The 72,089-nt window shown below is 38.1% G+C and overlaps 1 protein-coding gene across 1 annotated transcript; it reads right to left on the bottom strand.

Annotated features, from left to right (window-relative positions):
* Window positions 1–39,773: 39,773 nt before the first annotated feature.
* LOC139745280 (alkaline phosphatase-like) lies at window positions 39,774–67,969 on the bottom strand. The gene is made up of 9 exons (XM_071655680.1): window positions 67,912–67,969; window positions 62,782–63,002; window positions 60,616–60,802; window positions 48,096–48,271; window positions 46,380–46,581; window positions 44,995–45,135; window positions 43,725–43,916; window positions 43,384–43,521; window positions 39,774–40,060 (listed from the first exon to the last, which is right to left on the bottom strand). Exons 1-9 carry the CDS (start codon window positions 67,967–67,969, stop codon window positions 39,774–39,776), a joined length of 1,602 nt encoding a protein of 533 aa, XP_071511781.1.
* Window positions 67,970–72,089: the final 4,120 nt, after the last annotated feature.

Genomic DNA, 72,089 nt, shown 5'->3' with positions numbered 1-72,089 from the left:
ATGATTATATTACAATAGCTATGCTACATTACAGAAATTAGTCGTAGGCCTTTACAGGTGTTTTTTTTTAATCTGAATATTCGTTTTCATCAGTTCTTAATTAATCATTTCCGATCTCTATATCGAATCTAAGAACTTCTGCAAACTTTAACTTTTTTGTGTGTAATACTGGTACACGGTTTCCTTTGTTGTTGTTTTTTTCTCTCTCTCTACTCCTTTACAGTATTAATGGCAGCATATTGTCAGTTGAGAGTGGCCCCCACCCCCTTTCATCTCAAGCTAGAACATAAGGCGTTTTCACATCAGCCCGATGTTTCGAAATAGCGCGCTATTTTCTGACTTGGGAAATAAAAAAAAAATATCTCGAACTTGGATTTTTATCGGGCTGATGTGAAAACGCCTATACATAGGAAGCAATATATTTCTATCGCAGTCTTAATAAGATCCCTGAACCTTACTTCTGTTCTCGTACAAACATGTTGGTATAATAACGACTGGGAGAAGCATGCGGTTAACCAACAGAACTTTGCCTTGCATATGACATGGGAATGATATGTGTTACAAGGTTCATAACACTATTTCTGATTCAATGATTAATGCTGGATTGGGAATGTATACGTGACCGTGCACCACAAAACAAACAAAAAGTCGCACCCCTTGATATTATGTGATGACTCAAAAAAGGTGAAACGGGTCAACCATAGGTCAATATTCAGGTTTCCATATTTTCTGAAAGAGCAATTTTTTTCTTCTACATTATTCTTAAGTTTGGGATCATAACATCAAGGGGAAAGTGTATTTTCAGTAGTTTTTCTATAACCCTTTTTCGGTGAGAGTAGAATGATCACTCAATTCAAACTTTTCCAGAGTGTGTGCTTTCTGTCTAGTATTTAGCTAGGTAAGGGGAGTCCATTGAATTGAGTTATACATCATTTTAAAGCTTGAAGTCAGCTCTTTCAGAATCTGCCCTTAACTAAAAATCCATGTCTGGCGGCTTTTTGTTGGTTTTGTGGTGCATGTTCACATACAAGACATGTGCAGATCTCTCCTTTCTCCCTCCCTATAGATTGAGGGACAAGACAGTGGGGGATGTCATACACTATGTATTTATATATTCTTGTCACCAAGTACCCACAAGATTGTAGATGATAGTGCAAAGATGATCATCACCTTCAGCAGGTAATCACCCTATACGTCTCACGTGCACCTGTAAGAAATCATCTTTTCTTGCAGTCCTGATGATAATAAGATATTTATATTTGTTTGTTTGTTTGTCTATTAGGTCAGGCGTTTCCTAGAATAGCAATTTGAGAAGTTCGTATTGTATTTCTTGCAATATAGACAACAATTTCGATGGAATTAACAACGTATGATACTGCAGAATAGTTAGAGCAGTAGGATTGTACATTAACGGTCACAAAAGAAGGGGATTATTGATTAAAATTGCACACGTGTAAATAGTAATGGAGTCGCACGTGCAAAGCGCACTACTCAGATATATCTAAGATAAGAAGGAAAATAATATTCGCAGTCTTCAGTTAAAAATAAAAAACAAACAAAACCAAAACCAAAATAAACAAGTTATTTTAAAAAACAACAACTTTGAAAGCTCAGTTCCAGTATGGGTTTTTCTCTCTGTCTGTCTGTGTGTATGTGTGTGTGTGTTTCTCTCTCCATTTATAAACATACATATCATGCATTAATTCATTTAGTTATTTATATCCATCTCATTTCAAATTTCTTGATATGTATAAGATGTTAACTTGCCAGAAATTCAGCGAAACGTGACTGCATTGTCACAGCCGTTATACATTACTATTTAGGGCTACGTCTTGTTATTAGCTGTTTCCTTTTTTTTCCCTTTTTTTTTGGTCGCAAGCCAGCTGGGTTATCTGGATTCACAGGCGGCAATCCTGTTCTATATTGCGAAGTAGATATTCACCCTATACTTGTTTCCAATAAGAGTGTTTTTTTTTTTGATCAACTCTGATTTGTTCAACTCATCCTTCGAACCTTTACAGGGAGTGAACGCCAAACGCGTTTAGGCAGGCAATATTATCTGGAGCTACATCAACCATGGCATCCCTGAAGCGTGTCGCGCTTCTCACCACCCTGATGACTTCTATAGTAATACTAATAGGAGTCCTCCTATCTGCTCACCATGTCCGATACCCGCTGCTCGTTGAGTCTAGAGTGGACCTCCGTCGGTAAGTGCACGTATTTAGTATTCTAAGACTTTTCCGTGCATTACCATTATCATTTCGTTATCACTTCATGAATTAAATTGTTTTCAATGTCATGACTACTTGTATGGTAGGTGTTCAACACACCAACCGGGTCTATATCGACCGACCGCGCACTATGATGGCATTGCGCGTGTACAGAAAGAAAATGTACGCATGGGACTACGCGCAACGGTGTTCGATTCTTCACTGGGCTACGCTACCGAGTAAAAATGAGGCGAAAACAAATAAATTACCGAAATTTAGCAAAATCGAGTAAGATTTATCGTGTAACTACATATAACTAGGCCTACCTTTGCTGACTCATTGTTAGATGTAGAGTATCCTTCCGTAATAAATTTGACGATTTTGACCGCAAAATTGTCATTACGCCGCTCTCTCAAACTCCGCCGCTTGTACGATCGTGCACGTGCACACACGTTACACATAGGCGCTAGGGCAGAGAGTTCTGTGGGGCAGGCCTACACATCACATGACATACAGTAATTATTTTGTCGCCCGCTACGACCGTACGAGTTGAAGCAGAAACGAGAACTGAATGTGAAAAAAAACAAACCGACTCATCTAATTTATTTCAATTACGATGAAAAGTTTCCTAATGAAAATCAATTCAAATTCATCAAACAGTCCTTCAAAAGTAACATCGAAGGATTCAAAATATATTCAAACATTATTGGGGAAAAAATGACGGCTAGAAAAACAGCGGCCTGTCGAAATTAAGTGCCCTTAATCCGTATTGTCAGGGTGGTCGGTTGAAATGAACAGGGCAACTGAGTGCGGAAAAAATGACACCCCACGCGTTCGAAGCCGCCATCTAGAGCGCTTACCTCAGATCGCATTTTCAGTGCGCGCTTGTGAATCCGGAGTATTTTCTCCACACGTGAGTAAAATTTCAGGCAAATTGTGAGATTTTTCACGTTTCTATTGATAGAAAAACGTTAGGTGGCCGGTATTATGAACACCCAACCATACTACATACAATTCTTGTTACCTCCGCCAAGGGAGGAGGTTGTGTTGTCGTTACCGTTGGTTTGTTCGTTAGTTCGTTAGTTAGTTTGTCCGTGTGAAAAATAACTCAAAAAGTAGGGAAGGATTGGGATGAAACTTGCAGGAAAAGTTTAGAATGACACAAGTAACAAACGATTAACTTTTGGCAGTGATCCGAGAAATTTGGGGGAATTTATGAAGGATTTTTGACATTATTTGGCAGGTAGGGTCAATGAACTTGGGAGTTCAGGCTGCGCGCATTTAAGGTTTGCATGCGCGCACTAAAGTGCGTGCTCCAGAGACTCCAACCCAAAGCACCTTCTGGGGACCGTTTCATGAAACTTTTTGTCAGTGATTTACACTGACAACTGTTAAAAGCTACTGAAATCCTTGCGTCTGATTGGCTGATAGCAAATTTGTCGATGAAAACCTCCGACGAACTCGTTCATGAAACGCATCAACGAGTTCGTCGGAGGGGGGCGTTTCATCAACGAGTTCGTCGGAGGTTTCCACCTACAAATTTGCTATCAGCCAATCAGACGCAAGGATTTCAGCAGCTTTTAACAGTTGTCAGTGTAAATCACTGACAAAAAGTTTCATGAAACGGTCCCCTGATCTGGAGATTCTCCCGCCCGAAACCCCTTGCAAACGGGAGACTCCAAGTTGATGTGTGCGAAGTTCCTATAGGGCTCTGATGTTCTCTGGGGCTAAGGCGTATTCTTTCAACATACGATAGCAATAAGTAAGAAATCCTTTCCACCGGGAGACACAGAGCCAGGGCGGGAGAAATCAAATCTCGAGCGGGAGAATGGGAGATTTTGCAAAAATGGGCTTTCGGCGGGAGATCTCCTGTCGAAAACGGGAGAGTTGGAGTCTCTGGTTACTGCTCTAGTTTCTGCTAGGGTGAGGCGCGCCGTGCAGCTGAGGGTTTGTGACGTAACAAAGGCTTCTATATTGGGAAATCAGGAAGTGTTTCAGCACGTAGACCTATGGGTGGAAATCACTGATCTCAGTGGAAGAGCCCAATGAGCTTTTCCCCAGTGGTAGAGAGGAGAAAAAAATCTCATTGGGAAGAGCAAGATCATGGGTGGAAAGTAACTGCTTGGCGGAGGTCTGCGCTCTTAGAGTGCTTTTTTAGTTTCATTTTGCATTATTACCTCCGCCAAGGGAGGAGGTTATGTTTTCGTCACCGCGCGGTTTGTTTGTTTGTCCGTGTGCAAAATAACTCAAAAAGTTGTGAACGGATTTAAATTTAACTTGCAGCAGTGGTGGATCCAGAGGGGGGCGCAACCGGCGCACGCCCCCATTATTTCTCATAAAAAACAAGGAAAAAAAAAAAGAAAAACAATGAAATGAAACCCGGAAGTGGCACCAGAAATATTAGCCACCCCCCCCCCCCTTTACAGAATTCCTGGATTCGCCCCTGTGCAGGAAAGGTTGAGAATGACACAAGGAACAGATAATTACATTTCGGCGGTAATCTGGAAGCTTTTATGGATTTTATGAAGGATTTTCGATATTTTGGCAGGTAAGGTCAAACTGGACCCTACCTTGGGAATTCAAGCTGCGCATTTTTGAGGTTTTATACGCGCACTGGTGCAAATTGTTGGAACACAATATTGATGGTAATTTCTTTAAAGTAATCAATCATATGTACAAGCAGGCTAAATCATGTGTATTAACTGGATCTGGAAAATCAAATTTGTTTGAGTGCAACATTGGAGTACGTCAGGGAGAAAATTTATCCCCTATGTTATTCGCCCTATTCCTAAATGACTTTAAAGATTTCATTTGCAACAAATACGAAGGGATAGATTTTCTTCCTCACGAAATTGATTCTGAAGCATACGATATTGGATTTGATATTTATTTCAAGCTTTTTACTTTACTTTATGCTGACGATACGATTGTCCTTGCTAATTCTGAAAATGAACTACAAAATGCTCTCAATGCATTATCAGAATATTGTAAAAAATGGTACCTCCAAGTGAACACGAGTAAAACAAAAGTGGTCATATTTTCTCCTGGAAAAGTACGGAACATTCCCATTTTTAAATTTAATGGTGATATCGTAGAAGTTGTTGATGAATACGTGTATCTTGGCACCACCTTTAGTTACAATAATAAGTTCCGTAAGGCACAATCCAAACAACTCAATCAAGCGAGAAGGGCAATGTATGGCCTTTTATCAAAAACGTATCATTTACGTTTGCCTATTGATATTCTTCTAGAATTATTTGATCAATTAGTAGTACCAATTTTGCTTTATGGAAGCGAAATTTGGGGGTTTGATATCGTTAATGATATCGAAATATTTCATATGAAATTTTGTAAACGAATATTATACGTTCGAAAAAATACTGTAAATTGTATGATTCTAGGCGAGCTAGGAAGGCTGAAATTAGAAAAATACATTGAAAGTAGAATGATAAACTTTTGGAGCAATCTTGTACATAGTGGACAGTGTAAACTATATGGTAAAATCTACTTGATACTGAAATTACTTTTTGAACGAAATATCTATCGCTCACCATGGCTCATGAAAATACACACGACGCTTAATAATATAGGCATGAACAACCTGTGGAACACGTGTGAAGCTACAAGTCGTGAATGGATCAAAGCATCGGTAGAGCGCCGACTCGTTGATATACACAAACAAAATTTGTCGTCCACTATCTTTGATAATTCACAAACCAAGACTTATCGTATATTCAAACAATCACTAAATTCTGATATTGAGAATTATTTGATTGAACTCCCGAAGAGAGATAGAATTATTCTTTGTAGGTTTAGGTGTTCAAACCATCACTTACCAATTGTTTCTGGGAGATACACAGATACTCCCAGGAACATGAGGATCCTGTAGTCTTTGTGATATGAATACACTAGGTGACGAATTTCATTACCTATTTGAATGCCCTGTTTTCGACAACGATAGGCAATTATATCTTTAAAAATATTTTGTTACTAGACCCAATACGTTGAAAATGGAACAAATGTTTAACTCCTGCAATCCTAGAACACGTTCCAATTTAGTTAAGTTTTGTCATAAAATAATGATTTTTTTCAAGAACTCATAGAAAACTTATGGTAAACATTGTTACTATAATGTTAATTTCCTGTCTGATTTGTCATTTTCGAATATCAATTTTCCGCATTGTATCATCATTTACTGGTGCCAACCAGGATCGTCCCTGTTTTTGCATTGTTTTATTATTTTTTCTTGTACAGTTATGTTACAGATTTAGTTATTTGGTTATTTGGTTAATTGCATAGCATTATACAACTTTTTTTTCTTTCTTTTTTTCCCCAGTAAATTTATGTACCTTCATTGTACTTTTTCATAATTATTTATTTTGTTTGTTTGTTTGTTTGTTTGTTTTTTTTTGTCGATATATAATCTCAAATGTATAATTCACATGGTTATCTCCAATACCCTGATTGGGTGACATGAGATAAATAAAATTGTCATTGTCATTGTCATTGTCATTGTCATTGTCACTGTGAGGCTCGCCGCGCAGCTGAAGGTTGATGACGTAACAAAAGCCTTCGATATTTAGGAATTTGGATGATTTTAGCATGCAATACGTATGGGTGGAAATCACTGATCTCTGGAAGAACAGGATAATTGGTGGAAATTAGCTGCTTGGCTGAGGTCTGCGCTCTCAGAGTGCTTCTCTAGTATTATGTTTCCTATTCTGACGTTTCCCTTGCAATGACACAATTGTAGTTTAAAATGTGCTGAGGAATTTGGAGTTTATTTTTATGTATGTTTTTTCTTCAGCAACTCTGAATAGAAAAAAAAAATATGTCTTTGCAATAACGCTTTGATGATTTTCAATTGCTGCATCATAAATTCTTTGTTTCAAACACAATTGCTTGTCTTCCATCAGACCTGCTACGAATGTTGCTGAGGTGATCAATGAGACTGCCATGATCATTGGGACCTCCACTGAAAGTCTGGAAGCGAATTCCACTGTAAGTTCTAAGCTTGTGGGCGGAGACGACAAACCGATTGTGTTTATCAAAACTCACAAAACAGGATCTTCAACAATGACCTCCATTCTTCAGCGTTATGGCTACACACGCAATCTATCGTTTCTCGTGCCAAATACAGGCTCAATGATTAGCTACGCAGATAAATTCAATGCCTCTAAGGTTGATCCAAGATGGCGTCAAACCATGGGCTATCGCCTGCTCACCAACCACGCGCGATACGATCGAGTCGAACTTTCGAAAATCTTTCCAAATGCGTATTATATAACGATCATTCGCAACCCAGCAAGTCAACTCGAATCAGCTTTCTGCTACTTTGACATATCGGATACAATACCTCCGTCAAAATCAAATGATAACCCACTCGAATACTTTATGAGAGATCCTATGAAGAATTATATAAATGTACTGTCTAAAGATCTTTATCTCAAACATTCAATGCACAATCATCAACTCTACGACTTTGGTGTGGATATTGTGGATATGTACTTACAGAACGTGATAGACGATAAAATCGCTGAGATTGATTCAAATTTTGACCTGGTGATGATTTGCGAGTATTTCGACGAGTCGTTACTCCTCCTGAAAAAGCTTTTCAACTGGAAGATTGAAGACGTCGTGTATCTGCTAAAAGGACGTCGGGCACAGAAGTACAGACACGGGGAGATGAGCGACGCACTGAGAGCAAAAATCAGTTCATGGAATGCTGGCGATCTAAAACTTTACAAGCATTTCAACCAGACTCTCTGGAGGAAGATTAAAGCATATGGACCCAGATTTGGCGAAGACTTGGCGATGCTCAGGGAAAAGTTGTCCTCTGTGTCTGAGGAATGTTTAAAGAAGGCAATAAAGCCAACTCACATCAGGGAGGAACAACCTTCCCTGAAGAGAGGCGCTCCTGCTTTCTGCAAGGACATGAACAGACTTGTCACTACAAGACCACACTCAGCACCAATACAATCCTGAAGAAGGGCTTTTCGCCCGAAAGCTCGATGATTAAAGGGGTGCTATCCAACACCAGCCACGTCTATATGTGCAAGATTATATATATATATATATATATATATATATATATATATATATATGTATGTATATATATATAAAAAGATAAGTAACAAAGCTGCAACAAAGTTCATGCTGTATTCACCAACGGTTTATTTCTTCACACAAATTTTCGGGCGTCTCGCCGCCCTTTCTCAAGTGTTGATACTGAGAGAACAATAACAAAATTAAGCCATAACAATATATTGCAACCAGATTTCGAATGTTTATATTGATCATGATAATTTCAGATTATGTAAAGATTATCTATACACTAGAATTAAAGTTAATTTATGTGTATGTTGAATTTTGAAAGAAATAATGCACTGCTTTTACATTACCACCGCAGCTGCGTATTCAGAGGAATTACTTCTGTATCAGTCGTGCCAAGTTTTTTCATGTATGCTTTATACTCATTGTAATTTCATTATGACGTAACATGTTACGTTAGGATTTAGGGTGTTAGGATGCCTAGCATGGATGCGTTAAAGCGCGCATCCTTGGTAACACGGTTGCAATATATTGTTATGGCTTAGTTTTGTTATTGTTCTCTCAGTATCAACACTTGAGAAAGGGCGGCGAGACGCCCGAAAATTTGTGTGAAGAAATAAACCGTTGGTGAATACAGCATGAACTTTGTTGCAGCTTTGTTACTTATCTTTTTATCTTGCCAACACGTGGACTACCTTATCAACATGTATATATATATATATATATATATATATATATATATATATATATATGTGTGTTGATAAGGTAGTCCACGTGTTGGCAAGATAAAAAGATAAGTAACAAAGCTGCAACAAAGTTCATGCTGTATTCACCAAAGGTTTATTTCTTCACACTTCAGAAAGGGCGGCGAGACGCTCGAAAATTTGTGTGAAGAAATAAACCGTTGGTGAATACAGCATGAACTTTGTTGCAGCTTTGTTACTTATATATATATTATGAGTGTGTGTGAGTGTTTTATATTTGCTTGAAATAAATGTCATTGAATTTGAACTTATAAACCTGAAAACCAGCCGTGAACAAATGACTATCATATATGCTTTGAAATAGTGTTTTATCACCAATCATTTGATATCATATTTGTGTGGTACATGTATGTGTTCAGCCAGGATGGACAGGTGGTATTTCTTGCGAGAGTGCAAAATTCGACTTGCTCCAACGTAGATTAAAGTGAGAGAACGAATTGGATGAGGGACCCTAATGAAATGCATTGCATATGTTTTTTTACAGAAATAAATTCGCACACACAGACAAACACACACAAGGAACTCACACACTCTCACACACATACCCAAACACACACACACAGCAAATAGTACACTAAGTTGCAGGAAAAAGTGGGTCATCTAGGAGAATCATACCTATAATATTATTGTGATGTTGATGCACCAAACTTTCACCAAAGATATATGATTTGATTTGAATTTCAATTTTACATCAAATGGAAATTTGTTGAACTGGAACTGCTTGTGTATGAGTGAGGGTGTTTGTTTGTGTGTGTGTGTGTGTGTGTGCGTGTGAGGGGTGTGTATGTATGGGTGCGAGCGCGTTCATTTTAATACTTCTGAGAAAAAGCAAATGCAACGCATTTCTCAGATAGGATTCTACATTCAGTTCGTTCTCTCAATTTGATACGTTGGTGCAAGTTAATTTTTGCACTTTCGTAAACAATGTTTTCTGTTCAATCAAGCATGGACACATACCACACAAAATTCACATCAGACAATTCGGGAAAGAACATTTCTTTGAAAACATCATGTGTGACAATCGTTCGTGCAAGTCTGGTTTTAGAATAGATTTACATTTTCTAAGTTTAAACTTTTTTAACTCACCCTATATACGTAACCTACATACGTCGTCAATTTATGACCCATCACACTGGCCACAACCTTGATTTTCATGTGTCTGAGCATAAGGTTTGTAAAACTTATCACATATAGGGCCTATGTAAAGCTTTAGGCCCTATGTGTCTTTTTTCTGTCATAACTTTCATAACAGATATTCGTATAATTTGGTATGTAGTAAGATGATCCATATAGGCCTATACGGTATCTGAGTAATCAAGTAGGGGAAGGATGATCGATCCGCGAACAAGTCTTATGTTTTATTGTTTTCATGAAGACGGATGTAATGTAAAGCCTATTATGTGGGGATTTTCACCATGCATGCGTTTTATTTCAATTTACCATGAATATTCAGTTTGGTTTCACAGGTGTTTTTATCAATAGCGCAGAGATAAGTTAAACGATTTTAGGAATCACTATACGTCATGTATGATCTTATCATTAAATTTCATATTAAAACATGACGAGAGCAAAATCACACGGAAGTCTGCATGTTCAGTTTATTCAGACAAATCCAATTGTAACACGTTAAAGGACTCGTCATCATCAGAACAGGACTGAACAAGGTAGAATGCCAGAGGGATCGTCTCATCATCTCTTCAGTGGGTTTAAACTCAAAATTGTCAAATAAAGCATAAACTGGAAGGTAGTCTGTTATACCAGCCTCAATACATAGCTAGGGTAGTGCCAATTTTTAAGAAAGGAGATAAAAGGAATCCAGGTAATTATAGACCAATTTCGATTTTACCGATAATAAGTAAATTATTTGAAAAGTTAATCAATAAACGTGTTGCAGATTTTTTTGGGGGAAAAATATTGAATTTTATATAAACATCAATATGGATTCAGGCATAGATATAGTACCAAACTTTCACTTATAAATCTAATTAATCAAATTACAAATAGAACTGATGAAGGGCGGTCAACGATCGGAGTTTTAATTGATTTTGCAAAAGCTTTTGACTCGATAAATCATACAATTCTTCTTAAAAAGCTTGAACATCATTACGGAATCCGAGGTTTAGCTTTACAATGGTTTAGGAATTATTTAAAAGACAGGCAACAATTTGTATGTTATAATGACTGCATATCTTCAAATAAATTGATCTCGTGTGGTGTTCCTCAAGGATCTGTTTTGGGTCCAACACTTTTTCTCATCTATATTAATGATTTACCCAATTCAACTTCATATCTTAATTTTAGATTTTTTGCCGATGATTCGAATCTTTTTCATACTTTCAATGCAAACGAGCACAATATAAACTTAGCAGATGTTAGTAAGAGTATAAAAGATGTGGTTGCATGGTGTAATTCAAACAAGCTAACAGTTAATATTAATAAATCTAAGTATATGATTTTCAAAAGCAGGCGTAGAAAAATTGAAATATTTGGTAAATTGTCAATTAACGAATCTGTTTTAGAGTCAGCTGATTCAATATCTTTTCTCGGAATCTGTATTGATGAAAACTTAAATTGTAAGAAATGCATCAATAATGTATGCACCGTTTCAAGCAAAAAAAAAAATAGGACTTTTGTACAGAATACGACACTTCGTCTCTAAACAAATACTGCTACTGTTATACAATGCTTTTATTCTACCTCACATAACCTACGGATTGAAGGTCTGGGGCGGAACAAACAAATTTTTCTTAAATCCTATTCTAATTCTACAAAGGAGAATATCGAGAGTGATAACATTCCAAAGTTTCAGACATCACTCAGCACCTTTATTGTATGAACTAATATTATTGGATGTATTTAAGGAATATAGATACCTAGTTGGAATATTTATCTATGATCTAGTGAATGATAACCTACCTCATAAAACATCGTATTATTTTTCTCATATTGACCATACATACGAAACAAGAAACAAAGAAATGTGCAATTTTAAACTAAAAACTGTCAGAACAGAATTAGGGAAGCGATCAATAGCATATTCTGGTGTTAAAATATCGAACAATCTTTCAACTGATTTACGTTATACATTCTCTCGTAAAAAAAGAATTTATTGGAAGAATACACATAACTTGAATAGATCTGTTTATTTTGTAATCCACAAAACAAAAACTTCAATTCTAGTAGTATAAGTAATGTAAGTTCACTTATCAATTTCAAAATGTTAATCTTGTACATAGTACTTGTTTATAATGTAAACAATTTTCTTGTTGAATTTATATATTCTTCTTCTGCATTCAAGGGCCAACGTCCACTAGCGTTGCTATGTGTTGGACCCTTTTACCAAATTTGTAAATATATTTGTACTTTCATATTCATGTAGTTGATATGTTTGATTCTATACTTTCATGTCTTGTATTCCTGTTAATTGTATTATTATTGCATCCTCAACTATTGTATAAATTATCTGTGATCATACTTGAACTTAAATTTGGTAATAAATCATTCATTCATTTATTCATTCATTCATTCATTCATTCATTCATTCATTCATCGTACAAAACGTTATATAGAACTTTCTAATAATACTAGAGTAATAGATCGAGGGATAACTTGAACAGCTAAGGGTAGAAATGCGCAGACACTGCTGTAAGGAGCAGGAATGAATAGAAAGATAGCTAAAATGCTTATTCCCAAATCAGTTACATGCATGTTTCATAGGGTCCGCCCAATTGGACAATAGGGAGCTTTAGAATTTTGCGACGCCAACATTCAAAGGGAATAAAATCTGTTCTGCGCATCCGTCGTCGTCTGAGTTTGCACGGTCGGTTCTGGGAAAAGAGATTACAAGCTCTTTGGTTCTGGGCTATTTGGGGTCCGCTCAAATTCACAACGCGCCACTTGCTGCCATGATCCTATGGGGGCGCCATTGTACTTTGTATAGGCCGCGTCCTCGCCAACTTCATGCTGCTATTTACAACACAACGCAGGGAGAGAGGAGAACGGCCAACATATGGCCAACGCCGTCGTCGTCTTTAACGCTCCCATCGCAAATCTACAGTTCCCTTTTGACAAGGTTAACAACGTTCACAGAAAGTTCACAGAAGGATGAATAGCTGCTGTGCATAACATGCATGATATGAGTTTAAACAAACTATTTTTCATGGTTTCGTCAACATACAATATGAGGATTTAAAAAATGTCATATAGGAAACAAAGAATAACAAAAACCTTTTTTTATTATGTATTTATGTATGTTCCTTTATTGCTTATGTGTGATGCCAGCATGTGTGTTATATGTGCGAATCAGTTTTCACCTCCTATGCTCTGATAGTTTGACACCATAGAGACCTCTACGGTTGAGACCAACGTTTGTATTTCTTAGGCTACGGCCACTAATCAGAGCGGCGACCGACCGATTTGTAGCCTGATCAGTCGCCGCTGGAATTATTAGACATCTCCCGGCGACTTTTGGAGGAGTCGAGCGGGCTGTAAAACCCGAGCGATGCCGAAAGATGTCAATTTTACTTCAAGAGGGGAGGCTCCTAGCCTTACAGGCTTTTAGCCGGCCAGGCTCCCTACGGGGATGACAACCCTAGCGTGCATCCGTACGGACTGTGAAGGGGGAAACCCTGTTTCAGTCCCAGGAGCAAGTGGCTCCGGCCCCTGGTTACATTTGGTCTGGGTTGACTGCCCATTCCATCTACTTCCTATTGTCACGTTACCAAATGATAAAGCCTCGAAACGGAATGATTATATGATGACGAATATTGGAACGAATGACCAAGATTATGGAATTGTTAGCTTATTTATGTCATTTCTTATGATTTTATCACTCATTTGTGGAGACATTCATCCCAACCCAGGTCCGCGCCAGAATAGATTTATTGTAGGCTTCACAAATATACGTGGTCTTCGCTCAAACTGGTAATCTTTGGAGCTTTCTCTCCTTAGATCCCGACCTCATATCTTTTGTGTATCAGAAACCTTCTTTAATAGCAAGATCGACGGCGATTTGTTCACTGTGCCTGGCTACTCCTTTCTTAGACGCGATCGACCAGACAACTCTAGTTGGGGTGGAATTATGGTGTACTACAGTGATGCCTTCACTGCCACAAGAATGCCTCAATATGAAAGCCTGTACCATGAATTAATCTGCCTGAAGATACATCTCCCTGGCCGCATGGTATTCATGTTCTGTGTGTATAGACCACCCTCTGCTGACGATAGCATCTACGATGTCATCTCAGATCACATCGACACTATCCAGGAGCTCCACCCTAGATCTGAAATCATTGTTCTGGGTGACCTCAATGCCCACCACGAAGAGTGGCTGGGAAGCATAAAGACAGATGCCCACGGGGAATCTGCATTCGACTTTGCCACACTCAACAATCTCCATCAACTTGTAGACGACCCCACCAGAATTGGAAAGGATAGAAGCTGTTCCAAACTGGACCTCTTCTTAACTACTTCCCCTGACAACCATGTGGTATCAGTTGATGCCCTCCTTGGCTCCTCTGACCACTGTGTGGTTATGGACGTAGCTAACTACAGACTTCCAAATACAAGCAAGCCTGCCAAGCGCAAAATCTGGCAGTACGATAAAGCTGACTGGGACGGCATGCGCTCTTTTCTATCTGAAGCTGACTGGACCTCCCTTTCAAAGACACATAGTGCTGATGCTGCCTGGAACAGTGTAAAAAACAACATTGGTGATGCCATGGACCTTTTCATACCATCCAGAACTACCAAACACAAGTACTCGGATAAACCATGGTTCAATGGTAGATGTCATGATGCTGTCAAAACCAAACAGAAAGCATACAAACAGTGGCAAAAAAACCGCACAAGAGAACTCTGGATCTTGTACATGAAATCCAAATCTGAATGCCAGCGCATCATACGCAGAGCTCGTATTCAGTTCTCGCACCACCTGGAGCAGGAACTAAAGTATGCCAACAGTAAACAATGGTGGAAACTGGTGAAGTCTGTAACTGATAGCAACAAAACATCCGCTGTTCCTCCATTGAAAAGTGATAATGGACAGATCTTCAATGAGGCAGCAGACAAAGCCGAGCTCCTGAACAACACCTTTGCTGCAAATGCTCATCTTGACGACAAGGGCAAAGTCCCTCCCAATCTGAACTTAAAAACTGATGAAACCATCTCTACCGTCAAATTCTGGCCTAAGGTTGTTCTTAAGAAACTCCGTAATCTCGACACATCCAAGGCTACTGGCCCAGATGGCATCTCAGCCACGGTACTTATGAACTGTGCGCCAGAGCTTGCACCTGTTCTTTCAAAGCGCTTCCAAATATCCTTGAACAGCAAGTCCGTGCCTTCAGAGTGGAAAACTGCTCATGTTGTAGCAGTGCCCAAGAAAGGGAACAAACAAGATCCATCCAAGTACAGGCCCATATCTCTTCTCTCTATCATCTCGAAAGTAATGGAGAGCATAATTGGTGACCAATTTCGGAAACATCTCGAAAGACATCAACTTCTGAGAGATGCGCAATATGGGTTCCGGGAGAACAGATCCACTGTTGACATGCTTTCAGATATCACCCAATGGTGGAACGACTCCCTAGACTCTCAACAGGAAGTCAGGATCATAGCTCTAGACATCAAGAAAGCCTTTGACTGTGTTTGGCACCGTGGCCTTTTAACGAAATTGTCATCCTTTGGCATACATGGAGATATATATGGATGGATTGCATCATTCTTGGCCGATAGGCATCAGGCTGTTGTTCTAGATGGCTACACTTCATCATCCAAGACCCTATCTGCTGGTGTGCCACAGGGAAGTGTGCTAGGGCCCCTGCTCTTCCTTATGTACATTGACGACTTGACTTCCCTAGTGGAAAATGATCTTCACCTCTTTGCTGATGACTCAACTCTGCACATTGTTATAAAAAATTCTTGTGACAGAACCATCTGTGCTGAGAGCCTCCAGCGTGACTCGTTGACTATTGAGAAATGGGCTACAAATTGGTGCATCACCTTCAATGCAAGCAAGACAGAAGAGATGATCATCAGCAGGAAGCGGAACCAGAACCACCCTCCTCTCTACTTCATGAACTCTGCCCTACAGCCAACCAGACGTATCACCCTCCTTGGTGTTATCATTACCAACACCTTGACTTGGGCTCCTTATGTCACATGCCGTGCCAAAAAGGTTGCAAAGAGGCTTTACATTCTTAGCCGTTCAAGAGATCTCCTTCCATTTGAGGCAAGAGTCACCATCTACAAAGCTTACATTAGGCCCTTAATAGAGTACGCATGCCCGATATGGGCTGGAGCTGGTTCCACTGCACTTGGGCTACTGGACAGGCTACAGAGAAAAGCCCTTCGCCTCCTAAGAATTGATGACCCCACCAAAGTTGGAATTTATCCACTGGAGCATCGAAGAAATGTGGCATCTCTTTGTACCTTCTACCGCCATTTCTTCTTGAGACCGTCCCTTGAGCTGTCTGGAATTCTTCCACCACTGGTCTCCAATGTTCGATTGACACGCTCTTCTGCAACTGCTCACCCCTACAGAGTTACTGTACCAAAGTCGAACACGTATCTCCATCAGTCTTCTTACATACCAAGGACGACTCGGCTGTGGAACTCACTTCCCACCAATAAATTTCCTCTAGCTCCAAATATGGACAGATTTAAGAATTGTGTTAATTCGTATTTAATTAGTTTGTTGTAAGAAATGATTTTTGTTATTTTGTATATGCATACAGTGTATAAGTTATTTTGATTATGGTTTACAATTTGGTAATCTAGAGCCACCTCATCAAATTATTATGGTAACATCAGGCCCAAAAAAATCTAATTAAAAAAAAAGACCTGGCGAAAAAACCCAACAAAAATAGCTCACTTGGAAAGAAAGAAACTAATTAGAGAGAAATCGAGTTTGATCATTAATAACAACAATAATAGTAATAACAAAAAAAAAACTGAAGGTGTGAATGTATTAGCAGGTTGGCGTAGACAAACCTTCTGCGACGTGTACGAGGAGAAAGAAGCTGCTTTCGTCTTTGTGCAACAAGATTTTGATATTGCAACTGATTGACAAATTGCCTTACATCGACGTAAAAGCACTGAATTGATCAGTGTTTTCGTAATAGCCATGATAAAAAAAAAAATCATGGGCGTACAAACTCGAGCAGGATTCGAACCTACGACCTCCTGATCACCGGACGGGCGTCATCTTCACTAGATTGCTTAGGCAATGATAATTACGCAGTACCCGCTGCATGCTATAAGGATTAGAACCAACACTTGATGTGGTGTGGAAGCTCGGTGGTCTAGTGGAGATGACGCCTGTCCGGTGATCAGGAGGTCGTAGGTTCGAATCCTGCTCGAGTATGTATGCCCATGATTTTTTATCATGGCTACTACTAAAACACTGATCAATTCAGTGCTTATTTACGTCGATGTTGGGCAATTTGACAGTCAGTTGCAATGAAAACATCTCGACGGAAGAATTTCATGAATTTGAAAGATTTCAATAGCCGTCATTTCAGCGAGAGAGGGCTCCCCAGCTAACATGGCTAATCTAAGTTAAGCTCCGATTGGTTTGGCCGGTCATTGTTGTATTGCATGTAACTGTGTTCGAATAGATCTTCTGGTAGGAAAGAGGTTGAAAACTGATTCCCTAAGATATCTATAATCTTTGTAAGAAGAGTCAAACTCTGTGCTTATTGAACTAATTGTACGATTTTGACTATACCCTTTCAAAAAATGTGCGCACGTTTTTTTTTTTTTTACGACGACGCGCAAAGAATCCTTGAACAGTGCAAATACAAAGAATGAACGATATGCCCAGTCTGCATTAAACTGTAACTTTAATGCCCAGCTGGGCGGTAAGCTTAAATTTTGATATTGATCTTATCTTCAGAGTTAGTTTCTGCTAGTGTCAGAATGCAATCAATAGCTTATCATCGGAATATACGAAATAAGCATTCAAATATCAAACATCAGTCATTCGACTATATAGGCAATTTGAGTTTTACGTTTTTGTACCTTTATGTTTTCACATATTGTTGGAGTTGTTGTGTTCAATGTTTCTTATAATGTTGCATAGTATTATCTGAATTCTTATATGTGCTTTTCCATAATTTTCTTCTGAATTCACTTAGAAAATTGGAGTGGTAAATCCAACACTTTGAGTGAGAGTGAAATTGTAAATCCAATAATTTGAGGGTAAGATTGAACATTAATTTTTACGAAAGGTTCGAGGACTGACAGTGCACACCAATAACATTCAAATTCAAATTCAAATGGTCAATTATGAAATGAGTAAAGGTGCATGTACACATAACGATTAAACTAACTGGTTTCACAGTTTTCAAATAGGAGTAAGAAAATTTAATGACCTCTTTTGGCTTTGAATTGCCTTGATGATTGCTTTATGTTCAGAAATTATGGCGGGACGCTTGGTAGGCATGATCCTTAATCAACATGGCATAGGTTACTCATTCCAAAACCACTCATCCCATATAAATTACATGCATAATGTGCATGAGTTAGAACGCTTGGGTTAGCCAATGACGTTTGATTTTGTCAGTCATAATCTACGACTCAAACATTGCAGAGGTGTTGTAACTTTTCTTCAATACCCATCTTATGTACAAGATTTGCGTTCTTCACACAAAACAGTGCTGGAGCATCATTCTTGAGTTGAGTGTAAATTTTGGATGGCACGTTTTCTGTGTTCCAGTTGAAATACTATTATGTATTCATGTGAAATACGAGTATTTGCACCAAATTTCGTCGAGCTCTGTGTCGTGTGGGATTTCTGCCGCAGTTTTCTTGGGGCCCGCGGAGACGCAGACATACAAAAAGCAGGTTAGTCTATACCATTCCCATGCACGAAGCCAGCCTAAAAGGGGTTTTCAGCGAGGTAAAATCTCTCTCGCCATTTTAGCATTCGCCGACTTCAGTGTTCAGTTTCTTCATCGCTCTACCGAAGCAGAGAGCCTTTGACATGATTATTATTAATCTACCTTTGCCAGCCAGGTAATCAGAGGGTAATTATAACCATATAAGTATTTTGTACATCCGCACGATGGGTCATCTGATCCGGGAATTATTGGCAAAATAGCATGTCCATTAAGGGCGTTTACACCGGACAGTCTTTCTTCTTTTTGATATCGATAGTTGTATATGTAATACTATAAACAATTGCAAATACTGTCTTCCTTTTCTAATCTTCTTTTGTGAGTGCAAGTGTTTGTGCGTGTGTGTGCTTGTGTGTGTGTGTGTGTGTGTGTGTGTGTGTGTGTGTGTATGTGTTTGTGTTGAGTCTCTTTCATTCCGGACCAGGAAGTATACGTACACAGCATTCCATACTGATAAAACACGCACGATGAAAATGTTGTAAGTGAAAGGGAGTTACGTAACACGTCGTGTCTATGATAGACCGTGTCTCGTCACAAATTGAATTAATACGACAGGACGCGCAGTGATGTTCCTGCTTCCATACCGGAAAACCTTGACTGCACAGACAGAACGATTGCATGGGCTAAGTAAACAATATGACCTATAGGCTGGGAGGTGAGATAGGTAACAGCGTGCGACTGTTATATAGAGAGCAATAAATTGTACTGCACCTGCACATTTCTGCTGGTTGGGTGAAGAGGACCTCAGACTGTAATGGAGAAGTACCTCCAGCACTGGAGTACAGGTAAGAAGGAATATGATATTCATAAAGCTGGAAAATTGTTTGAGATCTGGGTAATATCAGGGAGGTGTTAGAGGAGTGGATTCTCTTTCTAATTTGTGCAAATTGATGCCACTCTTCCATATAGTTTTGATATGGAGACCAAATAAGAGGCTCTTAATTTTAAAGGTCCTGTTTACCTTTGGGGACAGTAATTAAAGAAAAAAATCAAGATATGACATTTAATGCATATAGTGTAGGTCTGTTGTACCACAAAACATCCTATCATATAACACTAAATCTTTAGAGATAAGCCTAACATAGGAGACACATGTAGGCTATCCGTATTTTTCTCAATAATTCATAACTGTAGACGGTTTAGTCTGGAAACCATATTATTATAACTACTGTACACATTTTGTATATTTAACAATACTTAGCATCGATTTTACCCATTTAAATTTTTACAGTGGTTGCTTCTATCCCTAATTCCTATTTTAGAACTATTTTAAAGCACTAATGCTGGGTTTTGATTTAATCTGCAAATGGTAAATTATGCCTTTACACTGTATTTTAGAGGAAATGTTGAAAATCCTGTGTGGAACTTTTGGTTATATAGATGTTACGGAACAAATCCTTTCAGTTTTTCTTCTAATCTTCATGTTATCAATAACCAAGGACTGAAAAAAAGGAACTAAAGTATCTCTCTAAAAAAAAAGGGGGAGGGGGTAGCATTCTTAACCATTTTGCGCACATTTTGCGCATATAAGTTTATTTGCCAGGGTTAGCACCTAAAATGTCATGTAAAAATCTTTCAGATTAAACAATTCACTAATGCGTGTTTCCACGTGCTTAGTAGCATTTTACAGGAAAAAAATAAGCACAATATTTGTGATATTTCTTCGCGTGAGTTCCCCACAAACATCAAAAGTGAACTCCTGCCTGCTCGGTTCGTTGTGAATTTATGATGCCTTCATACATAGAAATGTTGTCTTTGTCAAAAGAATTCCGTAAAGGTATAATGTTTACCATTGGGAGCAGTGATTTAAAAAATGCTTGAGGTATCACATTTGATGCATATACGTCGGTTGAGAATGATAAGGGCGTTAAGTGACCACAAAACCTATAGTGTTCGAGACAACTTAACGCCCTTCTCATTCTCAACAGACGTTAATACACGGGTATAGGTCAGTTGTATCACAAAACATCCTGCCATGTAAAATATTGCAATAAAGCCTGAAATGTAAGGAGATATCACTATTATTTTCTCAATAAACCGTAACTGTAGACGGTTTAGTCTAGAAAATGTTTTATTATAACTCTTGTTAACACGCAATTTGTATATTCAACAATACTTAACATTAATTATACTGATTGTATTTTTAAAGTGGTTGTATCTGTCCCTATCACACTTTAGAACTACTGTATTTTTAAGCACTAAAGCTCAGTTTTTGTTCATCCGCAAATGGTAAACAATGCCTTATCATTAACACAACTGCGATGGAGTGCGTAACTTCTCGGCGGCACGGAACATGGGTAGCAGAGATGCTTGTTTCTCCTCCTTCTCTCACACCTCCCTGGTGATATCAAATAAGTTGAAAATTAACTAGTCCATTAAACCGGGAACAGCTGTCGCAGCAATATCATTCTAATCCCTGCCACGATCTATAGTTCTCACACTGGCTACAGGCCCGATCCCACCAGTGAGCAAGGCTGTTACAACGGAAATAAGGACTATTTAGTTATATAACAAAGACGATTTGATTAATTTGGTGTGATTTGATTGTTCAATGTTCAGTTGAAGTAACAATGCGGAGGGACTTGTAATAGTGAAACCAATCTTAGACGAAAATCAAGTCTCATAAAATGACGATAATTCCCTTTTTAGTGGTAGTTCATACCCATTCAGTATTAGGGTACTTGTATTGTAAAGATATGATAACTCTTTAATAACTCCAAAATGCCGTTATATTTGTGTGGAGAGTAGAATACTGTCGGCATGTCGACACCATACCCACTGATGCGTGGGGCAATATCTCTGCAGAATTTCATTTTTTCAATACTGTCATACAAAGGGATGCCCAATAGAGTGCCGTAGTACAAGAGTTGACCAGTAGCATTAGCCATGTAAAACTCCTAGTTCTGTTATGGCGTCATTAGAAAACACATTTAGATCTCAGACACAAGATTCAAGACTCAACACTAGAATTTGAAAATATTTCTATCATGAATGCTCAAACATACAATATGCAGTGTGACAGTTTGAACAGTTGTCAAGCGTTTACACCAGACTCAAGATTCAAGACTCGAAAGTGTATGTAAGTTACCGTTTGCCTGTCATATCGACGTGAATAGTGTTTTCGTAGGAGCATGGACCTAATATACAAGGACATTCATCGTATCGTTAATTAATCCATGCACCTGTATATCTCAAAAGCGCCACAAAGACATTTTTAACATACTTCATTGCTTTGATCCCATCATCGTCGCCGCCAGCAATCCGGGAGAAGAACAAGACGGAGATTCGAGAAATCTAAAACTAAAGTTTACAAGCGCAGAAGAAAATAAATCACAAAAAAAAATCAAGTAAAGTGAATGTGCAGTTGTCGTGCATGTTAGAAATTCATACCTGAAACAATTTCGCTTGGGAGAAGCAGGCAGTTATTAAAAGAAAGTTAACATTTTGGCTAAATGATTGTCATTTGTGATCTCAATATTTCGCTTTTCCGCAGCTTATTCCAGAGCAAAAAGGGACGGCAACAGGTATATATTATGTTGCCATTAGGCAAGGCCTTATGCGTGTGCGAAAATGTGCGAATCAGCAATTAACCATCTTTTGACACAAACATTGCCATGTTCTCAGGTTTTGCTGCTCCTCATCATCTGTATTTATTCAAAGACGTTTCCGTCTGAAAAAGGCACATCAGCGAAACAAGATTGAAATGAGGGTAACGATTCTTTTGTTAGTGACGATACAGTCATGATCACACAATCGTTATTATCCAGACACCTGAATGTACTCATTAAGATGTACATAATCATGCGTCGGCGACGATGATTACATCAAAGAAAGACTGCCGTGAACAGTCCATGTATATTAGGTCCATGGTAGGAGCTACGATTAAAATCATGGACATACATCAATACTCTGTGTGTGTGTGTGTGTGTGTGTGTGTGTGTGTGTGTGTGTGTGAAATCATATATAGCTTATTCATGACTTCTGCCCTCTGAATTCTTTCATTTCCAAAGACAACATCATTGTTCATAGGATTTTAGGATGACGGTCCGATCGAGTGGCTTAATGAGAAACGTCTTCATACTTTCACCGTTGTGTTTCACATTTTATTTCTGCTTTCACTTAACTCACTGTTTCTTTGGAGAAAGCATCCCTGTAATGGGATATACGGCGAAAACGACTGATTGTTCACCTATCTCGAAACTGGAAATCCACAGGTCCATTGCGCTTCCTCTGCACTCTGTGACCTACTTTGGGTCTGCGTACTTTTGCAACCTGTTTCTCACCACAAGACTGAACTCGGGCCGTGCAAAGCATCATGCAGGCTCCTATAATTCAAATACCGCGCTGCGCTCACTGGCGTCATAGAAAACATGGTAATGTTTGTTACACTGAAGGTTGGTAAATCCGAAAAATTAAATCAGATTCGTAATTCTAGAGGTTCGTTAAGCCGATACACACAAATTCCATATACCTAGAGGTTCGTTATTCCGAAGGTTCATTAATCCGAAAAATATTTTTAATGGTATAAGGTTCGTTATTCCGAAGGTTCGATCCAAAACTGTAAAGACGGTGGGCATTAACATACATTCGGAATTACGAACCTTATTTCGTTTTCAGTTCTACGAATCTTCGGAATAAGGAACCTTATCCCATTTTCAGATGAACAAACCTTCGGAATTAAAGACCTGTGGAATACAACGAGAAAACCAACCTTGACACTACGTATGCTCTCTTGTCTTAAGACAGAATACGGGATTCAGTTGGTTAATGTACAAAGTAATGTACAGGTAAAACGCAGCCGAGTGCATGTTGCGCGACACTAGTGAGATAAACATGTGCATTATTTGATTTATAAATAAGTCACTAACTGTCATTCATGTACCTTTATGGGGTAAATACCAGTCAGCTACACGTAGAACTTTCTCCAAAGTCAAGATGTCCGAAGATAATCAATTTTGAGCAAATATTGAACACGATCTTAGAAGTTGTTTGGAGTAAATGATTGATCGCGCGCTTTTATGTAACTGATTCAATGCTATATACATGGTGACGTCACTGTAAGAGAACATTATTTTTTTCTTCTGCGAACTTTGACCCCGTTTACAGTGCGGGGCTGGGCCGAGCCGCGGCCGAGCCCGGCCTCAATTGCAGGGCTGAGCCCCGCAATTTTGTCCGTTTACACAGCCGGGCTCGGCCGCGCTTTTCATTCAAACCTTTCAATATTTCATTGTAGGGGCACTCTGCTTGTAAACAAACGCAATTTGGTATAATCTGGTTTTCAGATCCTTTGCCTACTGGATTCCGTGGCGACGAAGTCGCCGTTCGGGCAAAGACCTTTGCCGAAGGAAAAATCCTTCGCAGGACAAAACCACCTTAAACTATACTAGTTTTCGACGTTGAGGGGGTTAATATCCTGAATAACGAAAAAGTACAGGCAGAGGGTTTGGAAGCTAGACTAAAATTGGCCGCGCATATGGCCCAGTTTGCGTTTATACTGAGAAAAGGCCGGGCTCGGCCGCGGCTCGGCCGCGGCCGAGACCACCTCCAGAGCGTGGCCAAATGCGCGGCCAAATTATTGTGGCCCCGCATTTGGCCTTTTGGGCGTTTACACTGAAATGAAGGCGGGCTCGGCCGCGGCCGAGCCGCGGCCGAACCTCGCACTGTAAACGGGGTCTTTTTTGCACGCCCGTACATTTCGTAAGAAAAAAAAATGAGTGCACACGTGAGTTATTTCAACTCTTCTCATTGGCTACATTCTTGAACTCATAGCTGATTTTTGTCAAATCTGAACACGTCTTGATTAATTCTCGGGCGTGTAGTAGGGAATGCCACTGTATGCAACAACATTGGCGGTTTCTTGTTGAGGCTACTCACATGTCATGTAGTGCAGGACTAGATAGGTCTTTTCTGTGCTCACAGAGTTCTGGCCTTTGGAAAATGGAAAACAGGAAGTGAGTATTTAGGTCAACTGGTCAGTTTTCTTAATTTACTCGTTCCCTGCAGGGTTTCACTTTCCCTAAGTCCGTGCAACTTGAACATCGATCATTTTCATCAGTAACAGCGCCAATTAGATTATACGTATTCATTGGTACATGTACATTTATTGCAGACATTGACTGTCCGCCAGAGGTCGAATTTTGTATTTTGCATTCTGTATTTGTTTCATCCAAACTAGTCTATCAATAATAAGTAATCAATCCGCTAAGAAAAAAAAGTTTGTGTTAAAGTCAGTTCAAAGATTATCACTTTTAGAGTAAGATAACTGCCAATTCCTACTGTTTGGGTGGTGTTCGTTATTCCACAAATTTGTTAATCGGAAAATGAAATAACGTTCGTTATTGCTAAGGTTCATTTTTCCGAAACACACAAATTCTGTATTCCGTTCTCTATCACAGAACTACAGAGCTCATGTGAAGAAAATCATCATAAAAAAGAAAGAAACAAACATACAAGATAAGGTACGTGGTACTGCACACGTTTTGGTCTCGATGTAGGCTCTCTTGCTGTAACGGGCGAGCGAAGCGAGCCCAGCCGAGTCCTCGCGCTGCCCCACTCAGCTGGGCTCTCTTCACCATTAGCGAGATGGCCTTGACAAAAGGCTAGTCTCGATGTGGAGAGGAGGTCTGTGAGCAAATGTTTCTAATTGTGTTACTTGAAAACCAAGACTGAAGCAGGGAAGTGAACTCCCTTCAATCTGTGCACTGATAAACATTACTGTATTTTACCTTCATATAGACTTACCATTCTAGAAGTGGCCAGTATGATAAAGCAGTAGGAGTAATGGTGATAGTATTAGTAATAACAAAAATGAATTTGAATTTCTCGACTAGAAAATCCTGCCATAGTTAAAGGAGACCTCCGGATGATTTTCAAATTTTTTCATTTGAACAACTATAAATTAGTTGTACTAAGGACAGACTTTCAGAATTTGTGATAATTGGGATGAAGAATAAAAATATTTTCAAAATTTAGAACAAATTGCAATGAACATGGATGATGACATGGCAGAGTCACCATAAGTATGCATGAGTTGTGGCTGACGGAAGCAGAACAAAAAAGAAGGCATGCATAGATCATACACAGGTGAACTCGAAGCAAGCGGTATTGTAATGGAATATACTGCTACATTTCTGAAATATGTGAACCTCCTATGTCATCATCCTTGTTCATTGTAATTTGTTTAAGGATTTTAAAAGTATTGGTTCTCTGCTCAAGAACCACAATAAGTTCTACAAATCTATACATGGAGCTGTCAATTTATATACTACATGATGTGAAATTATGAAAATCGTCTGGAATGTCCCTTTAACAGGAACGGTGGGCCTGCTGTGAATAGACCTATTTGGTTATAAAACGTATCTTTGATTGGTCGGCCGTAACTGGGGGGGGGGGGGGGGGGGGGGGGGGCTTCCAAAAGAAGAACAGATGATACAATGGGTTATGAAATGAGTCAGGCACATTGCTATGTCAAAACATAAATCAACTATTCTTATGATAGTAATAAGCATGCTGAAACCCCCGTTATGGCTGAAATAGATATGAATATAAAAAAAGCACCCAAACTGAATAGGTCTGTAACGAATAAACCACTTTAGTTTTCGTCATGCATATAATAATAATGGTTTTTTTTTTCGTGCCATAGGTATGGGACGCATTCGAGACATAAGGTGAATAGAAAAACAGCAGTGTTTATCATGTGTTCTTTCCAAAGAGGGGGGCTACCTCATTAACATTATCGTAGTCAGTTACAATATGAACAATATCTCACCGGAATTAGCCTCGGTAATCAGGCTGGTTCATCAGCACACAGCCTTTTCACGTACTGCCTTCGTATGACCGTGGAGCTATACAGACGCTGTGGGAAAAATCACGGACCTACACATAACGAATGGACTTTCAACAAAATACAACCACGAGATCGGCCGCCACCTGATTATGCGCATCTTAATGAGTACATACAGATGTCTCGAAAATGATGATTACTGTTATTCAGTTTCAGTATCTGTTTAGTTTCATTTGTCTGTATACTTGTACAAATATACAGAAACACACACAAATACACAATGAAAATGACAAAATCAGAGACTTCTAATCGTACTCGTAACATGATAAAGACTACAGGTACAGAAAAGGAAATGACATACGTGTGAACAATCATATATTTCAAGGTACAAGGCAGTGGAGGAGACCGTCATCAATAAGCAATGTGCTTGACTGGGATGGCAGCCTTGTGTAACATAATGCATAAGAAAAATCGAAGTTCTAAATGGAACTGAAGGAGGAACGACAGGAAAAAGAAAGGAAATCACTTCAACCTATATTATTTTACATGTGTGGGGGATGGAATACTTTACGTTCAACATATAGGACTATACGGTATAACGAGATAAATACGAAGGGCAGAGAAGGAGATACCTGAAATAGAGACAGGGGAGAAACAATTTTAACCGTGGTTGAAAGATTGGAGCTATATTCTATAATAGCAAACACAAAGAATTTCACCAAGGAGTTCTGTATGTTGAACCTTTGAGCTTAAATAGTAAAGTGGGCAACAGCAGTGGAGATAATACTGAAATATACAACTATAGATTAACGAGTGGAATAATTATTAGTATGATGCTTTGTTTTGTTGTTTTCTTTCTTTAAAAAAAAAGCTTTTAGGTAAGATAATTTCAAACTGCGAAGAGAACATTGCGCCTAAAATCCTCAGACAACGAGTTCCATACATCTGGGATTATTGTCCATAATGTCTCATAGATATAATGTGCTGGAAGAAGTTTGGGAGTTTTCAAATGATAATCAGCTGCATGACGGGTGGAATATTTGGTGAGTGCTGGAGGTGGGTATAGGTGGGTATAGGTAATAATACATAAATATTGTAGTTTGCCATAATGTGTAGATCAGTGATTTTGAAAGTCTTTAAATCATGGAACAGCGAATCAGTGTGTGCTTAATAGTGAGAACCAGTGATAATTCGTACTGCACGTTTCTGTAAAAGCAAAATGGTATTGATTTTGATGGAACCATTGTTATCCCAAACAATATTACAGTAAATATCATGTGAGGCAATATCAATGCGTTATTATACAAATGATGCACAGGATAGAGTGCGTTAGCGAAGATGTAGCGCACTCGAGGGTATCTACAATTGTGAAACATGCACGAGGCGAAGCCGAGTGCATGTTGCACTACTATACCCGAGAGTGAGCTGCATCTCCACTAACGCCACGAAATAATCCTGTGCATCATTTGTTTTATAAAATGGGTCGAAAACTAACAGCATTTTTCACGTACCTTTGTGGGTCAATACCAGTCAGCTACATGTAGCACTCGCTCAAGAATCCCGCACATAATAAGTACTGTACGTATAAGAGTATACGTACGCCACACATGTTATGCACACAAGAAAGGCCGGCCGGCAGCCCGAACTAGAAGTTGTTTACAGGATTGACAGCGCGTATAGTAGCGCGCGACGCACTCGTAACAACTGATTGAGTGCGCACTGCTCGTGTAAACATTGTGACGTCAGGCCGTGTATGATAGTAAGAAATTAATACATGCACACGTGACTCATTTCAGCGCTTCCAATTGGCTACATTCTTGAACCCATTTTATAAAAAGAATTAACAATTTGTTTTTAGTCAGGTGCTTTGTATGTGATAAGACTTAGAATTGTATGCTGTGTCATATTTCATGAGGTGTTTCATTAGCTCACAAAAAAAGAACTCACAAAAAAAAGTTGGAAACCTGAAGTCCCATCTCAACCAAAACTGTATCGTCACTTTAAGTCATGATATCTTCGTTCGTTCGTTTGTTTGTTTGTTTTGTGTATGACCTAGATCAGGTATTTCAAGGCGCAGTATTTTGAAAAGTTTGTGGTATCTCCAGCAAGCTAGATTATACACCATGAAATTAACAACGTACATTAATGTGGAAAAGTTACGGAGGTTGGATTGCCCAAAATAATCATGAACAAAGGAAATTGTCGATTCAAGGAGCAGACGTGTGCATTGTAATGATACCGTCCAAGAGCACCGGTTATGCAAAACCAAAATGTCAAATAAGAAGGGAAATACATAGTTGTAATTAATGTTTTCGGTTTAAAAATAGGCAAAAAAAAATCATGAAAAGGAGCTCTTGCAAGCTCAGTCCTATGTATAGGGCTCTTCTGTCTCCCCCCCTTTTTTTTTCCTCTCTCCATCTCATTTCAAATTACTCGGTATAAATGAAATGTCAACTTGTCAGAAATTCAGCGAAACGTGACTGGTAGCTGCTGGCGTACATTTCCTTCACATTACTGTTAATGTCTTGTAATTGGCTGTTTCACCATTTGCTCTAGCAAGCCAGGCTATTTCGATTTGTAGACGCCATTTTGTATTTTATGTGACGCAGTTAAACACCCTACATACTTGTTTCCAATAAGAGGGTTATTTCAATCTAACTCAGATTTGTCCAATTTTATCCTTCGAATCTTTGCAGGAAATGAACACAAAACGTGTTTGAGATAGGCAATTACTCTCAAGTTTAATGGCTGTACGATCCACCATGGTATCACTAAAACGTGTCGCCCTTCTCACCATCCTGATGACTTGTACAGTGATCTGGGTCCTTCTCTCTGCTCACCGTGTCCGATACCCATTGCTTGTCGTGTCTAGAATGGAACCCAGTCGGTAAGTGCATGTATTCTAATACTTTCGTTAGTATTATTATGTCATGAAGAAGTTTTTTTTTTTTTGTAAATAAAATCATGACCATATGTACAGATGATTTTCGTTTCTTTCGCATTATATTCTAATGTTAATTTTGAGATGACATGAACATGTATAATATAGTTTAGAATGTACTGAAAAATGTGGGGTTCCGCTAATGTATACTCCCACTCTCACCTGTAAATAATCCTTTGTAACAACACGTTGATGATTTTTACTTGTTGCATTATAACATCTTTGTTTACAATGAAACATTCTTGCTTGTCTTTCATCAGGCCAGCTACGAATGTTGCTGAGGTGATCAATGAGACTGCCATGATCATTGGGACCTCCACTGAAAGTCTGGAAGACAATCATTTGACTGTAAGTTCCAAGCGTGTAGGCGGAGACGACAAACCGATTGTGTTTATCAAAACTCACAAAACAGGATCTTCTACGATGACATCCATTCTTCAGCGTTATGGTTACACGCGCAATCTAACTTTTCTCGTGCCGAATGAAGGATCATTGATTAGCTACGTAGACAAATTCAAGGCCTCTAAGGTTGATCCAAGATGGCGTCAAACCATGGGCTATCGCCTGCTCACCAACCACGCGCGATACGACCGAGTCGAAATTTCGACAATCTTTCCAGATGCGTATTATATAACGATCATTCGCAACCCAGCAAGTCAGCTTGAATCAGCTTTCTACTACTTTGACATATCGGATACAATGCCTTCGTCAAAATCAAGTGATAACCCACTCGAATACTTTATGAGAGATCCTATGAAGAATTATATAAATGTACTGTCTAAAGATCTTTATCTCAAACATTCAATGCACAATCATCAACTCTTCGACTTTGGTGTGGATGTTGCGGACATGTACCTACAGAACGTGATAGACAATAAAATCGCTGAGATTGACGCAAATTTTGACCTGGTGATGATTTGCGAGTATTTCGACGAGTCGTTACTCCTCCTGAAAAAGCTTTTCAACTGGAAGATTGAAGACGTCGTGTATCTGCTAAAAGGACGTCGGGCACAGAAGTACAGACACGGGGAGATGAGCGACGCACTGAGAGCAAAAATCAGTTCATGGAATGCTGGCGATGTAAAACTTTACGAACATTTCAACCAGACTCTCTGGAGGAAGATTAAAGCATATGGACCCAGATTTGGCGAAGACTTGGCGATGCTCAGGGAAAAGTTGTCCTCTGTGTCTGAGGAATGTTTAGAGAAAGCAAGAACACCGACTCACATCAGAGAAGAACAACCTTCCCTGAAGAGAAGCGCTCCTGCTTTCTGTAAAGACATGAACAGACTTGATTATGATTTTACAGAGCTGATAAGAAGCAGAATGCATCAGCTTGGGTTACCTCAGTACTCCTTTACGGAGAGGTTTCCTCACAGGAAAACCGCCGCCAGACAGCCAACAAGAATCGTTCGACCAATAAGTATAAAAAAGAGGACATACACGAGAGTCTAAATATTTGCACATAATCCTCAGTTCTTTGTAGAAATCTTTTGGTGGCATATGTTTCTTAATTTCATAATCATCATCATTATTATCACTGTTATATGTATTCACATATTGTGTTCAGGTTTCTTAATTGGCGCGTGGATTAATCGTGAATAAGTTAAGTACGTATGTTTTTCAAAACTTTCCTTTCACATTAGATGCTTTTTAGTAATTTAATTTTCAGAAGCTACTTATTGATTAAATTATGAGTTTTCTGAATCCTCTTCGAATGTGGAAGAAGTTCAGTACACCCACCAATCCCATGCATAACTATACAGTGCAAGAGATATGGTGTGTATCTTTCTTTACTCCAATTGGATGTATTTAATGTTATTATTAGATCTCTGTAACTGGTTTTTTGTATTGATATCCACCTTCGATGAGGCGGAGTACCCACTGCATGCCCGCCTTCCTAGAGCATTGATCTTTATCGCCTCCCCACAAAGACAATTTTGAACTGCGCATGCGCAAAACTTGGAAAAAAATAAAATAAAGACCGAATTATTCTGGGAGTTTTTTCTGCGCATGCGCACCCCCTGTCGAAAAACCGGAATGATATGGTTGTTGTTTCCATGATGATATGGTTTTTTCGACAGTTTAAATGGTACATGGCAAAACAAGGGTTTTTACCTCAAACCGCTCCCCCCGTTTTTTGCACACTAAAAGCCATTACATACTGATAAGGCTATATTATGGGAGTTAAACCATAATTGTTAGTATCTCTCTTTCTCTCTCTCTCTCTCTCTCTCTCTCTCTCTTTTTTTTTGGGGGGGGGGGGAGTGGAACAAATAGATTCCCTGTTGACGAAACAATATTTCAAAGTTTGAATTTGTAAACTGCGGACTAAACTAGCATGATAAATCAAGTGTTCCATAGGGCCTCGATCTAAATATCGTCCGTTTGTGCACAATACGTATTGATTATGATACTCAAATTGTAACATTGATTATCTCCGAAGAGGAATATGATTTAATTTACCTCATTGGACAATTCTTGACCAGATGAATAGAATCCCCTATTCAAGGTAGGAAAACCCGTATAGTCTTAAATCGTATGAAAATGCTCACCAAATTGAGCGTAATGCACCATTTCTTGATGATTATATGAATATGTTTGTATATGCCCTAATGTATATATTATATATATATATATATATATATATATATATATATATGCATACTGTTTGTGTGTGTGTGTGTGTGTGTGTGGCACACATACACACACTATAACTTCTGACCACACTAGCAAATAGAATCAAGTGTTATGGGACGGACATAGGGATTTCTGTTATAGCTCAGTCGGTAGAGCATCGGTCTAGCAATCCGGAGGTCTCGGGTTCGAGTCCGATGGAAACCCATTTCTTTGCTCAAAGTTTTCATTGTTTATCACTTGTTTCTGGTCAGTTTTCCCTTTCTTTGTTTTCATTATAAGAAACAACATATATATATATATATATATATATATATATATATATGTTGTTTCTTCAGAAAGAATCCTTAACTATTTTTGTCATTTGACTTATATTGAAACACCACATCATAATATATTCAAAGAGGCCTAAATGTGGTCATGTTGCTATATAATGTTTACCTCCCTTCACGGATACTGCCCATAATAATCCTCATTTTTCGAATTTAACAATCAATTCCGTGCCCTTCCCTTACATCTCCTCGAACCTGCGAGATAGTAAACGAAGACATACTCTATTGCACTACATTATTATAGTGTAGCAGACTTCTTCGGGACTGTGTGTCTTTGCCCAATGACATGTTTTACGCGACTCGCTGCGTTGACGATCTGGCATAAATGTAACCAACAAAATCCAGCTCAAGACTTTCAGCTTTAAAAGCATATGTCAACTATTTTGGACGTTTCAGTAGATTTATTGAATTTCTTAGAATCCGTTGTTAATTATAGAATTCCTTAATTAGACATGCTCCTATTAGCGTATAAGAATTAGTCACTATAAATTATAGCAAATTGAATCGTATGAAAACAAATTAACATTGCTAATTAGATGTAGTTATATTCATCACCATCGATTCATATCACCGTTTTCCATCGTCCAAACGAACGTTAGAAGATCCCTACCCCCCCCCCCCCATTTTTAAAGATACTTGATAACCTCTCTAAGCTTCAATGGCCACTTCTACATTTTATTTTCTCTGCATGCAATTTTCTCATAATCTTGCCAGCTGCAGATGTATTGTAACCATAGCGCAAGCTGGATCATAACTTTGTCGTTTTTCCTTTGAACTTTTGAGGGTATGGATTTTTCTATTGAGCTTTAGCACGTGTGTGTGTGTGTGTGTGTGTGTGTGTGTGTGTGTGTGTGTGTTCGTGAGCTTACAGATTGGAGAATCACGTTATCCATGATCTTCTCTATGACTACCTGCATTTGTGTGCGTTTCTCCATTTAATATGTCTGGTTATTAATTCACCTTGACATAATAAAATTGTAATACAATGCAATTGCAAGAATAAACTAAAGAATGGATGGATTGCGCCCTGCTAAGCTGTCTTCAGGATTGTGCTGGTCTTCTATGTGCAAGGGGTCAATTTCAAATGAATTTCAAACACGTGGAGCATGACACAATGAAACCAACCATGCAAACAACACAAATCACACTGTGATTACACATTACGAGAACAGTTATGTATTCGGTATAACAAGTGAAACTGCATTTCAAGAGTCCCTTTCGAGAAATCTCTCACCCATCCGAACTAAAGGCCTGATATTACCGCTGTTTCCTTCCTAACCTGCACACCATCATGCAAATACATATCTTAATCATTAACATTGGGAAATCATAGAAAGTACCTCCGTGTCACCTATAGTGCTCAAAATAAGATTGTTATTTGCTTTCTTAAATGCATTATATAATGGTGATATTACATGTGTATTGTATGTTAGATGATAAAGTGTTCACAGTGGATACCTCACTGTACATAGACGAACAAACGTTTACAGCATTCTATTCTTGGTTTTCACGATTAACGATATTCTTAGCTTTCATTCGCAGGAGCGTTCTCAAAGGAATATAATTAAAATAACAGAGAAATAAAACGGTCAAATAAATCAGGGACGCTCACCTTATTCAACATTACATACCATAAACAGAAAATACTTTTAAGGGATTCTCATTTCAGTGCCTGACGAACAACTTGATTCCAGATATATAGGCATATGGACTTACTCATATGGGATCATTTTCCCTGTTTTACTCTGTATTTTTTTAAACGTTCTGTATACCCTTACTATTATAGCAGATTCATAAACTATGTTTTCTAGTCAAACAAAGGCATTATGGAGTTATCTCAATTCTATGTTCACTTACACTATCAAATGAAGTCGACAAGGAAAATCCTAACATGGTAATGATTTTCCTAAATATTCGACATTGTAGGCATGTATTTGTCGACAAGACAAGTAATTCTGGAACTTAAAGTAGTGGATGTATGGCTTAATGATAACAAATTAGCACTGAATGCGAAGAAATGTGAATTTCTGATGATAGGTTCGAGGAAACGAATCAAACAAGCTTCTGTTCCAAGCATTTATATAGGACAAAAACAAATTCAGCGAGTACGAAAATGTAAGTACTTAGGGGTCATGTTAGACGAACACCTGGACTGGACTGCTCAAACAGAATCTGTTATCAAAAAGGTGAATAAGGACATTTACTTACTTAAGAGGATTAAGGCTTTTATAAATCAAAAGGTTGCATTGGTGTTTTATAAGTCCGTAATTCAGTCTAATTTTGATTATTGTGATATCGTCTGGGGGACTATGGGGATAGGATTAAAGAACAGACTTCGAAAGTTACAAAATCGTGCCCTTCGAGCAGTTATGGGCGTAAACTGGAAATTTCCCTCCGAATCTATATATCGTGAACTGAAAAATGATAGATTTGAAATTCGGGGGGAAAAGCGAACTCTTTATACAATGTATAAGATCGCACATGAAATGTAACCTCATGTTATTTGTAAACTTTTTTTTTCAATTTAAGAATACAATATAAGTACAATCTTAGACACCAAATGAACTATTTTCAAGTTACCAAAAGTTCGTACTGAATTCAAAAAAAGAAGCTTGTCGTTTAGTGGTGTAAGACTTTGGAATAGTTTAACGAATGAGATAAAAGGGCTTGGTTGGAAAGACTTCAGGAGACAGGTGAATAATTTCATAACGTTAATATTTGAGTTTAGTAAACACCGGAGACTAGTATAAATAAGTGGGGGGGGGGGATTATTCTGCAATTAACTTATTTCATTTGTGTACTTTATTATGACAATTATCTTAAATTTTGTATAATCTCTGATAATTTTATTCTGTACATATTTGTATAGGTCTTAAGTTTTGTACTTTTGTTATGCTGTTTGTTTTGTTTTGTTTTGTTTTGATTTGTTTTCTACTCATTTTCAGTTATGTAACTTTTGTATTGTACAATTCATTGTGTATCGTGTATTATTAATTCACGGACTGGCTGAAAAACAGCCCCCGGCTGAGCCCGGTACCGTGGCAAAATGAAATAAATGAATGAATGAATGAATTCTCAAACCAGCCGAAGCTTTGCTCAGAACCAAACACCCATTATATTATGAGTGTAGTTCTTTATCGGACTACTGCCCCAGTGCCAAAAGCCCTTTTCACGTCAATGAAAGCTGCCCCAGTGAACCGGCCTTTATCAATGGCATGCAAAGACTCATCCGATATTTTCAACAGTGAAGTGGTGGTTGAATGTTCTTTTCTAAAGCCTGACTGGCTGTATAGGAGAAAGTGTCTCATTCAATAGTATGTAGCGGGCAATCCTCTTCCTGAACTGCACAGACAGACTAACAAGTAACAGCCTTTTGTAATAATGTATACTTCACATGATACAGGATGCGTTTATCAACTCCTTTTCTCGGCAAAAACAGGTTTTCCAAACAGCTTCCAAGGAATTTTTACGAGTTGATAAACGCAAAGCTGTTTTGAAAGCCCTTTCGGAAAGCCTTTTCGAAAGGGTGCGTTTATCAACTGTAATTTTTTTGGCAGAAACAGGTTTTCCAAATAGCTTTCAAGGAATTTTTACGAGTTGATAAACGCAAAGCTGTTTTGAAAGCCCTTTGTTCGGAAAGCCTTTTCCAAAGCCGCAAATTTGTGGCTTTCCAAACAGGTTTCCTAAACAGGTTTTCAGAAACCTGTTTGTAAAAGCCTTTTGAAGTTGACAAACGCAAAGCTGTTTTGAAACGGCTTTGAAGTATTGTACTGCAGTTACGGACAATGCACGCCTTATATGACCTCTTCTCACGGGTCATATTGCGCAATACAGCTGTGCAGTGACAGGCCAGTTATCGTGTTCGCGAAGAGTTGATAAACGCAATTATTTTGGAAGCCGTTTCTAAAGGGCTTTGGAAAGGGCTTTGGAAAGGGCTTTGGAAAGCCGTTTAAACAGGGGAAAGTTGATAAACGCAGCCAAAGTCTCATGCCGCCACTCAGAAATATTTGAAGTATGTGCTAAACTGGAGCTGCCTCACAGATTAGTCAGTGATGACGTCGCTGCTTCATCACTGACATTTATGTTGTTGCACGTCGTGATGATTTGAGGTTCCGTTATAGATTACACACTCAGAGGTTTGCAAACTTTGCCATTTGCATGTCTTGTTTTTAGCGCTTAGAGACATTTTATTTTAATGCGGTAATGCGCTTTATGAATATTGTAAATTTCATTATTATTATTGTTATTATTATTATTACCAATACTTTTATTATTATTCTGAGTGTTATGGGACATCCTTCATTTAAAGTATCATTTAAAGTAATGATATTATTTCGATTAGTTTTTGTTCAATCTCATGGCAAAATCAACTTCACTCATTTATTGTGTTCAATCGCTGATAATCATGATAAGTAGGCCCTATTCTATTTCATTCGTACCATGACATAATTGCGATTGACACTTGGCCACATGTTGTGTTGGCTTCCATAACCCTCCCCCCCCCCCCCACACTTTAAGTAGTGTCTGAGCAAGTGTTTATCACAATTTGTGCAAAAAATGAATGAGGCCATGAGAAACAATTTTGAGATGAGGCATTATGGCATAACTTCACTTTTTGTTGCAAGACATTATTAGTAGTATTATCCATACATGCCATAAGAGCGTTCGTAATCTCACTGTTCCATGTGATGTCCGCTATTCTAAAAGTTGATGTTTGTTTATAAATAAAAAAAACACTGAATCTTCAGTTTTGCTTATAGCCTGATGTGAGATAAAGTAAAGCATAATTATCAATTTTGAAGTGATTCTGGAGGCGATTTTCAGATTATGAATGAAATACATTGTAGTTACGTTTTGCGGTTTGTATGACATTCTAACATATATTGTGAACTGGCTAAAAAAAAAGAATGTAGGTGTCTTCAAAGCTGCAGATTGTATTATTGTACGTCTATGTGTATTTGTATTTACTTGTATATGTAGTGTAAATCGATTTGCCATAATGTATTTCATTGATAGTTATATAGCATTATAGTTAATTTTGGGTCCATATTATACGCTGGTCGGGAAGGAAGGCCTCGAGCCTCGATGATTAGGGAGTTTGCATGCCTTTTTCTCTCCTGGCAACTAGCTGTACGCACCTGGAATCGCCACATTATTTGTACCATGTAATATGACTTTTTCCTTGTATATTTAACGCTGAAATACCAAATGAATGAATGAGTGAATGAATGAATAAGTAAATGAATGAATGAATAAACAAACAAATAAATAAATAAATAAACAAATAAACAAATCACCATCATCAATAAGTCTCTAATACCTCGGTCACAAGACAAGACTTCTGTGTCATTGTTACTTTGCACTTGAAAAGTCGTAACTATACCAGAGCGAGAACAAAATTCGATGTTACATCTTTTCGAGAAGTTCATAAATATATTGCCTGCCTTTTGCATTATAGAACACCTCCTGTGAATTATCACACTACTGAACTTACGTTCATTAGACGCACTAACCAACATTTTCATCGGATTAATACAAGATAGTTAACTTCTCCATGCCAAAAGCAAACCTTATGTTTTCCGCTTTCCTTCGCTATTACCAAAGCTCATCTACCGGATTATACTCGATGAGCCTATAAGCTTAATTCTTTGGACAATGAAAACCGATTTACTGTGAGTACCACACAACACTGCTATAAAGGATGGTAACTAATCCGCTACAAACGAGGAAAAAGATGTCTCACTTCAACCATTCGTCCATAACACAGGATCCTTGCTAACCATTAATATAATTATTGCATTATTGTTCGTCACTTTCCCCAACTAGCAAACATTTGCATAAAAGACAAACGACAAATCAATCTTTTCAATATCTTGTTTCTTTAATATACGATTTTTTTTTGTGTACCACGTTACCGTCTTATAACATATTCATCAAGCTTGTCATTGTCCATGAAGTTCAGCGTTACATGGAATTTAGACAGTTTGCATTTTTGTGCACGCATATGAAACAATATACAAAATGATCCAACATCATATAGCTTAATAACCCTACTCAGCTAAGTAAAGTCTAAACAGAGCTGTTCTACCACAGGGTCCAGGTAAATCAAGTTTAGGGAGAGCAATAACACACCTAAATCGTTTCAGATCAAAAGAAACAAGAACAAGATAAAGCGAAAAATATACTTTCAATAAACGACAAAAACTGATACCCTCTACTGATCAATAACACAGAATGCAGGGTTTCTATTCACCACACTGTTTCAATATAAAAAGAAAGGCGGCGTCGATCACGCTGCTAAAGGTTATATTACACTGAAGCCATTATCATGACGCATGTTCGCTGTTAAATCAAATTTTCTATATAAGAACTGATGATTGTGGCTGTATAGGAAGTGTTAAGCCACTGACTGACGATTAGATCAGATTCCTTTGTAAGATGTATACAGGCCTACAAACATGCCTCCACCACTTCATGCCGATATATACATACACATAGTTGTGTAGTAGCGACCTTGATTTGATATGTCCGAGCATAAAGTTTGGTTAATAATGATTAAGATACGTGTATATTCGCCATATAAGAATAATGCATAAAGTGTATTCTATCTAAAGGGATGGCGGAGTTTCGGTTGAGATGGGGCTACAGGCTTCCAACGTTTTTCTTTTTTTATGATGACTTTTTTTTTTAGATTATGAGAAGCCTCTTAGGAAATGATGATATCCAAAACACAGCAATCCTAATAATTCGTGGGACCCACCTTTTGTTACAATCAGTTAGTTTCACTTTCTTTTGGGATATCTCAGGCATTTCAAAACCAATTTTCGTCAAATTAACTTTGAATTCCTCTTTGAATTGTATTTTCTTTTACATTTCATATATTGGTTTCTAAGTATCTTGCAACAAAAGTTAAAGGCCGAATCCTCACCACAACCAATACTATCCATCCCTTTAACTTTCGAACTGATGTTCGTGCTATTTTGAAAGATATTCAATTAAAGACTTACTACATTTTCAGTTAGCGAATGAAGTTGCTTAAAAAAGGAGAGAAAATCTCAATGTTACTCCAAAAGCATTAGTCTACAATCCATCATACAGTTATTTCCATTTTTTTTTAATCTCATGCGTGCCTGTGGAAGACACAGTAGTCTTCAGAAAACTAACGATTGATAACATGGCCAGCGATTGCAGTAATCACAGCGAGACAGATCAGTTTGATTGAAAGTGGGCTACTCGTATTGGCATCATTCGAGTCCCTTGTGCACGCGTTGTCGACCCTGTCGCCGTAACAAGCAGCGAAGCGGACCGCATGGGCGATGTAGTTTTGTTCTCGGACACCACAGAAGAGATGTGACCAGGGGCCGCTTGCGTGAACGCTGACATCTTGGCCGCCGTGGGTCTCTTCGGACAAGGGGGCGATCGCATCCTGCATGAAACCATCTGCGTCTGGAGTAACACGAAGCACATTATGAATGAAATCAAAGGAATTGTGTATACTATTGGTGGAGATGAGGATTGGGCTTTTAACCTTTTGCGAGCTACCAGGAAACCACTAATGAAATAGTACAGAGCATACCATTCTAAGAGGAATTCAAAGTTTATTTGATGAAAATCGGTTTTGGAATGGCTAAGACATCCAAAAACAAAATAAAACAAAGCAATCGAAATAAAATAGATATTGTTATCACCAGACAAAATTTGTCTGTGATATTATGAAAAAAAAAGAGTCAGCTATATTATCGATAGTGAACAACGCCCAGGGTGACTTTCAAGTTTACAGGAAGACCGGTGAAACCGTGAGGAATTGTATCAGAGGTATGAAAGTGATTGACGTTTATATATAGTTACTGGATTTCCGCCAACTGTTGATTATATAGTGAGCTTTTGTATATGACATGCTGACTTTCCATCAGGCTTTGTCTGCTTTATCACCGGATATATTCGTGTCAAACCAATGATTAGTATTTGTTCATTTGGGTTTTAGTCCGCGGAGGAGCCGGGGCGAAATCTAATGGTATTTTTTTATATTCATTTGTTTATTTATTGATCTATCTATCTATCTATCTATCTATCTATCTATCTATCTATCTGTCTGTCTGTCTATCTATCCATCTATCTATTTATTGCCGCGGTTGTCTTTTTTTTAAAGTTAGACACTTGTATTGACTTTATACCGTTCACCTATATATCTAACTGACCTGATCTCATCGAAACCCAGACCGGATACACACATTAACCTAAGATCATCATCTGCAACCCAACTTAAACTTGGCCCTCGCACCCACAATCGTTATGGTGACCGTGCTTTTTCCGTTTGTGCCCCCCTTCTTTGGAACACTCTCCCTAATCACATTCAGACCTCCACCTCCGTTGACATCTTCAAAAAGAAACTTAAGACTCATTTATTTTTAGAGCAGAATTAATGATTATGTAGGCCCTGTATGCATTTGTAGTAAATTATTTGTTATTCTAAGCTGATTTGTATGTTTGGTTGTTTAGCATTGTAAAGCGCTTAGAAACATGTTGTATTAAGCGCTAAATAAATATTTTATATTATTTTTTTATATTATTATACAAAATGTCTGCAAATGGTTTGCTCTATTGCTAGATAGAGAGTAATGAATGGTCTATGAAGAGATAAGGTTAACTTCATTATATACTTTTCGATAGACCAATAGACAACTCCGACAGTATGAATAATGTAGAGTAACTATTGATACACACATTTTGTATCACATTTTATAGCTTGAACTTCTTTCATATTGTCTAACAATATAATCTGAAAAGATCAGCATTTGTTTGTTTGTTTGTTTGTTCATTTTTCCATCTGAGAAGATGGCTAGATATTACTACTCTGTATGTGATACTTTGTATTGTGTATCACTTTTGCTTCCTTCTCATTTGATGGAAGCAAAGTATAATTGAATGAACTGAATTAAATTGAGCTGAATCGAACTGAATTGAATTGAATTGAATTGAATTGAATTGAATTGAATTGAATTGAATTGAATTGAATTGAATTGAATCGAAATTCAAAGGGGATTTTTAAAACCGAATCACCGACACTGGTATTGATGGGCAGATGAGAAAATTGTTGCTGACCAGAAATGCGTTGTCAAGAAGAGGTAAGATTGTAAGGTTGTAAGGTTGCAAGCCCGGGTTGTAAGGTGTGTTGAAAGGGGTGCACGTCACCAGACCGACTCCTATGAGTCATACAGCCTATGAGTCATACAGCCCACGAGTTGTACAGATCACAAGTCATACAGCCCATTAGTTCGACACCAAAGTAACAAGGCCCACGAGCCCGACACATTAAGACCCGTGTTTTATCTGTCGATCTCGTGGGCTGTTTTTACCTAGTGTCGAACTCATGGGCTTTATTTGCCTAGTGTCGAATTCATGGGCTGTATGATTCGTGAGCTGCATGACTCATGGACCTGTTTTCAATGTCGAACTCGTGGGCTGTATGACTCGTGGGTGTCGGTCTCGTGGGATGACCCCGTTGAAAAGATGTAAGCGCGCTTATCAAATGAAGAAGATGTGTGTGATGTAGGGACGAAAGAAACCATACCATGCGTCAGGTGTTAAGCTACTAGATATACCTCCGAAAAGGGTAAATCGTAAACCTTGCGCTAGTAAGCTTAAAGGACAAGTTCACCTTCATAGACATGTGGGTTGAGTGAATGCAGCAATATTAGTAGAATACATCAGTGAGAGTCTGAGCAAAATCGGGCAATCCGTTAAAAAGCTATGAATTTTTGAAGTTTCTGCTCAGTCACGGCTGGATGAAAAGACTACTATAGCTTGTGATGTCACATGGGTACAACGATATAAAAAAAAATAAGAAAATTCAACATATTTCAATTTTTCTCGCATAACAAAAGAATACTCCACTTCTCTCTTTCAGACGTCGGGGGGAATAATATTACCCTTAACATACGTCAGTAGCAAGTCGAAGAAATGTGCATTTTATTCAAAAAGTAAAGTTTTGTGAAATTCTCTTTTTATTTTCCTTATATAGTTGTACGCATGTGACATCATACACTGTAGTAGTCTTCTCGTCCAGCAGTGACTGCGCAGATACTTAAAATATTCGTAACTTTTAAATGGATTGTCCAATTTTCCTCAAACTTTCATTGATATGTTCTACTTATATTGCTCCATTCTCTCAATCCTTATGTATATGAAGGTGGACTTGTCCTTTAACATGCTTAATATAAGTAAAATTCTAATGTCGATACAACGTATTGTAAGTTGTTATACATTGGTAAAAGGTAGTTAAAATGCTAATGACTGAATTAGTAAAGATTAATTGGGTCGGCTCGAATAGACGTTTACAAGGTTAACGACGTCCACACAAAGTTCATTGAAAGGTGGACAGCCGCAGTGCCTGATAAGCTTGATATAATAAGTGTAAAAAAAAAAACCAAAATGTTTTTCATGGTTTCGTCAACGAGGAAAAATTTTATAACAGTCAAACCCTTATGTGAAATTTTCAGAAAACATTTTGTCAAATATAGGAAAGATTGAAAAGAAAAAGGTTTTTGTTATAGGAGGGGTTTGTATCATTTTCTTACAACTTGTTAATAATGATTTATTAGATGCATACTCCGTATTTGTATGAACTTTTGTTACAGGGTAGATGGAAATAAAAGCACAATTGATTTGAAATCAGTTGATACATAGGACCCAAAGTGAAGTTCATAATGGTGTGGATAAGCACAATTATTAGTTGGTCGCCTGAGACCACAACCCAGCCTTGCACTTACAAGTGTCTGTATCAAGATGGTTCGGTCGTTTGCCCGTCCGGTTGTAGCTTTCTACAACCTTCTCTGCCCCTGGTCCGTTGGCGTAGCTGAGGGTGAGGTACGGCAATCCATCCGTCCCATTCCAGTAATCATCAAATCCTATGCATTTATTGCCAGACAAGAGAGAAAAAACATGAAGGAGATGAAATTCATGAAAAAAAAATCGGATGATATCGTACCAATAAGATGAGGTTTGATTATGTAGGTCCTATTTTTTTTTTTTATGATTTACCCAAGTCTTTGTTTACCAGTGTAGGATAAGATAAAGAAAATGGAAGCTGGGAGTGATAAAAATGCCTCACCGAGAATAGGATTTCCTCTGGTCGGATATCCCCCGAAAGAAAAGGTGTGGCCGTGGTCTGCAGTCACGATGATCAGGGTGTCCTCGGTGCTCGTCAGGTCGATGGCGGCAGCAACAGCAGCATCTAACGCGACGGTATCGGAGAGGGCGTCCTTTGCTACGGTGTCGTGATGGGCGTGGTCGATGCGTGCAGCTGAGGCAAGGACAATGCACGACATTAGCTACTAGTACGTGATGATGATGTTTGTGGAAACAATGTGACATCAATTTGACCCATATACTTGTTGCACACTTTCATAGAAACAAGTGATTTCATTTTAGAAATGTAGGGTCCCTTGTTTTGTCTTGTTTTTGTTGCTTTTTTGTTTTAAGGAAATGGAATGTTTTTGACACGCCGGTAAATCACAAATATTCTCGTCTTTTGTGAATCTCCACACGACTCTTTCCCCATTTTCCTTTACATTCAAGAACCTAAATTTACAAAGACAAAGAGGTTTTTGTTGAACATAATCAATACACATGCATACACACAAATAGTTTGATAAAAGCATAATTGCTATATAGTTGACACAGGTTGTAAGTATGATTTTTATATTGCCCATTGGTGCATCAACATTTTGTCAAGTTGTTTGTATCTTCGCTGCAAGTTATCTATTGTTTTTATACTTCAGAATATACTTTCGTTAGCAGTGGTAACAAACGAAGATGAATGCTGCGATGGGAAGAAATCATGGCAGAAAAGCCATCTGTGATTTTTTGCGCTCGGCACCCCATCTTAGATCTTACTGCCTTTTTGTGTTGGTCTCCTCTCATTGACCATTTACATCCTTTAATACGTCTACCGCACATAACCGTTCACTTAATTAGATTTGATCTTTGCAGAGATATCGCAGGGGTGAGAGCCTAGCTCAATCAAGATTATGAGCCATCAAAGAGCTTACTTGTAAAAATTAATGAATGAATAGATAAATAAATGAATGAATGAATGAATGAATGAATGAATGAATGAATGAATAAATAAATAAATAAATAAATAAATAAATAAATAAATAAATAAATAAATGAATAAATAAATAAATAAATAAATAAATAAATAAATAAATAAATAAATGATTGAATGAATGAATAAATAAATAAATGAATAAATAGATAGATAGATAGATAGATAGATAGATAGATAGATAGATAGATAATGAATAAATAGAGCGAAATCGAGCAGATTTTGATCAGGGGGAAAATGGCTGCTTGAATGCAAACAGGTATAGACAAACCTTCGACGAGGAGAAAGAAGCCGTTTTCGTCTTTCTGCAGGATCTCGATAGCTTTAGTCGTCATCTCAGCAAGAGAGGGCTCCCCAGCTCGATCGTTCGGCCGGTCATTATCGTATCGCATGTGACTGGGTTCGAACAGACCTTCACGTAAGAAAAAGGTGGAACTGATTGCCCTGCCAAGATATCTATAATGACGTATGGAAGAAGTTTCACAGCTCGGTGCTTTTTAGTCTAATTTCAAGATTTTGATTATCCTTTAAAAAAAAATAATATGCACTCGTTTTTACGACGACGCACAAAGAAACCTGAAACAGTGTAAATACTATAAGAACGACATACCCATACTATACATCAAACAGTACCCTGCACCTGTATCTTCTTATCTACAAAGCTGCTGCTAGTGTCACGATGCAATCAATAGCTTATCATCATTATACCACATGAGTAAATTGTATAGGCCTGCATTACTCCATACAAACGGATCATACAAAATAATTGATAAACATTCAGTCATAACATTGCAATAATTCAACCGGTCCCGGTTTAACATCCCTTTCATACCAGCTGCTGAACAGTGGATGACGTCCGGATGACCGGAGGTCGTCCACTGTTCATCCTGGACCACTGTAGGTATGAAAGGTAACGCGAAAAAGACTCCCTGCTATGGTGAACAGTGGACGAACAGTGGACGCGATGCGTGCTAGACCGTCTAGCACGAACAGTGGATGAACTTTGGATGTCGTTCCGGTATGAAAGGTATCCGCACGAACACAGGACGTCGGCCGGAACCGGAAATCCTAGAACGTGCTCCTAAGCGCGCGCTTTGCATCAATAATCTGCAGTAATAAACAATTATAAAGTATGATTTTCACATTTTAATCTTAAAAGCTCATCTTAACATTTTGACTTGATTTTAATTGTATAATAAACTGCAGCAAGAAAGAAAGACAGAATCAATTTTAAAAGTAATATCGTTGAAGAATTCGCTGCATCGTCAGGCCAAACTCACCCGAGCGCGCTCGAACACACTCCAGACGAGCCTCCGGTATGAAACGGAACTCTATCCGCACCTCGATTTATACTCCAGACTTCATCTGTTAGAAGCTTTACGTTTTGAAATTTGGTTTACATTGTTTTCTATGCTTGATACAATGTTGTGTACTGTTGTTATGTTTCTAAGATGTCGTATCTTATTATTTTCTTTTGCATTCAGAGGCTTTTATCGCACATGGTGATTTATCATAGCCAAAACTAAAATTATTGTTGCTTTCGTTGGTATTTTTGTTATTTCGAAGTTGTTTTGTTGTTGTTGCTGCTGTTGTTGTGTTGTTTGTTTGTTGTTATTTTTTTTCCATCATCATCAGCAAACGTTCGTCATGACATACCCAGCAAAAAGTCTGTTGAGCTTGGATCAACGTCGTTAAAAGCTGTCTTGTTCCAAACGTAGATGGCGCTCTCCTTGCCAGATTGCCAGACTTGAGTGAGATCTTTCCCATCTGTACGCCTCCCAGTCACTCCATCGGGGCCGTACTCGGGATCGGGCTCGGACGTTGGGAGGAACACTCGTCGACCTCCTCCAAGGATCACCTGGTGATGAAGAGGAAAGGAGCGAGACAAATCTCAAATTAGCATTTACAGTTGTACAGAAACTGCCATGTGAAATGAGAAGGCGACTTGTTAGCTTGCAAAGGGGCCTTGTGAAGGACTGACGAGCGAGTCGCCGACTTCCTATCGGAATAAAACTCTTAAATATGGACCTCGTACATACTCTCTCACCCACTAGCAAGAGTCAATGGCATAATTTACCATTTGCAGACGCAACAAAAACCCAGCATTAGTGCTTCAGAATAGTTGTAAAATGTGAGTTAGGGATAGAAATAACCAATGTAAAATTTGAACCCGTATAATCGATGTTAAGTATTGTTAAATATAAAAAATGTGAACAATAATTATAATAAAGATGTTTCCATATTAAACCGTCTACAGCTATGGTTTAATGAGAAAAATAGTGATATTTGCTTATATTTTAGGCTTTATTGCAAAAACTGTATATGATAGGATGTTATGTGATACAACTGACCTATGCATCAAAAGTGATATCTTGAACATTTTTTAAATCGCTGTTCCCAAAAGTAAACAGGACCTTTAAAATTGCCAGCTACAAAGCTGAGTAAGTACCCCAAAAGCAGTGTATAGACATGATTTAGAAGCATACAGTATAGCAAAATTGTGGAGTGAAATTAAAAGAGAAAGAAACTCAAGTATCAAAGTATGTCAATTTAGTGACGAAAGCAACATTAGTTGAACACATCTGTGAAGTTTTAGGAAAATCGGATAATCTGTTCAATATTTTTGAGTTTTTAACTTCGGAGCTGCCATTGATGAATGAGAGGACTCAAACATTTCGTAACGTCACTCTTGTACAACGATGTATAGACAACACATAAGAGAAATAATTAGCTCGCTCACTGCAAAAGCACTCAAGGCTTTCAGAGAAAAAAAGGAATTATATTATTCTAAGTATACGTCAGCATCAAGGGGATGTGCACTTTTCATAAAAATAAATTTTTGTGAAATCCTTTGTAAAACTTTTGAATGAATTGTCCGATTTTTCTCAAATTCTACTTATGTGTTCTTTTGATATTGCCGCATTCACTCAATTTACACACACACACACACACACACACACATATATATATATATATATATATGTATATATATATATATATACAAAAATGAATAACAGCAATAATTAGTTTCTGCTCGGAGTCCTAAGAAAGTACAGAATCACAACAGTAGGTCGATGTAAAAACTCCGTTACAGACGTAAATCTGACGAATTTTCGCCCATAGGGCTTTGTCAAGTCAATACATTTGACACTTTATTTTAAAGCAGATCAATTATTTTGATCTGCTTTAAAATAAAGTGTCAAATGTATTGACTTGACAAAGCCCTATGGGCGAAAATTCGTCAAATTTACGTCTGTAACGGAGTTTTTATATTGACCTACTGTTGTGATTATATATATATATATATATATACATACATACATACATACATATATGCATGTATATACATACATACACACACACTGGACTTACGTTAATGAAGGAGTTGTTGTAGACCAGCTGACTGGCAATGTCTGTACATCCGAGTGCTAACTGGTCGGCTGGCACCTCATAGTCACCTTCCCAGTTTCTGTCCACTGAGTGTGCGTACAGGGAGGCAGGGGTGGCGTGCGATACGCGTGCAGTGGAGACAAATCCTGTGGCTTTCCCTTTAAACACCGGCAAAGTAAAACAACATCGAGTGTTACAATGATATATTGAAAGGAGATAATGGTGCTTCTCATAGCCAGCTACTTTAATGAAGTCAGTGACCATGGTGATGAGGTCAGTACTCTATGCCTGTGCAGAGAGGATGATGGTAACTGAGGTAGACGAAGTGGTTTCGATGACATGTAATATACAATATGGGTTGTGCTATCTCACGGGATCTTGGTGGATTGCAGCTCTGGTAGTAGTCTAGTTCTGGATCCCTTTTATCGATTCTTTTTTCGCCAACTAGCCGAGTGACGGCGCGATGCCGAGAACTCTCGGTGCAGCAGTACTCGGGATTGCGCCATCACTCGGCTCAACTCGTATGTAGTCGGCGAAAAAAAAGCATCAACTAGAGATTGTAATTTGTCATCACTGACAAATTAAGGTGATCCGATTTTTTTTTATCAATGATTCGAGTCCTGATTGCAATAGGCATGACCATACAAGTTCCATCTGTGTTTAGAGACATTGGCCGTGTGATATTTGCATTCTCATTTAGCAAAGGGAGTCATATCTGCCATGTTTGGTACCAAATTCTGCATACACTATAACAAAGAAACAGCAACAAGTACATATGACTTTTGACCCACCTTTGCACTCCCAAGATTGCATCTGATGAAATAGTGGTTATTTTGTGAAATGATTCTCGCGACATCGTCTATACGTGTGAAAAATATGGGAAAGATATAAGGACAGGTATTCACCAAGATACAAGATGAAACATTTATTATCTTTGACCCTAATTTACATATCCAAGATGTCCGATCTAGTAGTTGTTATCTCATTAAATAATGTACGTGACATGAACTAAACATGTGGGGTGATAGGGCGTGTTTTTCTTGAGTTATTGCAAAGGAAGTTGCAGAAAGAAAGAAATATCTCAATACATAGAAGATAAGCTTTAATTTCGACCAAGTTTTTTTATTGTGATGCCGACAACGTATGAAAAAACGAAGGGCACAGTTATGGTAGCTTAAAGTCTCAGCTACAACATATTAAAATCTGGGAGAAATTCACCTAAGGGTAAGTGAGCTAGTGCTCGATAAAGACAATCATGTCAATTTTCACATTTAAAAAAATTCCCTCCCATAGAGATAACACGTCATAACGAAGATACAAAAAGAAGTACATATGACCTTTGACCTCAATTTGCACAGACAAGATGGCATCTGAGTAAAAAGTAGTTATTTTGTGAAATGATCCTTGTAACATGGTCTTTGCGTGTGCAAAATATGGGAAATATAGTACAGGTATTCACTAAGATACAGGATGAAACACTTATGACCTTTGACCCTAATTTACATACCCAAGATGGTGTCTGATCAAGTAGTTGTTATTTTATGAAATAATTTACGTGACATGAACTTAACATGTGCAAAATATGGAAGTGATAGGGCGTGTTTTTCTTGAGTTATTGCAAAGAAAGTTGCAGAAAGAAAGAAATATCTCAATACATCGAAGATAAGCTTGAATTTCAACCAAAATCTTTGACGTGATCCCGACAGCGTATGAAAAAATGAAGGGCACACTTACGGTAGCGTAAAGTCTCAGCTACAACATATTAAAATCTGGGAGAAATTTACCGAAGGGTAAGTGAGCTAGTGCTCGATAAAGATAGTCATGTCAATTTTCATTTCCAGAAAAACTGCACTCCCGTAGAGATAACACGTAAACTGGTCAAATTTGACAAGATTACTTTCAATCCATTTTTACGAGGTGATACCGTTATCCAATCAAAACTTTGTAATTTTCTGTTTGTAAGAACATTAAATAAGCTACAATATACTGAAATCTGGGTGAAAATTGACAAAGGACTAGTGAGATATGCTCGAATAAACTTGAAATTTGATGACGTCATTTTGAAAATTCACTTTTTTTACTTTATTAAGAAATTTGATATCTTTTAATCATTTTGTCAGCATTACCACCCCATGAAATGACATGTACAACTCATCAGCTTTCAAAATATGTAAAGAAAATGGGGGGTCACCGTCCATCCTGACGAGTAAAATCGGATTTAAAATTGGCGGTTTTTTTGCATAGTTGCACTGTATATCGCCATTGACGCGCGCGCGGAATTTAAACTTTGATTGGCCCGTATGACGTCATATTGAGTCGGATCGACTTGAAACTTGGTAGAAATATTCCTTGACATTTCAGACATTCGATCCGTGCGATAAAACGGGAAATTTCTATTGCATATGAGCTGTGCGTGCGTATATGCGCGCGCGCGTACGCGTCCGTCGATTTTTTTTGAAATGCTGTAAATGACCTGAAACGTGTGCAAAACAATTTTGAGGTTGATTAGAGCATGTTTAAATTTCAACGCGCGCGTACGCGCTCGTTTACTATGAACGTGACCAAATTTTATGAAATATATCAATAGACCTTGACTTTAACTATTTGATATCTTAATTTCATTCAAAAATTCCGTTCCATTAATGAGATATTGATGTAAACGTGATTTCAGATAATGACGTCATAATGACGTCACGGTCAACTGATCACATTGATACACTAGATCTGTCGTCCATAGGACATGATACATACATGGTATAAGTTTGAAAGTGATAGGTGGGGGACTTTTTGAGTTAACCGCTGCACAAGATTTGAGGAGAAAGAAATAAAGAAGACTAGAACCGGAATTTGTCAACACTGACAAATTAGGTGATCCGATCTCTTCCAAAATCAATGATTTGAGTCCTGATCCAAATATTCATGACCATACAGGTTTCATCTGTGTTGACGGGACATAGGCCGTACGATGTTTGGATTCTCATTTAGAAAAGGGAGTGAGACCTGCCATCTTTGGTACCGAATTCCGTATACACTAACGGAAATACAGAATGAAGTATATTTGAACTTTGACCTCACTTTGCACACCCAAGATGGCGTGTAAGCAAAAAGTGAATATTTTATGAAATGATTCTTGTAACATGGTCTTTGCGTGTGCAAAATATGGGAAAGATAGGACATGTATTCACCAAGATACAGGATGAAACATTTATGACCTTTGACCCTAATTTACATACCCAAGATGGTGTCCGATCAAGTAGTTGTTATTTTATGAAATAATGTACGTGACATGTACTAAACATGTGCCAAATATGGGATTGATAGCCATTGTTGTTGTTCATCTATTGCACAGAAAGTAGTAGAAAGAAAGAAAAATAAAGAAAAAATTATGTTATTTTATAGAAATTTGAAGGAGAAGCATAAAAAAATCAGAAAAAGATAAAGTAAGGAAAGGGAGATTAAGATTAACTAAAGAAAAAGAAGAAAAAAGTGTTTAAAAAATTTAAAAAAAAACTAGAGATTGTAATTTGTCATCACTGACAAATTAAGGTGATCCGATTTTTTTTAATCAATGATTCGAGTCCTGATCGCAATAGGCATGACCATACAAGTTTCATCTGTGTTTAGAGACATTGGTCGTGTGATGTTTGCATTCTCATTTAGAAAAGGGAGTCATATCTGCCATGTTTGGTACCAAATTCTGTATACACTGAATAACGAAGATACAGCAATGAATACATATGACCTTTGACCCACCTTTGCACTCCCAGATTGCATCTGATGAAATAGTGGTTATTTTGTGAAATGATTCTCGCGACATCGTCTATACGTGTGAAAAATAAGGGAAAGATAGGACAGGTATTCACTCAGATACAAGATGAAACATTTATGACCTTTGACCCTAATTTACATACCCAAGATGTTGTCCGATCTAGTAGTTGTTATTTTATGAAATAATGTACGAGACATGAACTAAACATGTGCAAAATATGGGGGTGATAGGGCGTGTTTTTCTTGAGTTATTGCAAAGAAAGTTGCAGAAAGAAAGAAATATCTCAATACATAGAAGATAAGCTTTAAATTCAACCAATTTTTTATCGTAATCCCGACATCGTATGAAAAAACGAAGGCAACAAAACGATAGCGCAAAGTCTCAGCTACAACATATTAAAATCTGGGAGAAATTCACGGAAGGGTAAGTGAGCTAGTGCTCGATAAAGACAATCATGTCAATTTTCACATTAAAGAAAATTCCCTCCCATAGAGATAACACGTCATCACGAAGATACAAAAAGAAGTACATATAACCTTTGACCTCAATTTGCACAGACAAGATGGCATCTGAGTAAAAAGTAGTTATTTTGTGAAATGATCCTTGTAACATGGTCTTTGCATGTGCAAAATATGGGACAGATAGGACATGTATTTACTAAGATACAGGATGAAACACTTATGACCTTTGACCCTAATTTACATACCCAAGATGGTGTCTGATCAAGTAGTTGTTATTTTATGAAATAATTCACGTGACATGAACTAAACATGTGCAAAATATAGAAGTGATAGAGGCTGTTTTTCTTGAGTTATTGCAAAGAAAGTTGCAGAAAGAAAGAAATATCTCAATACATCGAAGATAAGCCTGAATTTCAACCCAATTTTTTGACGTGATTCTGACATCGTATGAAAAAACAAAGGGCACACTTACGGTAGCGTAAAGTCTCAGCTACAACATATTAAAATCTGGGAGAAATTTACCGAAGCTTAAGTGAGCTAGTGCTCGATAAAGATAGTCATGTCAATTTTCATTTCCAGAAAAACTGCACTCCCATAGAGATAACACGTAAACTGGTCAAATTTGACAAGATTACTTTCAATCCATTTTTACGAGGTGATACCGTTATCCAATCAAATTATTGTAATTTCATGTTTCAAAGAACATTAAATAAGCTACCTCATACTGAAATCTGGGTGAAAATTGACAAAGGACTAGTGAGATACGCTCGAATGAACTTGAAATTTGATGACGTCATTTTGAAAATTTACTTTTTTTACTTTATTAAGAAATTTGATATCTTTTAATCGTTTTGTCAGCATTGCCACCCCATGAAATGACATGTACAACTCATCAGCTTTCAAAATATGTACAGAAAATGGGGGGTCACCGTCCATCCTGACGAGTAAAATCGGATTTAAGATTGTCATTTTTTTGGCATAGTTGCACTGTATATCGCCATTGACGCGCGCGCGGAATTTCAACTTTGACGGCCCCGTATGACGTCATATTGAGTCGGATTGACTTGAAACTTGGTAGACATATTCCTTGACATTTCAGGCAGCCGATAAGTGTGAAAAAACGGGAAATTTCTATTGCATATGAGCTGTGCGTGCGTATATGAGCGCGCGCGTACGCGTCCGTCCAAATTTTTCAATTTTTCAAAAAATGCTCCAAATGGTCTGAAACGTGTGCAAAAAAAATTTGAGCTCGATTTGAGCATACAAATATTTCAACGCGCGCGTACGCGCACGTTTTAAGGTATAGATGAATTTTGAGAATATGAGTAGAATGCACCTGACCTGAAATATATGTGACGTAAATTTCATTGAAAAAATCCATTCCATTAATGAGATATGATTGAGAATGTGTTTTCATATAATGACGTCATAGTGACGTCACGGTCGACTGATCACCATGATTTTAGTTCGATTGCCGTCTTTGGGAGACGATACATATATGGTATAAGTTTGACATTGAAAGGCAATGCACTTTCTGAGCTAACCTCTGCACAAATTTTGTCCAGAAACAAAGAAAGAAAGATTCCGTACAGATACAGAAGGTGATCCGAGAGGATACTCGGATCACCTAAATATTGGCAGGAGTGAGCCTCGAACCAGGGACCTTAGGATTACGAGTCGGATGCGCTACGCAATGACCTATTTCATTCTCCATAGGCCCTGTGTATTAAGCAAAATGACGCTGCATCGAAGCCTCGTGCCATTTTCAACCAAGTTTTTCGACGTGATGCCGACATCGTATGAAAAAATGGAGGGCACACTTACGATAGCCCAAAGTCTCAGCTACAATATACTAAAATCTGGGAGAAATTCACCGAAGCATAAGTGAGCTAGTGCTCGAAAAAGAGAGTCATGTCAATTTTCACTGCCAGAAAAACTGCTCTCCCATAGAGATAACACGTAAACTGGTCAAATTTGACAATATTACTTTCAATCTATTTTTACGAGGTGATGCCGTCCTCCAATCAAAATGTTGTTATTATATTAATGAAAAATCATTTAATAAGCTACAACATACTGAAATCTGGGTGTAAATTGGCAAAGGATAAGTGAGAGACGCTCGAGTGAACTTGAAATTTGATGACGTCATTTTGAAAATTTACTTTTTTTACTTTATTAAGAAATTTGATATCTTTTAATCATTTTGCCAGCATCGCCAACCCATGAAATAACATATCCAACTCATCAGCTTTCAGAATATGTAAAGAAAATGGGGGGTTACCGTCCATCCTAACGAGTAAAATCGGATTTAAAATTGGCGTTTTTTTGGCATCGTTGCACTGTATATCGCCATTGACGCGCGCGCGGAATTTCAACTTTGACGGGCCCGTATGACGTCATATTGAGTCGGATTGACTTGAAACTTGGTAGAAATATTCCTTGACATTTCAGGCATCCGATAAATGTAAAAAAACGGGAAATTTCCATTGCATATGAGCTGTGTGTGCGAATATGTGCGCGCGCGTACGCGTCCGTCCAATTTTTTCAATTTTTCAAAAAATGTTCCAAATGGTCTGAAACGTGTGCAAAAAAAATTTGAGCTCGATTTGAGAATACAAATATTTCAACGCGCGCGTACGCGCACGTTTTAAGAGAAAATATGAATTTTGAGAACATGAGTAGAATGCGCATAACTTGATTTATATGTGACGTAAATTTCATTGCAAAATTCCATTCCATTAATGAGATATGAATGAAAATGTGTTTTCATATAATGACGTCATAGTGACGTCACGGTCGACTGATCACTATGATTTTACTTGATCTGCCGTCTTTGGGACATGATACATATATGGTATAAGTTTGACATTGAAAGGCAATGCACTTTCTGAGCTAACCGCTGCACAAATTTTGGTTAGAAATAAAGGAAAATAAAAAGAAGAACAAAGAATCAGTACAGATACAGAAGGTGATCCGAGAGGATACTCGGATCACCTAAGAAGAAAGAATCCGTACAGATACAATAGGTGATGCGAGAGGATACTCGGATCACCTAACGAGACATGAACTAAACATGTGCAAAATATGGGGGTGATAGGGCGTGTTTTTCTTGAGTTATTGCAAAGAAAGTTGCAGAAAGAAAGAAATATCTCAATACATAGAAGATAAGCTTTAATTTCAACCAATTTTTTATCGTAATTCCGACATCGTATGAAAAAACGAAGGAAATGAAACGATAGCGCAAAGTCTCAGCTACAATATATTAAAATCTGGGAGAAATTCACCGAAGGGTAAGTGAGCTAGTGCTCGATAAAGACAATCATGTCAATTTTCACATTAAAGAAAATTCCCTCCCATAGAGATAACACGTCATAACGAAGATACAAAAAGAAGTACATATGACCTTTGACCTCAATTTGCACAGACAAGATGGCATCTGAGTAAAAAGTGATTATTTTGTGAAATGATCCTTGTAACATGGTCTTTGCGTGTGCAAAATATGGGAAAGATAAGACATGTATTCACTAAGATACAGGGTGAAACACCTATGACCTTTGACCCTAATTTACATACCCAAGATGGTGTCCGATCAAGTAGCTGTTATTTTATGAAATAATTCACGTGACATGAAGTAAACATGTGCAAAATATAGAAGTGATAGAGGCCGTTTTTCTTGAGTTATTGCAAAGAAAGTTGCAGAAAGAAAGAAATATCTCAATACATCGAAGATAAGCCTGAATTTCAACCCAATTTTTTGACGTGATTTTGACATCGTATGAAAAAACAAAGGGCACACTTACGGTAGCGTAAAGTCTCAGCTACAACATATTAAAATCTGGGAGAAATTTACCGAAGGGTAAGTGAGCTAGTGCTCGATAAAGATAGTCATGTCAATTTTCATTTCCAGAAAAACTGCACTCCCGTAGAGATAACACGTAAACTGGTCAAATTTGACAAGATTACTTTCAATCCATTTTTACGAGGTGATACCGTTATCCAATCAAAACTTTGTAATTTTCTGTTTGTAAGAACATTAAATAAGCTACAATATACTGAAATCTGGGTGAAAATTGACAAAGGACTAGTGAGATATGCTCGAATAAACTTGAAATTTGATGACGTCATTTTGAAAATTCACTTTTTTTACTTTATTAAGAAATTTGATATCTTTTAATCATTTTGTCAGCATTACCACCCCATGAAATGACATGTACAACTCATCAGCTTTCAAAATGTGTAAAGAAAATGGGGGGTCACCGTCCATCCTGACGAGTAAAATCGGATTTAAAATTGGCGGTTTTTTTGCATAGTTGCACTGTATATCGCCATTGACGCGCGCGCGGAATTTAAACTTTGATTGGCCCGTATGACGTCATATTGAGTCGGATCGACTTGAAACTTGGTAGAAATATTCCTTGACATTTCAGACATTCGATCCGTGCGATAAAACGGGAAATTTCTATTGCATATGAGCTGTGCGTGCGTATATGCGCGCGCGCGTACGCGTCCGTCGATTTTTTTTGAAATGCTGTAAATGACCTGAAACGTGTGCAAAACAATTTTGAGGTTGATTAGAGCATGTTTAAATTTCAACGCGCGCGTACGCGCTCGTTTACTATGAACGTGACCAAATTTTATGAAATATATCAATAGACCTTGACTTTAACTATTTGATATCTTAATTTCATTCAAAAATTCCGTTCCATTAATGAGATATTGATGTAAACGTGATTTCAGATAATGACGTCATAATGACGTCACGGTCAACTGATCACATTGATACACTAGATCTGTCGTCCATAGGACATGATACATACATGGTATAAGTTTGAAAGTGATAGGTGGGGGACTTTTTGAGTTAACCGCTGCACAAGATTTGAGGAGAAAGAAATAAAGAAGAAGAAGAAAGAATCCGTACAGATACAATAGGTGATCCGAGAGGATACTCGGATCACCTAATAAAAAGGGTCCAGGACTAGACTACTCTGGTGGCGGCAGAGGTTACGAGACCTATGGTGACCGTTGCAGTGGCGTATCTAGGGAAAACGGCGCCCGGGGCAAGCGCGAAAATTGCGCCCCTAATTTCTGAAAAAGTGTTCAACCCCAACCCCATCCCGGTAGGGACTTTTAGAAAAAAGGTTCACATATGCTTTTTCAAGCACTTAAAAGGGGTCTTTTAAGGGTGATTTAAATGTAATAAATTTAGATAAATATTGGCGAGCGAGCGCAGCGAGCGAGCCGAAAATTTTTGTATATTTCGCGTCATCATCACGTTTGGTTCTTATCTTCTTTTCTTTTTCTTTTTTTGATAAATTGCGGCGAGCGAGCCGAAAATTTTTGTGTTTTAGCTTACAATACATGGAATTCTTGTCATTTTTTGCTTATCAAATCTTACAATTCTAATCAAGATATTGTGACGGCCTTATAGATAACGATTTATACCAACAAACTTAGGACTTGAAAAAATACTCCAAATTAGTACGCACGAGTGAGCCGAAATTCGTATATTTCCGCGCCATCATCACGTTTTGTTCTTATCTTCTTTTTTGATAAATTTTGGCGAGCGAGCGCAGCGAGCGAGCCGAAAATTTTTGTATTTCAGCTTACAACACATGGAATTCTTGCCATTTTTTGCTTATTAAATCTCGCAATTCTAATCAAGATATAGTGACGGCCTTATAGATAACGATTTATACCAACAAACTGAGGACTTGATAAAAAATACTTTATTACGCGCGAGTGAGCCGAAATTTGTATATTTCCGCGTCATCATTACGTTTTGTTCTTATCTTGTTTGATTTTTTTGGCGCCCCCCCCGTAATGTTCGACACCTTTGGTGCCCTCGTTTGATCCAGTAGGCGATCGCTTCAGAACGAAAGAAATAAAATTGCAGCCGCTGCTCCGTGTAACATTTTGCCTTCTAACAATGGCATGTGTGAACACAATATACATTGTCATTTTGTCCGCGTTATCGTCACGTTTTGTTCTTATCTTCTTTTCTATACATTTTGTCGAGCGAGCGCAGCGAGCGAGCCTAAATTTCAGCTTACAAAACATGGCATTCTTGTGTGAACACAATTAACATTGTCATTTTTTGTTTTTATCTTGTTTGATTTGGTTTTCTTCCCCCCCCCCCCCCGTCCGGGCGAGGTTTTTTTTTTTTTCTTCTTCTTCTTCTTCTTCTTTTTTCGTTTTTTTCGTTTTCGGCGCCCCCAAGGAGTGGCGCCCGGGGCACGTGCCCCCTTGCCCCCCCCCCCCCCCCCTTAGATACGCCACTGGACCGTTGCTATTGGGTATGAGGATTGCAGTGGTGAGGGAAAGGGTGACTGTGATAGTGACCATGGAAATGCCGTTCGTCTATATCATGGAGGAAGTGGTAATGGTTTCAGTCTGTTCCATGTTGGGAATGGTAATGGTGTTAGTTTCTATCATTGTGGGAAGGGTAATGGTGTTAGTCTGTATCAAAGTGGGAATGGTAATGGTGTTAGTCTGTATCACGGTGGGAATGGTAATGGTGTTAGTCTGTATCAAAGTGGGAATGATAATGGTTTTAGTCTGTAAGTGGGATTGGTAATGGTGTTAGTCTGTATCATGGTGGGAATGGTAATGGTGTTAATCTGTATCACGGTGGGAATGGTAATGGTGTTAATCTGTATCACGGTGGGAATGGTAATGGTTTCAGTCTGTATCACGGTGGGAATGGTAATGGTGTTAGTCTGTATCACGGTGGGAATGGTAATGGTTTCAGTCTGTATCACGGTGGGAATGGTAATGGTGTTAATCTGTATCACGGTGGGAATGGTAATGGTGTTAATCTGTATCATGGTGGGAATGGTAATGGTGTTAATCTGTATCACGGTGGGAATGGTAATGGTGTTAATCTGTATCACGATGGGAATGGTAATGGTGTTAGTCTGTATCACGGTGGGAATGGTAATGGTTTCAGTCTGTATCACGGTGGGAATGCTGATGGTGTTACTCTGTATCACGGTGAGAATGGTAATGGTGTTAGTCTGTATTACGGTAGGAATGGTAATGCTTTCAGTCTGTATCATGGTGGGAATGGTAATGGTGTTAGTCTGTTTCACGTTGGGAATAGTAATGGTGTTAGTCTGTATTAAAGTGGGAATGGTAATGGTGTTAAACTGTATCACGGTGGGAATGGTAATGGTGTTAGTCTGTATTACAGTGGGAATGGTAATGATGTTAGTCTGTAATACGGTGGGAATGGTAATGGTGTTAGTTTGTATCACGGTGGGAATGGTAATGGTGTTAGTCTGTATCAAAGTGGGAATGGTAATGGTGTAAGTCTGTATTACGGTGGGAATGGTAATGGTGTTAGTGTGTATCACGGTGGTAATGGTAATGGTGTTAGTCTGTATCAAAGTGGGAATGGTAATGGTGTTAGTCTGTATCACGGTGGGAATGGTAATGGTGTTAGTGTGTATCACGGTGGTAATGGTAATGGTGTTAGTCTGTATCAAAGTGGGAATGGTAATGGTGTTAGTCTGTATCACGGTGGGAATGGTAATGGTGTGTTAGTATGTATCACGGTGGTAATGGTGATGGTGTTAGTCTGCATTAAAGCGGGAATGGTAATGGTGTTAGTGTGTATCACGGTGGTAATGGCAATGGTGTTAGTCTGCATTAAAGCGGGAATGGTAATGGTGTTAGTGTGTATCACGGTGGTAATGGTAATGGTGTTAGTCTGCATTAAAGCGGGAATGGTAATGGTGTTAGTGTGTATCACGGTGGTAACGGTAATGGTGTTAATCTGTATTAAAGTGGGAAAGGTAATGATGTTAGTCTGTATCATGGTGGGAATGGTAATGGTGCTAGTCTGTATTAAAGTGGGAATGGTAATGGTGTATAGTCTGTATTGTAGTGGGAATGGTAATGGTGTATAGTCTGTATTGTAGTGGGATCCGAGTGTTATTGGTATTCGTCTGGAGTGGACCGCGCGTGGTGGGAATATGGTAATGGTTTTTGTCTGGACCATTATGGGAATTTGCAATGAATAATGGTGTTAGTCAGTACCACGATTGGAACAGCGAATTGTTGACCATAGAATGATGGGAATTTTAAAGAATAATGCTGTTAATCTCGACTATAGTGGGAATGGTAATGGTGATAGACGACAGCAATGGTGTTTGGTAGCCATGAACAGGTAGTGATCGTGAAAACTAAATCATTTAAAGGTAAACTCGTCGCAATTTCTCGTTGTGAATGTAATTTTGACTAAAGTCTAGAGCCGGGTTAATGTTGACAATACCTTCCATGTGTGCCAGAACGAGCAATGAGTCAAGTTGTCCTCCTTCGACTCCTTCAGATATGCTGCTGCACTGTCCGCGCTGTACCCGGTCATCCACCCCGACCGTGCCAAACTTAGATTTCACTCCAGTAACGATGGCCGTAGCAGTGCTGGCCGAGTCTGGCACCTGGTGGTTGGTGTTGTAAGTCTGTTGGACAGACATGGATTACAAATACACCATGTATCACTAGGAAAAATGCTTTTCATATATAGAGAATTCTCAAACGCCGCCTTTGTGTTTCCCTTTGATATTTCTTTACTTTGTTTGTTTCTGCCTTGTTTTGTTTATGTGTTATTTGTAGATATCATCAGGGAGGTGCAGCCCTGACTGGTCTATGGACTTTGCTTCTTCCGCCACACTTGATTCAAACGTAATCAGTGCATGTGTGTATTGCATATTAAAGTATGATACACTGTCTTGTTGTATTGTATGCTTTTTATAAAGTTTTATTATTCTTTTTCACTAAAGTTGTACAAATACTACAGTAAAAGTGAATGATAAATGAAATGAAACTTATCAATGAGTCAAGAGAATTATGCCATTCTGAGAGCTAGCTGTACAGAGTAGCGTACCCTAGATTTACAAGAGAAATAGAATCACTGGCGAAAAAGCACTATACTGTAAATTGTACCACTCACATACCATCCTGTATACCATACAATCAAAGCTGCTCATTATCCCTGTGGGAACGGCAAACGCCTCCCTGCCCTGCCTTACTTGTTCGATGACAATAAGTACACAACGCAAATACTTAGTAGACGGCATAATGTTATAACTACACAAAAGTCGCGCAATATTAGGATGATGATATCCACCCACAGCGTCAGCTTGGCAAGGCAGCGGAAGATTTTCAAGTCTTTCAAAAAATCACTCCAAGACATCCAAGGAAGTTGAAAGCTGTAAAGCCAAAATATATAGAAAGTTGCTCCCTTCGATCTCTTTCTTCTTTTATATTCTTTCGTCTCTCTCTAAGGTTTATCGGTTTGTGCGCATACGCTTGTGGTGTGTGTGTGTGTGTGTGTGTGTGCGTGTGTGTGTGTGTTGACTTCTTTCCTCGGGAGCTACCCCAACAAGCATCTGCTTTTCTGGATGTGGCTCCTCACATTATCTTGTTTTGCCAAGTGTGACCGCGGCTGTAAACTCTTCTTTATACTTTTTATTCTCTATTCGGGTTTTTGACACTTGGCTACTATTGCCTGAGGTGTGGATGTATGTGAAAAAGAGCCTGATAATGAATTAAATTCAAATAAAAATATCATTATGAATTTTTCAGTTGTAATTTGTAGTAAACCTTATAAATGAAATGCAACGAAATTGTGTCAGTGTAGACGTGAAGTGGTGCGGAGATGGGAGTGCTTTAAGAGTTCGCAGAAAATGTATGTCGACAACTGATCTGACGAAGTTCGCTGCTTAATTCGTGGGGCACACGCAACACATGTCGGGATCTTTTCGGGGATTCATAAAGACTTTGCGAACACTGTCCATGTCTTGAGTAGGTCTTGCGCATATGACGAAGCTCTTAATTTTTTCGAGAACAAATCTCAAGCAAGTCACGAACTGGGATTCTGGAAAAATTCGCGATTTTTTAAAAACTAAAAACGATGCCAGCGAACATTTGACTATACTCTTTCGAAACCCCGCACCGGTTCGGCGAGCCTTTGCAGACTAAACTTCATATGTTGGACGTTGCCATTTTGTTCGTCTTCGCGTCCTCCGCGAATGATTCGCCTGCTGAAACCAGGTACGTGGAAGAGAGACAACCTCTCTGTTGAAACAGCTCTTTCAAAATGAATGCGAATTCGACGCGGTTTGACCTACAACAGTGTGATATATGGTGGAGGAAGATTTTGAAATGATTGCACACACACAAACACAAACAGACACTAATAGCAAATGATTTGACAAATTGATATCTTTTACCGTTTGGCTTTCAATTAGTTTGGAAGATATATGGAAAATTAAACTAAAAATATCAATTACATGTCAAGATTCTCAGTATTTCATGAACACCTCTTTAACTGTCTATAAAACAAACAAACAAACAAACAAACACATAAACGCAACATGCATTTCAATGCTTCACTGATTCTCTTTCATGACTCTACTCGAATGACGTTTGTCTGTACCTTCATCAGGCCGACGTTTGGAAAGGTCTCCCAAGAGAGAACATCGTCTTCCCCGGAACGTCCGGCGAGCTGTCCTCGGTAGATGCGGGAGGCGGTGATCGTGGCTGTGTTCATCCCGTCACCAATGAATAGCACGACATTCTTGGCAACTCCTTGATTCTGGTCCACCGCCAAGACGCGATCTAGGGTGTCCTGACCAACTCTGTTCCAATAAGCCGCATCTGATTATCCAAAAAAAAAAAAAATAATAATAATACACATTACACTCTGGTTGTGTTTTGTTTGTTTGTTTGCTTGCTTGCTTGCCTGTTTGTTTGTTCTGTTCTGCTCTGTTCTTTTCCCGTCAATACGGTGATACTGAAAAAAAGAATGGGTAAAGTTTTGTTGTTGTTGTTGTTATTATTATTGCTCTTGTTCTTGTTCTTCTTGTTGTTTTCCTTTACCATTGTGAGATTTCACATGCTTTCTCTCACATTCTAGTTTGTATGACTACAATATACTCACACGCACTGAAAACAGGAAAGAAAGGCAAATAGCAGCCTGAAATAAATCAAAAGAAATGCAATCCTCAACAAAAGGTTTTTCTGATCTTTAGTTGGCCATGGAAAAATAGGCAACCGGTTGCTGACTGGTTGCCAACTTCTTTGGGGCTGGTTTTCAGTGATTTCTGGCTTTTCGCATGAACTTTGAATTGTAATGGTCCTCATTACGTCGTCGACCAGATGCTGACCAGTCGTCGACCAGTTGCCGATAATTTGCAAGCCTTCCTGCGAGCAGTTTTCCACTTTACCGTGAGTTACGTGACAATGCACAACAGTCGACTGCTTGCATGCCCATTGTGACTATCTTTCAATAGTGGAGTCAATCGCTTGGTTAATAACACGATCAGCTTTGACCCTCGATCTGGTCATGGACCTTCCCTGTCCTGTAGGTCCATGATCTGGTGAAAGCGAGAGATTGAGACTGACGGTGAATGTGGGGATATTGAGACCCATGGGGTAAGTAAACGATGGCGATGTTAGCACCCCGAGCGAGATACCTAACCATTTTTTTTCCAGATATTTTGTCGGTCATTACATCGAGTTTATCTAGGTGGGTCTTTGGTAGTGTATGAATTGTAAGCAAAAAACGGATAGAATTTAGCAGGTAACGTGAATAGATGGCAACCTTAAACTCCGGACGGACAGATGTTTCCTCAATTCTTTGCAGCTTGACCATGATTTACTTCGGCTGGTTTGCCACTACAACAAATATGGGAACCCAGGGATTTATGAGGTTTTTCTATGATTGAACGAATACGTTCAGTGCCGATTGAATTCTCAACCTCTTTCGGGACACCACCACAGACAGAGAAACTGCATCATTTGGAAGGATTTAGTTCGAGTCTCATTGATGCTGTGTATGAGTGCAACTGGTCAATTATTTTTTGATGTTGTACTTTGTTGTTCGTAACGGATACTTTCCCTATTGTAGTTTACTGTCCCTATGAGTTCAATCATTTGATCTGTGACCAAAGAATAGTTTTCAGCAATGTCAGGAAATAGAAGTGTAATACATAGAATAAAGTATTCACCAGTATTTTTGGGTGATTAAAAATGGTGACGTTTCTTTCTTAAACTATTGGTCATACCTGCCTTGCTTTGTGCCCCCACCAGAATCGCCCGAATGTCACCAGGTGGACATGTGCACTGCCATATGGACGAGTCTCGTCTGTCCATGGATTTTGAAATTATTATACTCTAATGTTTTCCATTAATTGTGATTCGAACTTGGTATGACATCGTGCTATTCGAGCAGAGACTCCAACTCTCCCGCTTTCAACGGGAGATCTCCCACAGAAAGCCCGTTTTTGCGAAGTCTCCTCTTCTCCCGCTTGAGATTTAATTTCTCCCGCTTAAAATGATTTCTTACTCAGTGTCATCGCATTTTGAAAAATAACCATTAGATAGCACAATATAACATCTAGAACCCTAGAGCTGGACCCTGGCCACAACATCAAGTTGGAGTCTCCCGTTTGCTATGGGTTTCATGCGGGAGAATCTCCCGATCAGGAGGTGCTTGGGGTTTGAGTCTCTGTTCGAGTGTCTGACGAATAAGGTACACATGGATGGTTCGTCACCTCAGGTGGTGCCAAACAATATTACTTGTTTCAGTTGGACACAAGTATACGAATTGGTAGAGAAGGGTCATTAGTCTGAAGCAATTAATCTTTCAATCCAGGCTTGTTTGGCTGACTCACATAAAGAGTTATTGATTAGTTCATAATGGTCTCAAACTTAATGAGGACATAAGACTGAGGTTCTTCATTTCACAAGTAAATTGATTTAGTGTGATAGGGTTGCTGGCATCTTATTTGGTAACACTCTGATACAGACTGTTGACTCTACCAGGGACCTTGGTGTTAGACTGGATAAACATTTGACATTGTCGAATCATGTGAATCAAATTTTGCAAAGCGGCTTCGTTTGCTTTACACAGGATTGAAGTGATTCCTACTTTTCTTTCTAAAATGTTAAGAGAGAGACTTGTTCATGCTCACAAGTCTCCCCTTGACTTTTGCAGTGGTATGTCATATGGTCTACCGAACAATAACATCCCAGAGTTGCAACGAATACAAACTCAGCGGCTAGATTGATGATTTGTGCTCAACTTATTGAGCACATAAATTCAGTTTTAAGACAATTACATTGGCTGTCGGTGAAGCAGGAGCTTGATTTAAAAATTTTAACCATGGCGTTCAAGTGCTTGCAAGATCCAAGTCCTGCTTATCTACCGCAGTTTATAACAAAATATCTCATCATTTCTTTCATCCACCCCCACAATATCAAGCAATCAAGGTATTTCCAGCTGGTGGCGCACAGTAATGGAACAAATCACCTGCGCAGCCACTATCTCTATCATTTTCAGATGAAAAACAAGCCAAACAGCTTTAGTTCTAAAATGTGAGGAAGGGATAGAAACAATCAACGTACGGGTGTTAATCAGGATAATCGATGTTAATCATGTTATAGATTGTTAAATACGAGTACACAAAATGTGAACAATACATTTTACTTATATCTAAAAAAAAAAAAAAATCTAGAATAAACCATGCACAAGATCAATAATAATTAGTTGATTCAAGAAACTGGAAAACAATCTTATACTGTTGCGACGTTTCGCAAATTATCAATTGGCTTCTTCGGGCGAATGATGCTCTCAATGATGGAGTGAGTGTTTTTTTTTTTCCAGTTTCTTGATTCAACTAATTGTTAATCTTGTACTTCGACTGGATGAATGAGCAAATATTTACATCAGTCTAAAGCATCTACAGTTATCGCTAATTGAGAAAAAATAGCGATGCTTCCTCATATTTATGCCATTTTTTTTTTTGGGTAGGATGTTTTGTGATACAACTGAACTATGCTTATCTCAAACATTTTTTTTTCAAAAATCACTATTCCCAATGGTAAACAGTGGCTTCAAGCAGGCCGATACAGCACTGTACAATATGAGTCTAAGAGTCTTTTGAAAACGTATATTTCTTCAACTTGTCAATGGATTTGACTCTGTACTATAAACTGTATGTCAAAGTTTTGTCACTTTTCATCTAGCCTTGTTTCCCCATCTCTCTCTGTCCCTTCCCTCTCTCTCATGTCCATTTTCCTTATTTCTGTATATTCATTCCAGCATAGCGATATTAATTCACTTTGTGTGATATGCGCTGCATGTAAACATGGTGTATCATTGTGGTGGGAAGGAACTTTGAATAAACAAAGTCATGCAATATTGGTTTAGTATGACAGGAAATGAAACGTATATCGCTTATTTTTCACTAAAACTATTTAGTGGCAAGGTTCATTAGATCAAAACATTTTTTCTTTTAAACCCTGGTTGGCATGCAGGTTAAACCTACAAGATTCTGCCAACAAAACACAGATGGCGTATTCGACAAAGCGGACTTAACGTGCTTAAGGCACTTTTAACCAGTGGGAACGGTGATTTAAAAAAAAAAAAATGTTTTGATTACTGGTATCACATTCGTTGCGTATGTGTAGGTCAGTTGTATCACAAAACATTCTACCGTATAAAAATTTTGCAATAAAGCCTGAAATATAAGGAGATATCACTATTTATCTCATTAATCCATAAATGTAGACGGTTTTGTCTAGACCCAATTTTATTAAAGCTATCGTTTACATTCTTAAGATTTAACAATATTTAACATAACTTATAGTGAGTAGATTCTTACACTGGTTGTTCCAATCTCTCATTCACATTTTAGAACTATTTTGAAGCTGTTTTTCTTTCGTTTACAAATGGTAAATTATGCCTTTAATGAATTACAAAGACTATCTGTTACATTTTAAGGTGTAGTAATCAGATAAACCATGCACAGTTTGGTTGTATAGACGAAGATACACACTGTTACACGATGGCTTCATAACTGTGTAACGTAATGACCAGATTCTGTGATATTAGTTTTAGCTATGTACTGTCATAAACAATCTTTTATTATCATGCTTGATAGCGTGGTGCCATTCATAATGGTACGAGTGACCATTCAATAAAGCAGAGAATTTGACATATTGAGAAAAAGCTAGATCTAATCATAGTAAAATTGCATCATATAATCTGCCATATGGCTACATGAGAACGAATGAGTTAACACGGTAACAACTACATGGTCACAGAGAAATGATACTACTTACAAATTTGTACTCTGCGATGGTTTCAACATCGATGTTCAATGGACTGATAAATTAAAGGTCGGTTGACTTTCTACAAAATGACATCAATGCGTCTGACTTTAATAGGAAATATCATCCGTGCTTATCATGCTTATAAATGATTGCCGTTGAAGTTGATAAGGATAGTCAAATACCAACTTAATGCAGGATCTACAACCAGAAAGCGCTTAAGTTTATAATAATATTGTCTTGACATAAAGAAAAAAAAATGGGTAAGTCTAATTTCCTCAGAGTTATAGAAGTCTCATCGAGTTTTTCCGAATCCGATAACATTGTTTCTTTTCGTTCAGAAATACAACCTTCTCGATTCTTAACATCAGAAAGGAAAACTACCGTTGATAGACAATTATACTAGATGTTTAATATACACAGGAAGAGACAACGATATATGAAGTCATACCTTGGGCTGTGGCTACGACAGAGAGGTAGGCGACAGTCAAGAGGACGAAGCAAAACATTTTTCTTTCTTGTGAGTCTGTCCGCCTCAAACGCGACACTGGATATGAGAGTGCGCCTACCTGGCAGGTATATCTTATATGCAGTGGTTCCAGCCCGTCATGACGTCACAACCTGCTACCCTAGTCCCCAGGGCAGTAGTTTTTTTTTCTTTCTTATTTATGTGTTTGCCATAAATAGTCCTTCCAACATTGTTGAATAACATTGTAGCACTACCAAGGGAGTGGTATCTGGGTAGATTTGTTCCTCGTTATCTCTTTCTTTCTTTCTTTCTTTCTTTCTTTCTTTCTTTCTTTCTTTCTTTCTTTCTTTCTTTCTTTCTTTGCAGGCTTGTTCCAATTCCTGTCTATTTGTGGTTTCCTTGTCCTTTTTTTCCCTCTATAGTCTTTGTTGAATGTCCCACTTCGTTGGAACAGGGTGTTCAGTTCGACTTTGTAGTCGAAGTAAGAAACAAGGGTATTCTTGACATCGTATGGCACACACACACACACACACACGCACACACACACACACACACACTTTGCACACACATGAATGGATTTCACTCCATTTGGCTAGATAAAGCGTTTTTACGCACCCTTCTCGAAATAAGAGAAATTATCCCCCCCCCAAATAAAAAGGAAAAAAGGGCAGGCGTGTGAATTCTATCGGGCAGTAAGCTCCAGATCATTCTGTAGACTTGAACAGGGGTACATCTTACGATTACATTAACGAAAATGTAGACAGCCAGATTAATCAATTAAGACAATAAAGACATTATTTATCATTTACGGATAAAACGAACACCCAGCTTCAGTGCTTCAAAGATAGTTCTAAAATGTGATAAGGAATAGCAACAAACCAATGTGAAAATGTAAATCAGTACAATCAATAAGTTTTATTAGATACAAAAACAAAAATGTTAACGATAGATAATATCATAATTTTTTTTTTAGAATAAACCGTCTACAGTTATGGTTTATTGAAAAAATACCGATATCTTCTTATATTTCAGACTTTATTGCCAAGATTTTACAGGATGCTTTGTGATACAACTGACCTATACATATATATGCATCAATGTGATAACTCAGCATTTTTTTTTTTAAATCACTACACCCAATGGTAAACAGTACCTTTAATCAATGAATATAATCATAATCATCACAGGAAGGTCACCATAAACTCGTTGGGGATCATGTGGCGTACAGATGACAACGAAATGTGACACCATCTGCTGTCTATATTGAGGGACATGGGTATCGCTGAGAAGACTGCATGTGAAGCGTGTCTTTGAATCTATCTCAAAGGCGCCATCTCACATTAAGGGGACACGCGTTGAAATTAATAAAATGAAATAGTTAAGAAAATATAAACAATGTTCACCATATCATCAAAGATTATGCGTAGCCTATATATCATGTCACCCATAGTAACTATAAGGATTATCCTCACTCTATACACTTATATATATTGTGTTAGAAAAAAATACACATATATATACATATATGTGTGTATATATATATATATATATATATATATGTGTGTGTGTGTGTGTGTGTATTCTTGAATTCTACTATTTTTTGAAGCACTAAAGCTTAGTGTTCGTTTCATCTGTGAATGATAAATAATGCCCTTAATGTCGTGACTTATAGTACATATGAATTAAATATATATATATATATATATATATATATATATATATATATATGTATATATATATATATATATATGTATATATATATATATATATATATATATATATATATATATATATATAAGTAACAAAGCTGCAACAAAGTTCATGCTGTATTCACCAACGGTTTATTTCTTCACACAAATTTTCGAGCTTCTCGCCGCCCTTTCTCAAGTGTTGATACTTGAAAGGGCGACGAGACGCTCGAAAATTTGTGTGAAGAAATAAACCGTTGGTGAATACAGCATGAACTTTGTTGCAGCTTTGTTACTTATCTTTTTATCTTGCCAACACATGGACTACCTTATCAACATATATATATATATATATATATATATATATATATATATATATAGGCCTATATACAATGAAAGCAGGCAACTACATCTCACAACACGTACACGTGTTTTGAATAATGAAACGGTAAACAGTTGCAAACATGCCATGAATATCATTGCTGAGAGAAATTGTGCTCGCCACTCTTTGCCTGTATCACATGTAGGTCTCTTGACACAGGTCAAGCTGCCTGAAAATGAATGATCAATGCAATAATCATACATTTGTATAGTGCTCTTACAATCTGTTAAGTAGTGCTGTTTCAGAGAAAGCTACGTCCCGACAGCACCTATTCGCATCTTCCGCCCAACATGATGCTGCCACTTTGAGTTATTATATCATTACTTCTTGCACGTATTTACCGGGGTTTCTGAAAGTACATGTATGTATATATATCGCTGTGATGTTTTCATCGCAGATATTGTGTGCATTGCGACTCATCATAATATAGCCGTAAAGCCACTGACGCCGAAGCAAAGTTGAAACACCCACAGAACGAAAAAATAAAAACCCAACACAACAGCAACACGTACTGTTACTTTGTCTAGCAGGCTACAAAAGCATGTTTTGCCTGACATGCCTGATGTGTTCCGAAAGCACGGAAATCTTTCACTCTTTAGAGATTTTGACCCTTCGTCACATTGCTGAGCGTTGCATTGTATGCATACATTTTTTTTTTAATTCTTTGAGATGAATGCTAAATACCACAAATTCATTCCATTTACCCTTAGAAGATGATATGCAATGATCTTTTGTAATCCAAAGCCAGACGCTCATAAGCCAGGATGGAAGTGGGTCGGGTTGATATTTGTGTAATCACATTTTTTTTTTCTAATCAAGGTAAAGTAGCACGACGACTAAGCTGGGATGTGTACAAGTCTGCATGTTCTATAGTAAGACTGACAAATGTTAATAGTGCCAAAAGTTTAACAAATCATCGGACATTGATTATAATTAGAAAATGATTTCCCTGCAGAATTCCATAAGCTTTCACGTAATAGTTATAGGTGGCAACGACACACGCAAATCAGACAAAGAGATAATGGCATAATCTCATAACCCCCCACCCTGGTCTGGTCTGTACAGAAAAAAAAAATCATGAAACTATAATTATATGATTTTTCGCCATTATTTTGGCAACCTAAACCTCCTTCCCCAAGATAATTCAGTGTTACCAGGTCATTTCAAGATTATGGTAACTTGACAAGAGGAGTGGAACTTAAATTCTTGTTCATTTCGAGTCAGAAAAAGGAGACTTATGTATAGTGGTGGCTAATGTCCTTGTGTCAAAAGTATCTAAATGTACATAATGCGAAACTTTTGAAATGATGACATCACCACCCCTCAAGTTTCCATCATATGGTTGCTACTAATGTTATCACTGTCTCTAAATCACTTGGGACCCTTTACTCTGTATATAACTTCATTATATTCTTATTTTTCCGTCAAATTTTGACGAAACCCATACTATCCTTCCTCAAGTCAACTTGAACAAGACCTACAGAATTCCAAATTTACAATCAAAATACTGAACTCATCGAATACAAGCAGCCATGATTGCGTCGATGAAAGGAGGTACATGTATCAGTCGTGCGAGAATTAACTCATGTCACAAAATTGCCTTACTAGACGATCGAATTTCAATTTAGGAGATGTTCACAAGCTATATTTGAGTAGGTCTCTTGTCTACATTTTTGCACTTATCATGGTACTTCAAGAGTACATGCATCTTTTTATTTCAATATCGAAATATGCATTTTGGTGGGCGTCCCGGACACACTGCTTAAATCAAGGATTACACGTTCTGTTATTTCATTTGACAATACCTGAAATACAAATATATCGCAATTACTACCACCATCCCCCCCCCCGAACTAATCTATTATACCGATCATGAACATAACTTTTCCTGCGAGTGAGTGCTGCAGCAGGCATTCTTAGGATATATAATATTTTTAGTTTAGTTTTGGTGTATTGAGACTTTGATATTGATAGAGATTTCCCTAAAGTCTCTGCATAGAATTATTTTGATCTTTATGATGCACTTTATTCCTGTGTCTGTTTGGTTGTAGTTTGTGATGTGCGTGTGTGTGTGTGTGTGGTGTTTTTTT

This window comes from Diadema antillarum, unplaced genomic scaffold (genome assembly GCF_040938485.1).
Source record: "Diadema antillarum isolate AM-2024a unplaced genomic scaffold, OU_Dant_1.0 seq00001249_RagTag, whole genome shotgun sequence".
NCBI classification, from domain to species: Eukaryota; Metazoa; Echinodermata; class Echinoidea; order Diadematoida; family Diadematidae; genus Diadema; species Diadema antillarum.
Note: the sequence above shows the minus strand (reverse complement) of the source record. Positions and strands in the feature narration are given on the sequence as shown.

Coding starts and splice junctions, on each gene's coding strand:
- LOC139745280 (XM_071655680.1), bottom strand. CDS start 67,969: ATGTTTTGCTTCGTCCTCTTGACTGTCGCCTACCTCTCTGTCGTAGCC. Junction 48,272..60,615: donor CGTTCTGGCACACATGGAAG/GTATTGTCAACA, acceptor CGGTGTTTAAAG/GGAAAGCCACAGGATTTGTC. Junction 40,061..43,383: donor CCATCTTGATACAGACACTT/GTAAGTGCAAGG, acceptor GTGTTACTCCAG/ACGCAGATGGTTTCATGCAG.